This window comes from Dendrobates tinctorius, unplaced genomic scaffold (genome assembly GCF_039654945.1).
Source record: "Dendrobates tinctorius isolate UK_male_01 unplaced genomic scaffold, ASM3965494v1 ptg000083l, whole genome shotgun sequence".
In the NCBI taxonomy this organism is placed as follows: Eukaryota; Metazoa; Chordata; class Amphibia; order Anura; family Dendrobatidae; genus Dendrobates; species Dendrobates tinctorius.
This window is the reverse complement of record NW_027361751.1, coordinates 34,990,281-35,062,369: the sequence shown is the minus strand read 5'-3', so window position 1 is coordinate 35,062,369 and position 72,089 is coordinate 34,990,281. Positions and strand designations below refer to the sequence as shown.

The window sequence follows — 72,089 nt, the reverse complement described above, 5'->3', positions numbered from 1 at the left end:
AGATATAAGACTCTTACCAAGCCTTAATCACATTTATGCTCTATTCACACACACAAGGATGGCTGTGCATACAGAACGTTTGTAATCAGTGGATGCTATTCCTGATAATGTCCATGTCATTCTAAATATACAAAGTATTTTAGACAATTTTGGCTCTAGTTCTTCAACATCAGCGCTTTTGATGAGGTGGCACCTGGGGCAGGGTGGAGAATGAGGTGTCTGATTCATGAATTAGGTAAGGCAAAAGTGCTCCAGTCCTCCTTACTCTAGCGGAGGACTGGAGCAAGACTAGTGGCGTAAGAAATGCTGCCGCTCGTCATGGATTTGACAAATAAATGTCATGCCCCATCATGAACACTTTGTCTGAGCTGAGCAACAATGCTGTGAAAATGCCAAAAGTCACAACATTCGAATGTAGAGGATATGATCTGCAACTAGAATGAAGAGGATACCAGTAGGTCCTCAGTGGCGGAAAAGCTTTCTCTTCATAAGTCTCCTAGTTTCATTGTGTCCATTAACAGGATTTTTTATAAGGTTTGATAAATGGCAAAGTGTCACCCTGAGCAAAAGTGGAGCCCCAGAGTAGATCCTAGGTCTTGGAAAATCATTTGCCCCAAAATACAGCTCTGTCAAAAATGAAGAGACCAATTTCATTTTGTCTGATTTACTCTATATAGGTATATTTTTGAGTAAAATGTAAATTGTTCTTTTAGTCTATAAACTTCTGACAGCATGTCTCCGAATTTCCAAGCAATACATTTTGTGGGTTTTTTTCTGAAAAGGAGAAATGGTCAAAATTAAAAAAAAAGCCCAGTGCTTTCAGACCTCAAATAATGCAAAGAAAACAAGTTCATAATCATTTAGAAACAACAATACTAATGTTTTAACTCAGGAAGAGATCAGAAATCCAATATTTTGTGGAATAACTATGATTTTTAAAAACAGCTTTCATGTGTCTTGGCTGCTTTCCACTAGTCTTTCACACTGCTTTTGGCACAAAAATGAATCATAGAATCATAGAATCGTAGAGTTGGAGGGGACCTCCTGGGCCATCTGGTCCAACCCCCTGCTCAAAGCAGGATTCGCTAAATCATCCCAGTCAGATGTCTGTCCAGCCTCTGTTTGAAGACTTCCATTGAAGGAGAACTCACCACTTCTCGTGGCAGCATGTTCCACTCATTGATCACTCTAACTGTCAAAAAGTTTTTTCTAATATCTAATCTGTGTCTCCTCCCATTCAGTTTCATCCCATTGCTTCTAGTCTTTCCTTGTGCAAATGACAATAAAGTTGATCCTTCTACAATGGGACAGCCCTTTAGATATTTGTAGACAGCTATTAAGTCTCCTCTCAGTCTTCTCTTTTTCAAACTAAACATTCCCAAATCCTGCAACCTTTCCTCATAAGACAGGGTTTGCAGACCGGTCACCATTCTGGTCGCTCTTTTCTGAACTTGCTCCAGTTTGTTGATGTCTTTTTTAAAATGTGGTGCCCAAAACTGGACACAATATTCCAGATGAGGTCTGACCAAAGAGGAGTAGAGGGAAATAATGACTTCACGTGATCTAGACTGTATGCTTCTGTTAATACATCCTAGAATTGCATTTGCCTTTTTGGCTGCTGCATCACACTGTTGACTCATATTCAGTCTGTGATCTATTAGTATACCCAAGTCTTTTTCACATGTGCTGTTGCTTAGCCCTATTCCTCCCATTCTGTATATGCTTTTTTCATTTTTATTGCCCAGATGTAGTACTTTGCATTTTTCCCTGTTAAAAACCATTCTGTTAGTTGCTGCCCACTTCTCCAGTTTATTTATATCTTTTTGAATCTTCTCTCTCTCTTCTCTAGTATTAGCTATCCCTCCTAGCTTTGTGTCATCAGCAAATTTAATCAGTTTACCCTCAATTCCTTCATCTAAATCATTGATAAAGATGTTGAACAATACAGGGCCCAGGACAGAGCCCTGTGGAACCCCACTTGAGACATTCTTCCAACTGGATGTGCAGCCATTTACGACCACTCTTTGGGTCCGATCACTAAGCCAGTTATGAATCCACCTAACAGTTGCCTTGTCCATTCCATACTTAGTCATTTTTTCAATAATTGTATGAGATACTTTGTCAAATGCTTTGCTGAAGTCAAGATATACTATATCTACAGCATTTCCTTGATCCACCCAATCTGTGATTCCGTCATAGAAGGAAATTAAGTTAGTCTGACATGACTTATTAGTTACAAACACATGCTGACTCTGTTTAATCAATTCATTCTTATCCAGGTACTGACATACATGTTGTTTAATAATCTGTTCAAAGATCTTTCCTGGTATAGAAGTCAGACTCACCGGCCTATAGTTGCCTGGGTCCACCTTCTTCCCCTTTTTGAAGATAGGAACAACATTTGCTCTTCTCCAGTCTTCTGGGACTTCTCCTGTTCTACAAGAATTTTCAAAGATTATGGAGAGGGGTTCAAAAATTTCTTCTGCTATCTCCTTCAGTACTCTGGGGTGTAATTCATCTGGACCTGGAGACTTGAATTCATTTAGGTTAGCTAAGTGTTTCCTCACTATCTTTCTGTTTATAGATATCCTGGATTCTTCTATTCCCTTAATAGGACAGTGAAGAACAGTTGATGTTACATTTCCTTTCTGAGAGAAAACAGATGCAAAATAGGAATTTAAAAGTTCAGCCTTCTCAACATCCTGTCTTACCATTTCATCATTTTCATCCTGTAAAAATCCTATAGCATCTTTGACTTTTCTTTTACTTTTGACATATCCCCAAAATCCTTTATTATTGCTTTTGACATCTCTTGCAAGCCTCAATTCATTTTCAGCTTTAGAAAATCTGATTTGTGTCCTGCAGGTTCTGCAGACAGCATTATATTCTTCTTTAGATATGCCTCCCTCTTTCCATTTTATAAATATTTTTTTCTTCCTTTTTAGCATGTGCTTAAGTTCTGTGTTCATCCATCCTGGTTTCCTTAAATGCTTCCTATTCTTCCCTCTTTTCGGAATTGTTAACAATTGTGCTTTGAGAATTTCACTTTTCAAGATTTCCCATCCTTCCTGGACATTTTTGTCTTTAAGGATATCCAGCCATTGGATCCCTCCAATTCTCTTTCTGAATCCCTTAAAATCTGCCTTTCTGAAATCTAACCTTGATGTCTGAGTCTTCACAGGTCTTCCTCCTCTAGTTATCCAAAATTCTAAAATAGCATGGTCACTACCTCCTAGGGTCCCAGCCACTTTTACCTCCTCAACCATTTCCTCCCTGTTTATAAGGATTAGATCCAAGGTAGCAGTTCCCCTTGTTTTCTCCCCTACCTTTTGGAAGATAAAGTTGTCAGCAAGAGAGGATAAGAATTTCCTTGACCTGTTAGTTTTGCCTGAGAGAGATTCCCAACAAATGTCTGGATAGTTGAAATCTCCCATGACAACTATGTCATATTTTTTTGAGAACTTGGCCATTTGATGCATAAAGAGTTCATCCATATCTTCAGCTTGCACAGGCGGCCTGTAGTAAATGCTTACAATGGTGTCCTTTCCATTGTTCTGTCCTTGTATTCTTACCCAAACAGTTTCCACAGAACTCCCAGTCTCTGAAGCTTCAATCTCTGTGCAGATATATGCGTTTCTAACATACAATGCAAATTTGTCACGCGGCGGCTGCCGCGCACTCCTCTCTTTGCCTCCTCCCGGCCGCAGCTTACCCATCCTCCGGTGTCCTGCTCCCCTCCGCGCCGGCGGCCGCGGTCTTCTCCGCGGTTCTCCCCGGCTCCTCTTCTCCGTCCGGCGGTCTCCTCCGTCCGGTCTTCCGGACCGCGCCGGGTGCACGCTCCCGCCCCTCCTGCTCGGCGGGCGCGCGCACATACTGTGCCAGGGCACGCGCGCGCCTCCTCCTCCTCCTGAGGACGCGCGCCTGCTCCTCCTCCACTTTAGGTCACGACCCGGAAGTCCTCCTACTAGCCCCTATATCTGGCCGCCTCTTCCTGCCAGCGGTGCCTGAGTATCACTGCTTTTCCCTAGTGATTCTGGCCACCCTCTATGCACGGTATCGCGTCCTGTCCATCCGTTGCTCGTTCACCTCTCCATTTTCCTCTCTCCTAGGTCCTGTGTCTCCAAGCCGTGCCCGCCTGTCCTGTGTCTCCCAGCCGTGCCCGCCTGTCCTGTGTCTCCTAGCCGTGCCCGCCTGTCCTGTGTCTCCCAGCCGTGCCCGCCTGTCCTGTGTCTCCCAGCCGTGCCCGCCTGTCCTGTGTCTCCAGGCCGTGCCCACCTGTCTCGTGTCTCTAAGCCGTGCCCGTCTGTCCTGTGGTTCCCAGCCGGTACCGTCAGTCCTGTATCCCCAACTCGGCTCTAGCTGTCTGTCTGTCGTTACTTCCCAGGGTACCAGCTGCCGTGGTAATAGTTACCCGCGGGCTTGCCCCAAACGCTCCCTGTATAGGGGGTGGTCCACCTGGTCAGCTTGCCCCCGGGAGGTTCGTTGCCACGGTCTAGCGGGTCCACCCCAGGTGTACCTCACAGAATACTCAGGCCATGGATCCCGCTGGTACCCCGACCCCGACCCAAAAGGAACTTTTGTTCCTTCGTGAGAATCAGGCGAGGATCATGTCGTTCCTCAAGTCAATGGAGTCCAGACTTTCTTCTCTGCAAACCTCCGACCCGGGGATTGCCTCCCAAATCTCTGGCTTACAGCAGGAGCTTGCTCAGCAGCGCGACACCCAGGCCCATATTTTGAACTACATAGCCTCTGTAGATAACCGCCTTCTAGCTCTACAGACGGCGGCCGCTGTCCCTGCGCCTGCGGCAGCTTCTCAGTCCTCGACCCGCTTGGCCAAACCCCCACGCTATAGTGGAGATCCCAAACTCTGTCGGGGGTTCATTAACCAGTGCCAGTTGCACTTCGAGCTGGCATCCCTGCAGTATCCCTCCGACCGGGCCAAGGTGGCCTTTATGATTTCCCACTTAGAGGGTGAGGCATTGGCTTGGGTGAATCCTTTGTGGGAGCGAGATGACCCGATAGTCTCCCAGCTCGCAACCTTCTTGGAGACATTTCGTAAGGTCTTTGATGAACCCGGCCGTCTGGTCTCCGCCACCGAGTCCTTATTTTGCCTTCGCCAGGGTGCTCTCTCTGTGGGACAGTACGCCATCCAGTTCCGTACGTTGTCTTCTGAACTAGGATGGAACAATGAGGCTCTAGTAGGGGCTTTTTGGCGTGGCTTGTCGCCCCGAATCAAAGATGAGTTGGCAGGCAGGGATACACCTACGTCTTTGGAAGATCTCATCTCGCTGGCAACGCGAATTGACCTGCGTTTCCGGGAGCGTTCCCGCGAAGTCGCCAGGGAGAGAAGACCCACTCGGTTTTCTCCTCCGACACGCAGTCCTCCCCGCTCTCGGCCTTCCACCTCGGCGTCAGCCCCTGAACCTATGCAGGTTTACCGACTCAGGCCCGCAGAGCTACGCCGCCAGGAGAGACTCACTCATGGTCTTTGTCTCTATTGTGGCAGTGCTTCCCACCTTCTACGTTCCTGCCCTGTGAGGCCGGGAAACTCCTCCGCCTAGGACAGGTAAGAGAGGCCTCCCTAGATGCCTTCGACACCTCTCTACCTTTGACCCTTCCTGTTTCGTTTATCCAGGGATCCAAACGTTTCTCGGAGTTAGCCTATATTGACTCAGGGGCTGCTGGTAATTTTATCCAACTCGAGGCGGTGAAGAGATTGGGGATACTTGTTAGGTCCTTGGAGGTTCCCCGGCAGTTAGCTTCAGTCGACGGCATTCCCTTGCGCGAGACCGTTACGCTGGTCACTGAAGAGCTGGAATTACAGATCTGGGTCCTGCACCGTGAGAGAATAGCCTTCTTCGTGCTGCCGTCTCTATCCCACACCTTGCTCCTGGGTCTTCCGTGGTTGAGGATGCATGAACCTGTCCTGGATTGGCGGACCGGAGACATTCTTCGCTGGGGCTGCGTTTGCCAGACTAGATGTCTTCGTCCAGTACAACCCCTCAAATGCTCGTCTCCTGTCTCGGGCCCTGCGGATTTGCCCTCGGCCTATTGGGCTTTTTCGGATGTCTTTGATAAGAAAGAGGCAGAGGCTCTTCCACCGCACCGGCAATATGATTGCCCCATCGAGCTTGTACCCGGCTCGACTCCGCCCCGGGGGCGAATCTATCCGTTGAGTCCACTCGAGTCCCAGGCCATGTCTGAATATGTACAAGAGAATTTGGCCAAAGGCTTCATCCGAAAGTCATCTTCTCCCGCTGGGGCTGGCTTCTTTTTTGTCAAGAAGAAGGACGGGTCTCTCCGCCCCTGTATTGACTATCGAGGTCTTAACCAGATTACCATCAAGAACAGATATCCTCTACCTCTCATCCCCGAGCTGTTCGACCGGCTATGAGGGGCGCGAATCTTTTCTAAATTGGATCTCCGTGGAGCCTATAATCTCGTCCGTATTCGCTCCGGAAATGAATGGAAGACCGCCTTCAACACCAGGGATGGACACTACGATTACCTCGTCATGCCCTTCGGGTTGTGCAACGCCCCCGCAGTCTTTCAGGAATTTGTGAACGACATTTTCCGAGACCTTCTGTACTCCAGTGTGGTTGTGTACCTTGACGATATCCTGGTCTTCTCTCCCGATCTGTCCACCCACAGAAGAGATGTCCGCCGAGTACTGTTCCGATTGAGGGAGAATCGCCTGTACGCCAAATTGGAGAAGTGCGCCTTTGAACAGTCCTCCCTTCCATTTCTGGGCTATATCATCTCCGACTCCGGCCTGCGTATGGATCCGGTGAAGGTCTCTGCCGTACTCAACTGGCCACGTCCCCAAGGGGTGAAAGACGTTCAGCGATTTCTCGGCTTCGCAAATTATTATCGGCAGTTCATCCCTCATTTTTCCTCATTGGCCGGCTCTATCTCATCTTTGATTCGTAAAGGAGCCAACCCGCACGTCTGGACCCCTGAAGCAGAGGAGGCCTTCCTATCTCTGAAACGAGCATTTGCCACGGCTCCCGTACTCCATTGTCCTGAGGTCAACAAACCGTTCGTCCTCGAAGTGGATGCATCAGCAACTGGAGCTGGAGCGGTTTTGTCTCAAAAATCTTCCTCCGGTAGGCTCGTTACGTGCGGCTTCTTTTCCAAGTCCTTCTCCACCCCAGAGCGGAATTATTCCATTGGGGACCAAGAACTGCTGGCCATCAAGTTAGCTCTAGAGGAGTGGAGATACTTATTGGAGGGCGCCGCACATCCCTTCACAATCTTCACAGACCATAAGAATCTAGCTTATCTTCGGTCTGCACAGAGACTCAACCCACGCCAGGCCAGGTGGTCTCTGTTCTTCGCTCGATTCGATTTTGATCTGCATTTTCACCCAGGCAACAAGAACCTCAAAGCTGACGCCTTGTCCAGGTCCTTCCTTCCCGCAGATGTCGAAGAGGAACCCACGCATATTTTGGATCCATCCCGGCTCATGACGGTGGCACCACTTTCTCTTCTCTCACCTCCACCTGGCAAGACTTTTGTGCCGGAGAAGGACCGAGGACGAATCCTCCACTGGGGACATGCTTCCAAGCTGGCTGGCCATCTCGGTCTTAAGAAGACACTTCTCCTGGTGTCCCGCTACTACTGGTGGCCGACTCTTCCCCAGGATGTCCGGGATTTCGTCGCCTCCTGTCTCTCCTGTGCCAAGATCAAGGTGCCTAGGCAGCTGCCTTCTGGTCTTCTACACCCGCTTCTAGTACCCTCGTCCCCTTGGCAACACATTGCCATGGACTTTATTACGGACCTGCCCCACTCTGCCAACTGTACTGTCGTCCTAGTGGTGGTTGATAGGTTTTCTAAGATGGCACACTTCGTTCCTCTTTCCGGCTTGCCATCGGCCCCAGCCTTGGCGAAGATTTTCGTTCAGCACATCTTCCGTCTTCATGGACTGCCCCAACATATTGTTTCTGACAGAGGAGTCCAATTCACCTCTCGCTTCTGGAGAGCCCTATGCAGATCAATGGATATCACTCTCGACTTCTCCTCATCTTACCACCCCCAGTCCAACGGTCAGGCCGAACGGACAAATCAGTGCTTGGTGAACTACCTCCGGCATTTTTCCAATGTCCACCAGAACGACTGGGCTGAACTTCTCCCGTGGGCTGAGTTCGCCTATAATAACCACGTCAGTGAGTCTTCGGGCAAGTCCCCTTTCTTTGTCGTCTACGGGCAACATCCTGGTGTACCTCTTCCGGTTCCCCCTGCCTCGGGTGTACCGGCGGCTGACCTTCTGACCGGGGAATTCTCCAGGATCTGGCAGGAGACCAAGGCCGCTCTCGAGTTGGTACGTAACAGAGTTAAGAGACACGCCGACAAAAGACGCCTGGATGCTCCGCCATATCACCCTGGTGATAAAGTTTGGCTGGCCTCCAAGTTTATTCGCCTCAAGATCCCTTCCCATAAACTGGGTCCCCGTTATATTGGACCTTTTGAGGTCTTGTCCCGTATTAATGATGTCTCCTACAAACTACGGCTTCCTGCCTCTCTCCGTATCCCTAATGCCTTTCATGTGTCCTTGCTAAAACCAGTCATCTTCAATCGCTTCCTTTGTAAGGCCCCTCACTCGCCTCCGCCTGTCTCCGCAGACGATGTGTTTGAGGTTAACGATATTTTGGCCATGAGGAAGCAAAAGGGGAGAACCTTTTTTTTGGTTGATTGGAAGGGCTTTGGTCCCGAGGAGAGGTCCTGGGAGCCCCAAGAGAACATCCAGGCCCCTCGAATCTTGGCTAAGTTTTTTTCCGGACTGCGGAGGGAGGCGCGTAAGGAGGGGGGTACTGTCACACGGCGGCTGCCGCGCACTCCTCTCTTTGCCACCTCCCGGCCGCAGCTTACCCATCCTCCGGTGTCCTTCTCCCCTCTGCGCCGGCGGCCACGGTCTTCTCCGCGGTTCTCCCCGGCTCCTCTTCTCCGTCCGGCGGTCTCCTCCGTCCGGTCTTCCGGACCGCGCCGGGTGCACGCTCCCGCCCCTCCTGCTCGGCGGGCGCGCGCACATACTGTGCCAGGGCACGCACGCGCCTCCTCCTCCTCCTCCTGAGGACGCGCGCCTGCTCCTCCTCCACTTTAGGTCACGACCCGGAAGTCCTCCTACTAGCCCCTATATCTGGCCGCCTCTTCCTGCCAGCGGTGCCTGAGTATCACTGCTTTTCCCTAGTGATTCTGGCCGCCCTCTATGCACGCTATCGCGTCCTGTCCATCCATTGCTCGTTCACCTCTCCATTTTCCTCTCTCCTAGGTCCTGTGTCTCCAAGCCGTGCCCGCCTGTCCTGTGTCTCCCAGCCGTGCCCGCCTGTCCTGTGTCTCCTAGCCGTGCCCGCCTGTCCTGTGTCTCCCAGCCGTGCCCGCCTGTCCTGTGTCTCCCAGCCGTGCCCGCCTGTCCTGTGTCTCCAGGCCGTGCCCACCTGTCTCGTGTCTCTAAGCCGTGCCCGTCTGTCCTGTGGTTCCCAGCCGGTACCGTCAGTCCTGTATCCCCAACTCGGCTCTAGCTGTCTGTCTGTCGTTACTTCCCAGGGTACCAGCTGCCGTGGTAATAGTTACCCGCGGGCTTGCCCCAAACGCTCCCTGTATAGGGGGTGGTCCACCTGATCAGCTCGCCCCCGGGAGGTTCGTTGCCACGGTCTAGCGGGTCCACCCCAGGTGTACCTCACAAAATTCTCACGCTGTGGTGCCACAAGTGACAGGATGAACTCAGATGACCTGTCGGTGGATGAGTGATACAGTGAGGAGGATTATCTCCGTCACTGTATAACCGGAGCCCCTGGAAAGTGGTTGCATCTGCTGATGTGACAACTCTCCACTGGAGATCATAGTGGGACAATCGTTATTAATTGGATTTTGTTGGACACAGGGAGTACATTGTTTGTTTATTATTTTAATTTTATTTGCAGATGATCAATGGCTTCAGGGATTAGGTGTATATGGTGAATATGTACTATATGTGTACTGTATGTGGGTTTTTTTACATTCAACACATTAGCTGGATGATGGGACTACTACTTTCCCATCATTGGCTAATGCTGTCACTATAGCAGGCATAGTAGGTATTGTCCCATCGGACGATGCCTGCCTACACACAGACACACACACAGCCCTGCAGACCCCCACACACAGACACAGATTCACATAGACACCGGCAGACACACATACACGCAGACCCCCGCACACACATACACGCACATAGTCTCCGCCCACACTACGCCCACACACTTCCCTCCTCCCGATCTGCTGCATTTCTCGCACCCACATGCGCAGCAAATCCGCAGATCTTTTTTACATCTGTGGTTTTGCTGCAGATGTGCCTGACTCAATGGAAGTCAATGGGTGCAGAAACACTGCAGATCCGCAAAAAGAATTGACATGCTGCGGGAAAAAAACACTACGTTTCTGTGCAAATTTTTAAGCAGCATGTGCACAACAAATCTCCATTTCCTATAGATTAACATTGGCTGTGCACTACATTGCGGATTTGATGCAAATCCGTGCTGGCAAAAACGCTGCGGATCCGCATCTAAATCTGCAACGTGTGCACATTGCATTATAGTTATCAAATAATACCCCCTTAGCAGGACCAATACTGTCACCATACATTGATTAAATATTACTTCCAAACTAATATTGATCAAAATGTATTATGCAAAGATATTATAACCAATAATATCACTTGTAGGAGAAAATAATTCATTTTGTTTGTTTATCCATTTTGAGTATGTTAGGCCCATAAACCAACAGCACTTCCATGATCAGTCGTCGTGTCCAACACGGTGTCCCACACCCGGTGTCTCGTCTCTTCTGCGGTTCTTCCTGTCAGGACCACCCCCCTGATGTTCTCTCTCCTCAGTCCCCCTGGTACGGTTTTCCTCACAGCGCACAAACTGTCGTAGTCCTCCTGTCACTGGAGCTCCCCCTGGGGATTGGAACTTTCTGGAACCCTCCCTCAGTATTTATATCTCTCCCGGTCCCCTGTCACTGTAACTCCGCCCCCATGACCAATGGTTTCTAAAGCCCTAAGCTGATGTCAAGTCCTTTGCTCTCACTCCTCCCTGCCATCTAATGGTCAACCCAAGGTACTGCATGTCCACTACACTTTCCTAGCTGTTTCCCCACTGTAGTAACTGATACCTGTCTAAACTGTGCAAAGCTATCTTTCTCTATTCTGACATGTCTGTCCGTCCATCAGGTCACCTTCCCTACACTGTGTCATGCGATCAGAGGAGGAGTTGACCGGAGGAGGCGTGACCGGGGCGGAGCTTAGTGGCGGCTCTGCGCTGCACCTTCGAACGCTAGTCTGAAACTAGCCTAAGACTGTGTGCACACGTTGTGGGTTTGGCTGCAGATCCGCAGCGGATTTGGCCCTGCGGATCTGCAGCAGTTTTCCATGCGGAGTACAGTACTATGTTATCCTATGGAAAGCAAAAACCGCTCTGTTACTTGATCCGGAGGTCTTTCATTCCATCATCATACATAAATGTGCTGTTCCTACTCCGGATCAAGTAACTGTGGCTGCATTCTCTATTTCTCTATTACAGGGGATCAGAAAAGAGGACTCCTGTGTGCCACTAGTAGATCACCTAACAAAAATTAGATCCCATAATGAAAGGTATTGCAACTCCAGATTTAAACCTGATTCAGATTTTGCCGGAGACGTCTGTGCTAAACTCTAGGAGTCAAAGTTTTGTAATGACTGATGCTATTATTCTCTGGAATAGCGAAACAAATTTCATAGAGTGATGAATAATAATTCAAGTTCTGAAAGACTGAAGGACAAACTGTTCTGTACCTGATAGTGTGAAGGACCATGGCACCCTGTAGGATGTTTCAAGGACTGAATCTCCGCAACTGCCTGAACTCCCATGCGGATATAGAATGAAACATTCAGAAATGGACATAAAGTTACAGTTCTTAGTTGCTCAAATACCTTGGCCATGCATTGTATGATTTCTTGACATGTTCCTATTTGAAAATGCTGTAGTGACGAAGTAACAACTTTCAAAACCCACCAAGAACAACATCTGCAAGGAGTTTTTATGTTCTCCTTGTGTTTGCTTGGGTTTCCTCCAGGTTCTTCAGTTTCCTCCGATACTCCAAAGACATACTGAAAGGGAATTTCGATTGTGAGCCCAAATGGGGACAGTGATGATGACGTCTGGTAAAGTGCTGTGAAATTATTATTGCTGTAGCTAGCTAGGAAATGTACTGGAATATCTCCAGCTGTCATTGAGACAATGAATGGTGCAGTTGTATGTACAGTATGTAAAGGCACACGTCCATAATGAGACACCATCTATCCTGTGGAAAAGTGTTATTACCGATCTTGTGGATAGAAGGTAACTTGCAAGATGGGACAATAATAATATTGTTATTGCAAAATTTCAGATTATATTAGAATATACATTGCCTGTTTACTACCCAAAAATGATATAATTCTCAAGATTGGGATGTCATCCACCACGTGATCACTACCACAGACTCTTGTAGACAGATACTTGCTTCCATCTTCAGACACATAGGCTTACTCATCAAGAAGAAGATCCTCACGTTCCTAAATATTTGTGCAGATTCCCACAAGTCATACTGAGAAAGTCACACAAAGTCATACTTACAAACACACATAGACAGATAATCTTTTGCTTGTCATGGGTGTATCAGATGCTAAAGACAGTCGCTCTGCATCTGGCTGCAGAAGTTATCTGCGTTTGGCATTGCAGAAGCCTTCTTAATCCTTCTGATGTTTGGACCCAGTGGCAACCCCTCTCCAGCTCTAACTGACACACCTGGACCTGGGTGTTTATAGACTCCCAGTATGCTTCAATGAGCCGCAGGTGATATTCACATTTTCCCTTTTTTGAATGCTTGGAGCTATAGCAATCGGCTTCCTCTCTGGTGCTGTGGAGGACATTTGGTGTTATCGCTCTAGAGTCTGCTCATGCTAAGTGTTCCCCCTGTTCATCTACCCTCTTTCTCTTTAGTTTTAGTGGGAACTGACTAGTGTTCACTCCGTCCTCTCCCTAACCAGGGCCTATTGCTAGGGTCAGGTAGGGATTAGGTTCCTGCTCGGCAGAACCTAATATAGGGATGTTTAGGGAAGACAGGATGATTTTTAGATCTGCCTGGGGGTCATCTCACTCCTATTACATAGCGTTTGGGCTTCCTTCTCCTCTTCCCCTTGTGTTGCGCTTAGTCTTCCCACACTGTGCATGACACATATGTAGCAAAAACAAAAAGCTTTTTTTTTCAATAATTCCAGGCTGAAGAGTAGAAGTATTTTTGGTTCATATACATATTCAGTGTTATCTGCTGAGCACTGCATAGGGTTTTCAATTGGGATCCTTGAAAAACAGGATTCCGATGAAAACTCCTACAGAGCCATTCACTATTATTAGGCTGAAAGAGTCAATTTGGACATTATCCGGCATCATCCTTACAATGCTTGTCTTTGCACAAAACAGTTACTTCCACTTAGACTAGTACTTGGTACTAGTTTCAGATAGTGGTACTGTAGCCACACGTTAGCAATTACCCTATTTCTGCCAAATTCCAGACTCTCCAGAGTCCTACTGAACTAAACTTTGGCAGGGGCATTCATAGATGTTATGGGACCCCTTGTTAGAAGTTCTAATTGGACCCGCAACCAAAAAGAAAAATTAATATTTGTCAGGGTCAAAGAAGAGTATGTCTTACAATTTTTCAACCTTTACAAAGTAATTTTTCTCCTAGTAAATCCCTAGATTCCCCTTTCATTGTACCCATAAAGTATGATGCCACCAATAATGCCCCCCAAATACAGTAAAAGCACAGTAAGATACCCACACACTGAATTCCTACAAAGTACATAGTATCCTTCTCACGCACAGTATGATGACCCTACTGTACCCAACCTCAACTTCCCCGCAAAGTATAGTGACCCCATCACAGTATTATCCCCCAACTGCGACCCCCAAATAGCCATCCATGCAGTACAATGGGCCTACATACAGTAAATGGCCCCACAACTCACCCCACTTTATACTGTCTCTCTCTAACCCTCCAAAGTGTATAATGGCTCCCACACAACCCTCCACACAGTATGATGGACCCCACACAAACCTTCACACTGTAAAATTGCTTGCATACAGTATACTGGCCCCCAGATAGCCCTCCATAAAGTATAAAGGCTCCCACATAGCCCTCCAAATATTATAATTGCCCCCACATAGCCCTCCATATAGTACAATGCACTCACCATGGTCCTAAAAATAACACCCTTTGTAGTCCTCCTAATAGCATGATGCATCCTCCATAGTCCTCCATATAGTATAATACACTCCCTATTGTCCTCCATATTGTACAAGGCACTCCCCATAGGCCTCCATATAGTATAATTCACCCCCCATACTCCTCCATATAATATAATGCACTCCCCATACTGCTTCATATCGTATAATGCACTCCCCATAGTCCTCCATACAGTATAATGCTCTCACCTTTATTTTCCATATAGCATAATGCATTTCATAGTCCTTCATATAGTATAATGCACTCCTCATAATCCTCCATATAGTATAATGCACCCTATAGTCCTCCATATAGTATAATGCACATCATATTACTTTATATAGTATAATGCACTCCCCATAGTCCTCCATATAGTATAATGCACTACCCATACTCCTCCATAAAGTATAATGCACTCCTCATAATCTTCCATATAGTATAATGCACCCTATAGTTCTCCATATAGTATAATGCACTCCATATTATTTTATATGGTATAATGCACTCCCCATAGTCCTCCATACAGTATAATGAACTTCCCATAGTACTCAATATAGCATAATGCACACCATAGTCACCCACATAAAATAATGTACCCCATAGCCTTCCATATAGTATGATGCACTCCCCATAGTCCTTAACTTAGTATAATGCACTTCCCTTAGTCCTCCATACAGTATAATGAACCCAATAGTTCCCCATACATATGTATTCCCTATAGTCATCCATATAATATCATGGAACCCCCTTAGTCCTCCATATAGTAAAATGCACCCATAGTCCTCACTATAGTATAATGCACTCTCCATAGTCCTCCATTGTTCTCCATATAACATAATGCACCCATAGTCATCCATATAATATAATGCACGCCTCATAGTCCTCCATATACTATAATGCACAATATAGTCCTCCATAAAGTATAATGCACTCCATATTCCTCTGTATATTATAATGCACTCCCCATAGTCCTCCATACAGTATAATGGACTCCCTATAGTTCCCCATATAGTATAATGCACTCCACATACTCCTCCATATAATATAATGCACTCCCCAGCACTACCCATAGTCCTCTATATAGAATAATGCACCTCATAGTCCTCCATAGAGTACAATATAAAGCATCCCATTGTCCACTTCTCATAGTCATCCATATAATATAATTCACCTATAGTCCTCCCTATAGTATGATGCAGTCCTCATAGTCCTTCATATAGTATAATGCACTCTATGGCATAATGCACTCCATATTCCTCCATATAGTATAATGCACTCCATATTCCTTCATATAGTATAATACACTCACCATTGTTCTCTATATAGCACAATGCACACCTAGTCCTCCATGTGGTATAATACATTCTCCATAATCCTCCATATAGTATAATGCACTCTCCATAATCCTCCATATAGTATAATGCACTCCCCTTTTTCTACATATTGTATAATGCACCCCATGGTCCTACTTATATAATAATGTAAAGCACTCCATAGTCCACTTCCCATAGTTGTGCATAAAATATAATGCACCCCATAGTCATCCATTTAGTATAATGCACTCCGATAGTCCTCCATATAGCATAATGCCCTCCCCATTGTCCTCCATATAGTACAATTTAGTATAATGCACTTCACATAGTCCTACATGCAGTATAATGAACTCCCCATAGTCCTTAGTATAGTAAAATGCACCCCATAGTCCTCCCTATAGTATAGTGCCCCACATAGTGCTCCATATAGTATAATGCATTACTCATAGTTCTCTATACAGTATAATGCACTCCCCATAGTCCTCCGTATAGTATAATGCACTCTTCATAGTCCTCCATACAGTATAATGCACCCAATAGTCCTCCATATAGCATAATGTGCCCCATAGTCCTCCATAAAGTTTAATGCACTCCACCATAGTCCTCCATATAGTATAATGTGCTCCATAGTCCTCTATTTAGTATAATGCACCCCATAGTCCTCCATACAGTATTATTGCCACCATAATGTACTCACTGGTTAAAACAAAATACTCACCTCTCCGCCTCATTTCCCAGCTGCTCTGGTTGCTAAAGTAAGCGGTCTGAAGTGCCGCACATCTCAGTGAAGCAGGCACCATGTAGTGACGTCATCATACCCGCTGCACTGAGAATGATGGAGGAGGAAGCATCTGCTGATGCTCCCTCTTTCAATATTACTTTCAACTCTACCGGTACAGTTGAACATGCAATGATGGGCCCCCACAGCTGACGGGCCCTATAGTAGCCACGTGGCCTGCCACCATTGGGAGTAAAAAATTGGCATAGACCATAAAATGCAGTCATCTGAATCCATTCTTCTAACTGCTTCTCCGTCTGCCTGAGTGTGTTGCTGATTTATTTAATACCGCAGTAGCAAAAAATCTCCTTACAGAGTCTAAACCCAAAGATGATAAATGACTTGAAATTTAATTTTACCTTTCTTCTGTCCTAAAACTTTAATTCACTACAGCTTTAAAAATTGCAACTCTGTTTTAAAGAGGAAGAAAAAGCATTATCTAGACATTGGGTAAGATGATATTACCATATATCATTTTCCAAAAGATCAATGTATTCTGCATTTCTGTATAATGTATTAGACTATACAACCAATTGCGCTGAACAGATTTAATGTCATGATACTTGCCTGTCCCTGATCCAGTACTAAGCGATGTCAACGAGTGAGGTTATTTGCTTTATATTGTAAAGTAAGTAAAGACTCAGGGCTCAATACATTATTGCATTTGGTGTTTTAAGCCAGTTTTTGATTTACATCAAATTTTTCTTTTAATTTGTGCATTTTTTAAGTCGATTTGTCAATTTTTTTTACCTTTACCATTTTGAAGAGGTTGCCCACTACTTTTACATTGATGGCCTATCTTTAGGATAGATCAGCAATGTCTGATCGGCCAGGGTCTGGCACCAGGCACCCCTGTTAATCAACTGTTATTGGTTGCGGCTCCGCCGGCCGGAAGAACTTACTTGTGAAGCTGGTCGTCTACTTGTAGTAGCCGGGGCTTGTAACTGCACATCTGCCTCCCATTGATTTTTATACGAGGCGGATGTGCAGTACCCTGCGGTGGCCACTACAAGTAGATGGCCAGCTCCGCAAGTAAGCACTTCCGGCCGGTGGCCGCCGCCACCGATAACAGCTAATCCATGGGGATGCTGGGTGCTGGATCCCAGCCGATCAGACATTGATGACCTGTCCTAAGGATTGGTCATTAATATAAAAGTAGAGGACAAGCTCTTTAAGTGTCAGTTGTGCTTTACAGAAGCTTGAAGCTGATTAATTGTGACTTTTTAAAAAAGTTTAAATGTTTTGTAGAAATGTATTCCATGCCCATTCCAGAGTAATTTTTTTGTACACCTGAAATTTTTTTGTACACGTGAAATGTAGATCAAGACATAATAATGAAAACCATGCAGTGTTTATAGCAATATCAAATAGTGTAAACATGATTGTGCTATGTGCTGCACTTATAACAGAACCATATAGAACCTTAAAAGGAATTTAGGACATGAGCTGCCATCAGAGGGCAGGGCCTGTAGTCACTGCTGCAGTCTCTGTCCCTGCTCTGAAATGAAGCATCATCAGTGATGTCCGTTTCAGGGGCTGGGTTAGTCTTGCTGTACTTAGCATGGGTCGGTTGTCAATTCCAATGTGTGCTCTGTAGGATCTTGTCACTGTGTAATATGCACAGTAACAGTGCACTCAATCTCCAGCTCTAATGAGAAGTGATGGGCTGACAAAAGAGCGCACTGTCAGTGCTTATGTAATAACCCTGCAGGTACTGAGGATGTCGCCACGGAACAGAGACAGACCAAGAGTTAAAGCGTTTATTTACAGGGGATAAATTCTTCACACAGGGAGAAGCAGTAAGGGGATTAAATGAATAATAGTAAGGGTAACAATATAAACAGCAAAATAGACTAAAAAAAACTACTAAACAGTTATGCAGAGTTGAGACGGTTCGACTGGCATTAATATGACTTATCAGTCCGGGGAAAGCTTGATTGCAGGGTCTCTTTCTCCCATGTCGGCACCGTCAACAGCAGCCCTCACAGTCTCTGTAGTCTCCTCTGGATGTAGCTGGAACCTCAGGGGTTAAGTCTCTGCAGTTTCTTCTCAGGGGTTAAAGCAGGAAACAGGGAGACACTGAGAACCCGAGTCTCCCCTGCTCTATGTCTCTGTATGTTAAACTGACAGTCTCTCTGCAGGAACGATGCAGTGCACACTGGGCAGTCTACTTGCCACACTCAGGGGTCTCGGCTTGCCACTGCGGTCACCGGGGCTGCGCGCTCAGGTCACTGTACCTGCACTGTCAGGGGGGAAGTCTCCTCTGGTCATGGAGGCTCCCGAGTCCACGTACTCACATACAGCTCTCACTATGGCTCGTATCTCAGTCTCAGAGCTCTGACGGGGAGTCCTCTCTCTTTGACATCCCATTTAAAAGCAGAGGATGAACCTGGAAAATACGAACTGCAGCTACTGAAGGAGGAGCATTTAAAAACAGGAGGAGTATTTAATATGAATCAGTACTTAGTATCGCAGAAGTAACTTTCTACAGAAGTGAGGGATAGGCATTATCTATGTAGCAACATGGTTATAGTATCATTTACAAACCTGTCAATGGAAAATTTCTACCGATATACTTTAGATATTTATTCCAAAATTCTGCCTGTTGCTTATTGTCAGCAAATAATGTTTTTCTTTTCACTCATCTTGAATGAAAAATGAATAATTTATAGAATACGGCAGCCAGATGGAAACTGGAGACAATCTATGAGCAATGTATCTACAAGTTAAACAGTGGCAAAACCCTTACGGTGCTCACTTTTCCATTAGCAGACATTGCTTTGGTAGCAGAAACGATTCTCCTGGCTGAAAAATAAAACAGCTTGTGCCTCAGAAAAAGTTTGTTATCACAACTCGACTGAAGAAAGAAAATGAAGCTGCAATCAGCTATTGCAGTCTCTATTATTAACCCAGGAAGCGAGAAGAGGCTGCAGGCAAGATCTCCAAAATGGTGTATTATTTCACTGCTGATGCCAAGTTCATTGCGGAAATTGTGCACTGTGGTATATAATGGAGTCATTACTTTACAGGTGCTCTATAATCTCACCAAATCACCGCCGATAATTATATCTGAGTGTTCTGAGTAATCTTCAGCTTCGCTACCAATTTACACTGATCAGTCTGCTGGTGGCTTGGCAGTTTTGGGCTGGTTCTGCCGCCTGGAGAATACAGCACCAGCTCTTGTGTAAAAGGTTTCCAGTTCAATACATGCGATAATGAGGACAGATGTTTCTATGAAGACTTGATGATGTATCCTGTTATGTTTTTGTATTTTAAAAAAAAATATCATTATAATTGTATTTTCTTCCTCAGAGTTGCACGTAAATGAGATTTACCGTTTCCAGCTATTTTAAGAGGTACCTATTGTTAAATATATTTAGCATTAGTATTGGAGATAAAAATTAATGTGTAGTCATCCGTATCCCTTTTTAAAAAATGTAATGCGGTGAATGAATGAGCAGGGAGATGGGATGAGGAAGAGGTGCAGCTGCAATTTCTCTTCCTCACTGTGTATGAGATAGAAAACTTTAGGAAGATGAAGATGAGTCATTTCAGGCGTTATTCTCATTACTGCCAGCCACTGCCCTCAATACGGCTGCCACTGGGATTCCACTTTCTCTCCTGTTTATTTCTTCCGGACCACCTTGTTAAGTTTCCGACATTGTCCTTTGCTGGGATATCTGGTGGTCCTTGACCAGTGTGCACATGCTGATCAGCTTCTCACACCCCTGTAAACACATCTGGTGCGGCATTGTCTTTTCCATCTGGAGTTTAGCAGAAATGGCGACAATGATCCCATTGTTTGCAGAAGGATAATTCGCACCTCTATGGCGCATCAGTTGTTGTACCCAATTGTGTAGGTGCCATATGGGGGCTAAATCATAACATTTCATGTAGTGCAGAGATCCGGACCTGAATCACCACCATGATGAAAAAGCCTGATGGCACATGATATACAGTTATACATCAGTTTTGCCATTTAATGCAATACTTTGACTTAAAAGGGTTGTCTACTACTAGGACAACACCTTCTCATTCTGAATGAAAGACCGGAGCTGGCACCATTCCAGTCGTGTCAGCACTCGCTCTCATGGCGCTCACATGAGGTTGTTTCGTCATGCGAGCCATGCGCCCACTCAGCACTGTCGTCTCCGTCCCCGCATTCAGACATATAACCCCTGGCAAAATCACCGGCCCTGGAGGATGTTCATTCAGATGTTTAATTTTGTAGAAAAAAAGCAGATCACAGACATGGGACAAAACTAAAGTCAATTCAAATGGCAACTTTCTGGCTTTAAGAAACACTAAAAGAAATCAAGAACAAAAAATGTGGCAGTCAGTAATGGTTACTTTTTTTAAACCAAGCATAGGGAAAAAATTATGGAATCACTCAATTCTGAGGGAAAAAATGATGGAATCATGAAAAAAAATCAACAAAAAACTCCAACACATCACTAGTATTTTGTTTCGCCACCTCTGGCTTTTATAACAGCTTGCAGTCTCTGAGGCATAGACTTAATGAGTGTCACACAGTACTCTTCATCAATCTGGCTCCAACTTTCTCTGATTGCTGTTGCCAGATCAGCTTTGCAGGTTGGAGCCTTGTCATGGACCATTTTCTTCAACTTCCACCAAAGATTTTCAATTGGATTAAGATCCGGACTATTTGCAGGCCATGACATTGACCTTATGTGCCTTTTTTCAAGGAATGTTTTCACAGAAAAACCAGGGGAAGAGCCTTGAGGAGATCATTTGCATATTCCCAGTGCCTTCTGGGATAAGTGAAGAGTCTCCGCGAGCTCAACGATCACTGGGTTTTGGCCGTTGCAGCTGAAAAGAGGAAATCTGAAAACCAGGGGAAGAGTCTTGAGGAGATCATTTGCATATTCCCAGTGCCTTCTGGGATAAGTGAAGAGTCTCCGCGAGCTCAACGATCACTGGGTTTTGGCCATTGCAGCTGAAAAGAGGAAATCTGAAAACCAGGGGAAGAGTCTTGAGGAGATCATTTGCATATTCCCAGTGCCTTCTGGGATAAGTGAAGAGTCTCCGCGAGCTCAACGATCACTGGGTTTTGGCCGTTGCAGCTGAAAAGAGGAAATCTGAAAACCAGGGGAAGAGTCTTGAGGAGATCATTTGCATATTCCCAGTGCCTTCTGGGATAAGTGAAGAGTCTCCGCGAGCTCAACAATCACTGGGTTTTGGCCGTTGCAGCTGAAAAGAGGAAATCTGAAAACCGAATTTTGGCTCATCTTTCATCGTTTTTAAGAAATCTCAAGATGGAAGAGGCCAGGAGCCATTTGGTGAGCTGCATTTCTTGCTACATGTTCACAGATTTACCAGTGGTAAAGCCAAACTTCACATGCCACAAATGCAAGCTTGTGTCCCTGTTGGAGGAAAAGGTGCAAAATCTTGAAGAGAGGTTAGCTACATTGAAGATCATTAAGGAAGGTGAAGAGTTCTTGGACAGAGCAGAATTATCTCTTCATGTTACAGAAAGAGAAGAAATTCGAAGTGCACCTGAAGAAACAGAGGAATGGAGACATGTGACCCAGAGAAGCAGGAGGATCAGGAGGCAGTCAGCACCCATACTGCTCAGAAACCAGTACCAGGCTCTCACGCAGGAAAACGATGAAGAAATACATCAGGATAAGACTTTGCCAACAAACAGCAACCTTGTACGCCTTCAGAGTCCTCCTGGATGGAGAAAGAAAAATGTTGTGAAGAAGAAACGGAGAGTGGTGGTCATGGGGGATTCCCTGTTGAGAGGAACAGAGGCCGCTATCTGCAGACCGGATATAACTTCAAGAGAAATGTGCTGTCTTCCAGGTGCAAAAATTAAAGATGTGTCTGACAGGATATCAGGACTCTTCAGACCTACTGATGACTACCCATTCCTGCTACTACATGTGGGGACAAATGACACCGCAAGAAACGACCTGGAAACCATCTGCAGAGACTTTGAAGACTTAGGCAAGGAAGTGAAAGAACTGGGAGCTCAGGTGGTCTTCTCATCCATCCTCCCAGTGGATGGCCATGGAACAAGGAGGTGGAATAAGATTCTGCAGGTGAACAACTGGCTACGTCAATGGTGCTGTCAGCAACGATTTGGATTTCTGGATCACGGAGTGAACTACTTATACGATGGACTACTTGCTAGAGATGGGGTGCACCTTACGAAGACTGGAAAGCATGTATTTGGAAGTCGCCTTGCTACATTTGTAAGGAGAGCTTTAAACTAGAACAACATGGGAAGGGAAGCAAAAGACCAGAAAAAGCCATACACCTGACAAATGCAATTGAGAACTCTGCTATTAGAAGTGGAAGGGAAGAACAAAGACGAAAGAATCTAAATAATAAAAATATTGGAGAAAGAGAAACCAATCACAAACTAGAATGTTTCTATACTAATGCACAAAGCATGGGCAACAAACAAGGAGAATTGGAACTACTAACACAGAAAAGAAATATGATGTCATTGGAATCACTGAAACTTGGTGGGACAATACACATGATTGGAATACAAGACTAGAAGGATACAACTTATTTGCAAGAAACAGACTTGATAAACGAGGAGGGGGTGTCGCATTGTATGTTAGAAACGCGTATATCTGCACAGAGATTGAAGCTTCACAGACTGGGAGTTCTGTGGAAACTGTTTGGGTAAGAATACAAGGACAGAACAATGGAAAGGACACCATTGTAGGCATTTACTACAGGCCGCCTGTGCAAGCTGAAGATATGGATGAACTCTTTATGCATCAAATGGCCAAGTTCTCCAAAAAATATGACATAGTTGTCATGGGAGATTTCAACTATCCAGACATTTGTTGGGAATCTCTCTCAGGCAAAACTAACAGGTCAAGGAAATTCTTATCCTCTCTTGCTGACAACTTTATCTTCCAAAAGGTAAGGGAGAAAACAAGGGGAACTGCTACCTTGGATCTAATCCTTATAAACAGGGAGGAAATGGTTGAGGAGGTAAAAGTGGCTGGGACCCTAGGAGGTAGCGACCATGCTATTTTAGAATTTTGGATAACTAGAGGCGGAAGACCTGTGAAGACTCAGACGTCAAGGTTAGATTTCAGAAAGGCAGATTTTAAGGGATTCAGAAAGAGAATTGGAGGGATCCAATGGCTGGATATCCTTAAAGACAAAAATGTCCAGGAAGGATGGGAAATCTTGAAAAATGAAATTCTCAAAGCACAGTTGTTAACAATTCCGAAAAGAGGGAAGAATAGGAAGCATTTAAGGAAACCAGGATGGATGAACACAGAACTTAAGCACATGCTAAAAAGGAAGAAAAAAATGTTTATAAAATGGAAAGAGGGAGGCATATCTAAAGAAGAATATAATGCTGTCTGCAGAACCTGCAGGGCACAAATCAGATTAGCTAAAGCTGAAAATGAATTGAGGCTTGCAAGAGATGTCAAAAGCAATATTAAAGGATTTTGGGGATATGTCAAAAGTAAAAGAAAAGTCAAAGATGCTATAGGATTTTTACAGGATGAAAATGATGAAATGGTAAGACAGGATGTTGAGAAGGCTGAACTTTTAAATTCCTATTTTGCATCTGTTTTCTCTCAGAAAGGAAATGTAGCATCAACTGTTATTCACTGTCCTATTAAGGGAATAGAAGAATCCAGGATATCTATAAACAGAAAGATAGTGAGGAAACACTTAGCTAACCTAGATGAATTCAAGTCTCCAGGTCCAGATGAATTACACCCCAGAGTACTGAAGGAGATAGCAGAAGAAATTTTTGAACCCCTCTCCATAATCTTTGAAAATTCTTGGAGAACAGGAGAAGTGCCAGAAGACTGGAGAAGAGCAAATGTTGTTCCTATCTTCAAAAAGGGGAAGAAGGTGGACCCAGGCAACTATAGGCCGGTGAGTCTGACTTCTATACCAGGAAAGATCTTTGAACAAATTATTAAACAACATGTATGTCAATACCTGGATAAGAATGAAGTGATTAAACAGAGTCAGCATGGGTTTGTAACTAATAAGTCATGTCAGACTAACTTAATTTCCTTCTATGATGGTATCACTGATTGGGTGGATCAAGGAAATGCTGTAGATATAGTATATCTTGACTTCAGCAAAGCATTTGACAAAGTCTCTCATACAATCCTTATTGAAAAAAATGACTAAGTATGGAATGGACAAGGCAACTGTTAGGTGGATTCATAACTGGCTTAGTGATCGGAACCAAAGAGTGGTCGTAAATGGCTGCACATCCAGTTGGAAGAATGTGTCAAGTGGGGTACCACAGGGCTCTGTCCTGGGCCCTGTATTGTTCAACATCTTTATCAACGATTTAGATGAAGGAATTGAGGGTAAACTGATTAAATTTGCTGATGACACAAAGCTAGGAGGGATAGCTAATACTAGAGAAGAGAGAGAGAGGATTCAAAAAGGTTTAAATAAACTGGAGAAGTGGGCAGCAACTAACAGAATGGTTTTTAACAGGGAGAAATGCAAAGTACTACATCTGGGCAATAAAAATGAAAAAAGCAGATATAGAATGGGAGGAATAGGGCTAAGTGACAGCACATGTGAAAAAGACTTGGGTATACTAATAGATCACAGACTGAATATGAGTCAACAGTGTGATGCAGCAGCAAAAAAGGCAAATGCAATTCTAGGATGTATTAACAGAAACATACAGTCTAGATCACGTGAAGTCATTATTTCCCTCTATTCCTCTTTGGTCAGACCTCATCTGGAATATTGTGTCCAGTTTTGGGCACCACATTTTAAAAAAGACATCAACAAACTGGAGCAAGTTCAGAAAAGAGCGACCAGAATGGTGACTGGTCTGCAAACCCTGTCTTATGAGGAAAGGTTGCAGGATTTGGGAATGTTTAGTTTGCAAAAGAGAAGACTGAGAGGAGACTTAATAGCTGTCTACAAATATCTAAAGGGCTGTCACATTGTAGAAGGATCAACTTTATTCTCATTTGCACAAGGAAAGACTAGAAGCAATGGGATGAAACTGAATGGGAGGAGACACAGATTAGATATTAGAAAAAACTTTTTGACAGTTAGAGTGATCAATGAGTGGAACAGGCTGCCACGAGAAGTGGTGAGTTCTCCTTCAATGGAAGTCTTCAAACAGAGGCTGGACAGACATCTGACTGGGATGATTTAGCGAATCCTGCTTTGAGCAGGGGGTTGGACCAGATGGCCCAGGAGGTCCCTTCCAACTCTATGATTCTATGATTCTATTCTATGATTCAGTTTTTGCTCTATGGCAGGATGCATTATCATCTTGAAAAATGATTTCATCATCCCCAAACATCCTTTCAATTAATGGTATAAGAAATGTGTCCTAAATATCAACATAAACTTGTGCATTTATTGAAGATGTAATGACATCCATCATTTCCCAGTGCCTTTCCCTGACATGCAGCCCTATATCAATGACTGTGGAAATTTGCATGTTCTCTTCAGGCAGTCATCTTTATAAATCTCATTGGAATGGCACCATGACACCAAACAAAAGTTTCAGCCTCATCACCTTGCCCAATGCAGATTTGCGATTTATCACTGAATATGACTTTCATCTAGTCATCCACAGTTCATGATTGCTTTTTCTTAGCCCATTGTAATCTTGTTTTTTTTCTGTTTAGGTGTTAATGATGGTTTTTGTTTAGCTTTTCTGTATGTAAATCCCATTTCCTTTAGGTGGTTTCTTGCACACAGTTCGGTCACAGACATTGACTCCAGTTTCCTCCCATTCGTTCCTCATTTGTATTGTTGTGCATTTCCTGTTTTGGAGACATATTGCTTTAAGTTTCCGGTCTTGATGCTTTGATGTCTTCCTTGGTCTACCAGTGTGTTTGCCTTTAACAACCTTCCCATGTTGTTTGTATTTGGTTCCAGATTTTAGACACAGCTGACTTTGAACAACCAACATCTTTTGCAACATTGCGTGATGATTTACCTTCTTTTAAGAGTTTGATAATCCTCTCCTTTGTTTCAATTGACATCTCTTGTGTTGGAGCCATGATTCATGTCAGTCCACTTGGTGCAACAGCTCTCCAAGGTGTGCTCACTCCTTTTTAGATGCAGACTAATGAGCAGATCTAATTTGATGCAGGCGTTAGCTTTTGGGAATGAAAATTTACAGGGTGATTCCATAATTTTTTCCCTCAGAATTTAGTGATTCCATAATTTTTCCCCTATGCTTAGTTTAAAACAGTAACCATTACTGACTACCACATTTTTTGTTCTTGATTTCTTTTAGTGTTTCTTAAAGCCATAAAGTTGCCATTTGAATTGACTTTAGTTTTGTGTCATGTCTGTGATCTGCTTTTTTTCTACAAGATTAAACAACTGAATGAACATCCTACAAGGCCAGTGATTCCATAATTTTTGCCAGGGGTTGTGTAAGTAATCAAGAGAAAGTAAGCGGTCATCCATAGTTTTCACCTCCTCTTGATTACTTATATGTCCGAAGGTGGGGACAGTGACACGAGTGCTGATTGGGTGCAGGGCTCGCATGACGTAACATCCTCATGTGAGCCCCGTGAGAGTGATAGCACTGCTCAAACGGTGGCAGCACTGGAGGTGAGTAGAGGTGTTTTTATTTTAACAGGCGCAAACATTCTGAAAAAAAAAGCATCATCCTAGTAGTGAAAAACCCCTTTAAGTTACATCATGATGAACAAGACTGAGCCTGATACAACAATTATGTGTGAACCCAGCCTGGCCAATGTATGCCAAATAACATCCTCTCAAACAGGCCCCTTGCCACCTCAAAGTGACATAATTTGAAGCCTGAAGCCTCCCCATTCTGGGTACAAAATAACACTGTGATATCTGTCCTGCAACTGATCATTTCCATTTTTAACAGGATTTTTGAAGAAGCAAATCAGTCCTCATTTGCAGCATTCCTTTCAGCTTGGTTAATGCAGAGGACTTCTACAACAAGCCAATAAAATGTTTTTTTTTCTTTGTGAAGAAGGGTGATGCTTTGTGTCACTCTTTTGATACTCTTTTTGCTAATCATTTCGCTACTGTTGTCTAAATAGGTTGATAATCAGAAATAAATTCAGTACACTCTACCTCTGGCAAAAAGAAACTCAATGAAACTTTAAAATCCTTAATAAATTGCTATATTTTGCAACATATTTATTAAATAAGCCAACCACTTTAAGTCATGGTTTTCCGCTCATTATTTACCATCTTTAATTTCTTTTGTTTATGCATGGAAGTATATTCAGGTCGAATTGGGCCCAATGCTTCATACTATATATCTTTAACTTTTCCTCCCTAGCCTTTATCTAGGGTGTGGACAATCAGACTGCTGAGTAGCAACAACATTAGCCACCACACAAGGTTAGTGAATGATTTATAAAACTTAACATGGACAAAACAGAATTGGTCATCTTTCCCCCATCTAACTCAACCATACAAACAGACCTAACCATCAAAGTCAATGGCTGCTCACTCTCCCCAGTCCCAAAAGCTTGCTGCCTCGGGGTAACCTTTGACTCCAATCTCTCCTTCAAACCACATATCCAAGGCCTTTACACTTCCTGCTGACATAAAAATATTTCCTGGATCCGTACATTCCTTAATCAATAATCTGCAAAATTATTAGTGCGTGACCTCATTATCTCCCGCCTTAACTACTCCTCCCTTCTAAGGGTCCCGTTTCACATAGCGATGCACCAGCGATCCTGATGATTCAACCTGGTTGGGATCGCTGGTGCGTCACTACATGATCGCTAGTAAGCTGCCAAACAGGCAGATCTCTTCAACGACGCTCCAGCAATCCCGACAATGATGCGACCTGGTAAGGATCGCTGGTGCATTGTCACACAGCAGCTTTTCTGAACGATTCCAGCCTGAGTCCCTGAGTTCTGCGTCGCCAACGAGGTCGCTCGTCGGCGTCAAACACAGCAATGCATGCTGGCCATCTGGACCCCGATGATGAAAAAATGGCCCAGGACATTCGAACACGATCAGCGATATTCAGTGGGGGGGCCGGTCACCGCTATGTGTCACATGTAGTGAGATCGCAGGCGAGATCGCTGTTGCGTCACAAAATCGGTGACGCATCAGCGATCTCCCTAGCGATCTCGCTATGTGAGATGGGGCCTTAACACTCTCGCACCCCTCCAACCTAACTTTAAACTCTGCTGCCCGGCTAATTCACCTGTCAATCACTTTACTCGTTCCCCATTACCCAGAGACTCCACTTCAAAACCCTAATCATGACATACAAATCCATCCACAACCTGGCTCCCCCATACATCTGTGACCTAATCTCCCAGTACTTACCTGCATGCAACTTTCAATCCTCACAAGCTCTCCTTCTCTACTCCCCTCTAATCTCCTCTTCCCACAATCACATACAAGATTTCTCCCACGCATCCCCCCTACTCTGGAACTCTCTATCCCAATAAATCAGACTCTCACCTACCATGGAAACCTTCAAAAGGAGCATGAAGATCTACCTCTTCTGACAAGCCTATAACCTGCAGTAATCACCAAATTGCTGCACAACTAGCTCTACCCTCACCTACTGTATCCTCACCTATTCCTTGTAGATTGTGAGCCCTCGTGGGCAGGGTCCTCACTCCTGTACCAGTCGGTGACTTGTATTGTTCAAGATTATTGTACTTCTTTATTATGTATACCCCTTTTCACTTGTCTGAGGATCTGGCTTTCCACTTTCCACTACTGCCTGCTCTTCACCTGCTGTTGTAACTTGGTACAGGTGTCTAGATGGACTGAAGAAGAATGGAAAGGAAGTCTGAAAAGAGATTAGGTCTTCTAAGTGACCTGAAATGACAAAAATGTTATATAAGTATCTGTAAGTGAGTAACCAAAGGTATAAGAAGACCAAGTATAGCTCATACAAGTCTAATGACAATAAAAGATCTCATACTTCCTATTGAGACCATAGGTTTCTAATGTTTGTAACCTATGTATTCAGAAGACTTCTCTCTCCTTCACTTTGAAAACCCTATTGCCACCTTGTCTGGCCAAAGGTACTGTTTCTAAAACATGAAATCGTAATTCTGCCACATTGTGACCCGCAGAGACAAAGTGTGATGGAATTGCTAAAATATTTTTTTTGTGATTGTAAAGATGTGTTGACAAATGCAGTCTCGGATATGTTGGGTGGTCTCCTCAACATATCCGAGACTGCATGAACACTTGATCAAATAGACCACATGTGATGAGTCAGAAGTGAAATAACTCTTGATTGGGAATGTCCGGACCAGGGATGAGTAAAAATTTGCCCTTCGTAATGTCTGAAGAGTGCAAACAGTGAAGGAAAGGAAAAGTACCCTTTGGATACCAATGGTCCACCTGACTTCATTTGCTTTCATGCTATTTACTTTAATGGGTTGTTTACCCGACATATTTCAGATAATATTCACATAAAATGATGTTGCCGACTTTTTAAAACTTTCTTGAATTTTCTATGAATAAAGAAATAGAAATAGTGCCTATTTAGCTGAGATGTATATTATCAATATGTATATTACTCAATTCTTCCATTTCTGAGACTTATATATTTAACTTTATTTAATTTGACTTACATTGTTATGTTATGTTTTTGCATTCTATACAGATAACCTTGATAAAAGCCAGAAGGGCCGAAATGTTGGAATATATTCTGGCTTATATGGGTTGGCTTAATATATTCTGCCACTTTAGAGCAATTTCTCTACCTATGCAGAAGGTTTTCTCTTTATACAAGTATGGAATTGACAAGGCCATGCTTAGGAGCATTCATAACTGGCTCAGTGATTGTACTCAAACAGTGGTGATAAATAGTTGCACATCCAATTGGAATATTGTTTCAAATGGGGTACTATAAGGTTCTGTCCTAGCCCCAGTTTTGTTCAACATTTTTTCAGTGATCTTATGATGATCTAGATTCTACATCTGAGAGAAAAAAATCGAAAATGACATCTACTTAATGGGAGGAAAAGAACTAAGCAACAGCGCATGTGAAAAGGACTTGGGAATACTAATGGAACACAGACTGCACATGAGTCAACAGTGTGATGCAGCAGCAAAAAAGGCAAATACAGTTCTTAGATGCATTAAGAGTAGCAATCCCCCTCTTCTCTTCCTTAATCAGACCTCATCTGAAATACTGTGTCCAGTTTTGGGCACCACATTTTAAAAAAGACATAGAAAAACTGTAGTAAGTTCAGAGAAGAGCTACCAGGATAGTTAGCAGACTGCAAATTATGTCCTACCAGGAAAGGTTAAAGAAGCTGGGAATGTTTAGCTTGCAAAAAAGAAGGCTAAGAGGAGACTTTGTAGCTGTCTACAAATAGTTGAAGGGATGTCACATTGTAGAATGATCATCTTTATTCTCATTTGCACATGGAAACACAAGAGGCAATGGAATGAAACTGAAAGGGAGACCATGTAGATTAGATATTAGAAAAAACTTTTTGACAGTGAGGGTGATCAATTAGTGGAACAGGCTGCCAAAAGAGGTGGTGAGTTCTCCTTCAATGGAAGTCTTCAAACAGTGGTCTGAGATGGTTTAGTAAATCCTTCATTGAGAGAGGTTTGGACACAATGACCCGGGTGGTCGATTTCAACTCTAATATTCTATGACTCTATAATTCTATGAACACAAGAGGGATTAGATCTGCACCAATACCTTGGATAGGGATCGGTGTAATCATTATACCAGTCAAATCCTCTCCCCAATTACATAAAACTCTAATTTATTTCCAAGTGTAAATGCGTATGGAGGTGTGTTCTGTAGTATGTACTATATACTTGAGGTCACCGTGTTCAGAATATCTTTAAAATTCTTTCCTGGATGGAGACCCAGATATTCCATGGATCTTAAAGTCCATGGTCCAATTACATTTCCCATGCTTTTAATAAATATCACATACAGAGTATGTTAGCACTGCATTATAGATCACATTCACTGGTCTTTCTTTGAAACATTAAAATCTGCCAAAAAGTTTAAGCCATTTTGCAGTATTTTGCACACCGGACTAATGACGTTCTTCTGGTGACTATGAATTATTTGTATTATTGACATTGCCAGTATTAAATGGTGCTTTGCCAAGTGGTTTCAGATTATATGGGCTTCAATCTAATCAACTAACAACACTTGAGTTATGAGACACCAGTCAGCTAAAGGAGTTCAGCCTCACATATCAATTGATCATCACTAGACATAAGATTCTCATTTGTACAGTCTTTTAGTGTTCTAGCTAATAACCAAGGACATAGCAATTTATTACATGCACCACTCATGAGATGCAAACAGTACATACTGTATAATATGGCCATCACTTCTACTGAAGCCTATTGTCCTATGTAAGAAAAGGTAGTATTTATTAGTGGCGGAAAAGACTAAAATGGATAATGTGCCAAATACTACTAACATATCCAGGGCACTGCTAGGGAAGGGCTGGAGGGGCATTGTCCTCAAGACATATGAAAACTCACATAGAGTTTGCTAAAAAACACATGAAGGACTCCCAGACTATGAGAAATAAGATTCTCTGGCAGCATCATGCTATGGGGGTGTTTTACAGCTGCAGGGACAGGACAACTGGTTGCAATTGAAGGAAACATGAATGCGGCCAAGTACAGAGATATCCTTGATGAAAACCTCTTCCAGAGCGTTCTGGACCTCAGACTTGTCCGAAGGTTCACCTTCCAACAAGACAAGGACCCTAAGCACACAGCTAAAATAACAAAGGAGTGGCTTCAGAACAACTCTGTGACCATGCTTGACTGATCCAGCCAAAGCCCTGACCTAAACCCAATTGAGCATCTCTGGAGAGACCTGAAAATGACTGTCCACCAACGATCGCCATCCAACCTGATGGAACTGGGGAGAATCTGCAAGGAAGAATGGCAGAGGATCCCCAAATCCAGGTGTGAAAAACTAGTTGTGAAATGACCCAGTCCAGAGTGTGTCCATCCCTTTAAGTAATACTGAAGTGTGAGTAGCTTCTGTACACTACTGCTCACTCTCTAACTGGCCCTCTACATTATTTGTGAGCTGTAATTCTCCATTTCTAGTCACCTCCATTTTAGATGCAAAGCATTTCTCATTTTCTGTGTTCTGGCACCATTTAATGGTGAAAGTGTACAATGACTCATAATTATTGTTTTGTAAGGATCTGAGATGTGAATTCGGTGTCCTATTGGCCAGCTCCTAGTCACATGGTCAATAGGAGGAGCTGTTTTTCCAGGCAAGTCTAAGAATGCTCTTTAGTCTTCAGGGAGAGCAGAAAACATGTGGAGATTGTTTTTTTTACCTCAGGATCTCCTGCAGGCCTAAGAGCCTGAGTTCTCTCTCTAACCTGTATAGACATCATTCTAAAGTCTTTCCGACTGGATTCACCACAGTTTTCATATTCACCTATAAGTACTTGCGCACATGCCGTGACACACTGTGGAGTTAACACCGAGTACAGGTCTATAACCTCTAATTGCTGCATCTACCTCCTTCTGTAAACTACCAAAAGACACTGTCCAGTGCTCTTAAAGCTCCAGACCCCAATCACATCTCAGTATCTAAGTGTGAACTGCAATTGCCGTGGACTACCCATGAGAGACTGTTCCTTATTTGTTCCAAGTTATAATTCCCATTCCTGCTGAAGTAAAAGCAACTGTTATCCCCGAGACTGGTGTGTGTCATAATTCCTTCAGCTGCGGACACCATGTGAGGATGGACAGCAGGGAACGTTCGACCACATTATTACAGTAGCATGATTCCCAAGAAGACACATAGCTGTACTAGCTCAAAAGGGTGCTTCTACTCAATACTGAGCAAAGGGTCTGAATACTTATGACCATGTGATATTTCATTTTTTTCTTTTAATAAATTTGTAAAAAATTCTACATTTCAGTTTTTTTTCAGTCAAGATGGGGTGCAGAGTGCACATTAATAAGAAAAAAAATGAACTTTTTTGAATTTACCAAATGGCTGCAATGAAACCAAGAGTGAAAAATTTAAAGGAGTCTGAATACTTTCCATACCCACTGTATATATACGGTAAGTGTACTGCTCAATTTATTTAATATACTGTATATGGATAGAACAAAAAAAAACATTATTTTATATTGCCTTTTCAAAGTAATACTGAAAAATTTGTAAATATTTGCTTGTTATTTCTTCTGTATACACGCCCCCTAACTGCTGCGCCCTAGGCTAGGTTGGCCATATGGGAAATCCACCTCTGGTGGGAAATAAATAATACTGTTATAACAATAATCACATAGCAAAATGTAATCACCAAGTGAGGTAAATAGAGAGAAATACTCCCGGAAATGTAGCAAACTAGAGAACGGAGTAGATGCGACAACTCACCAGATAAAAAACATACATTTTAATTACCACATATAAATTTATTAACCAACAATGTAGTATATAGAGGGAAATACCGAGGAGACATGCCGGTAGGCCAGGGAGAGGAATGGATGACAAATCAACCAAAGGGGGCAGGATCAAATGTATATTCAATATACGCAATATGCGTAGGAAAACTGGTGAGGAGAAATCAAAAACATCAGTCTCAAAAGCACCAGGCACACATGCTACAATAAATTATTACTGCTTACCCGTCGTAAAAGGTTGCACCCACACCTCTCAAAAGGGAGTGCATACTGAGAGGTCTCGTCATTATAAATAGAAATAGGACCGGAAATTCTAATTCATGCGCCGCACGCGTCCCGGAGTCTGTGCATCGGAAGCATGCGTACGCGTTTTCATGCAAACGCATGTCCCTGCATACACCATGTTAAAGATATGTATGCATGACGCATGCAGATCTGTGCGGAGCAAATGCTTGCACAGAGGCAAATGTGAAACCAGCCTACAAAGACAAACAGTGCGTTAAATGTAAAATAATAAAAGCAAAGTGGAAAAGACTCTCTCAAGGAAATTAAAAGGTTGGCCTTATGGGAAATCCACCTCTGGTGGGTAATAAATAATATTGTGTTGGAGAATGTATAATTTGACAAGAAAGTTTGAACTCAATGGACTTTATGTCTTTTATCAACTTATGTAAACAAGTATGGCACTTTTATCTTAGGGGTTACCTACTACTTGCATTAGTCTCTCTCCTCCATTGTCACACTAACAGAGCCTAATGGGTATACACTCACTGGCCACTTTATTAGGTACACCTGACCAACTGTGTGTTAAGACTTAATTTCTAATCAGCCAATCACATGGCGGCAACTCAGTGCATTTAGGCATGTAGACATGGTCAAGACAATCTCCTGCAGTTCAAACCGAGCATCAGTATGGGGAAGAAAGGTGTTTTGAGTGCCTTTGAACGTGGCATGATTGTTGGTGCCAGAAGGGCTGGTCTGAGAATTTCAGAAACTGCTGATCTACTGGGATTTTCATGCACAACCATCTCTAGGGTTTACAGAGAATGGTCCGAAAAAGAAAAAAAATCCAGTGAGCGGCAGTTCTGTGGCCGGAAATGCCATGTTGATGCCAGAGGTCAGAGGAGAATGGGCAGACTGGTTCGAGCTGATAGAAAGGCAACAGTGACTCAAATTGCCACCCGTTACAACCAAGGTAGGCAGAAGAGCATCTCTGAACGCACAGTGCGTCGAACTTTGAGGCAGATGGGCTACAGCAGCAGAAGACCACACTGGGTACCACTCCTCTCAGCTAAGAACAGGAAACTGAGGCTACAATTTGCACAAGCTCATCGAAATTGGACAGTAGAAGATTGGAAAAACGTTGCCTGGTCTGATGAGTCTCGATTTCTGCTGCGACATTCGGATGGTAGGGTCAGAATTTGGCGTAAACAACATGAAAGCATGGATCCATCCTGCCTTGTATCAACGGTTCAGGCTGGTGGTGGTGGTGTCATGGTGTGGGGAATTTTTTCTGGGCACTCTTATGGCCCCTTGGTACCAATTGAGCATCGTTGCAACACCACAGCCTACCTGAGTATTGTTGCTGACCATGTCCATCCCTTTATGACCACAATGTACCCAACATCTGATGGCTACTTTCAGCAGGATAATGCGCCATGTCATAAAGCTCGAATCATCTCAGATTGGTTTCTTGAACATGACAATGAGTTTACTGTACTCAAATGGCCTCCTCAGTCACCAGATCTCAATCCAATAGAGCATCTTTGGGATGTGGTGGAACGGGAGATTCGCATCAGGGATGTGCAGCCGACAAATCTGCGCCAACTGTGTGATGCCATCATGTCAATATGGTCCAAAATCTCTGAGGAATGCTTCCAGCACCTTGTTGAATCTCTGCCACGAAGAATTGAGGCAGTTCTGAAGGCAAAAGGGGGTCCAACCCCTTACTAGCATGGTGTACCTAATAAAGTGGCCAGTGAGTGTACATTCCCTTGTAGTGATGAGCAGTGAGTCCAACCAAGAAACCAGAAATTAATGAAATATATATAAGGGCAAACTTTTTCTAAGGGCTATTTTAGCAATGGCTCCATTATTTTTAATAGTACCTTCCTTTAATATACACTCATTAGTGATGATTTGGCCGGACAGTCCAAAGACAGAATGTGAAAAATGTGGTTACATTTTTACAGAAACTAATTTGGTGAAACAAGCCAACATTTCGGTAAGTTAAGGCTTGCCAACACGGCTAATAAAGAATTTTCAGAGCACATCTACTTCTTTCAATTTAAATTGTAATAATTTGTAAAGTGGAACGTCGCCAATTTCCTACAAAACAGAAGCCCAGATAACAACTAGCATTCTACAGAATTCCTTCCCAAAACCAAAGGAAAAAACAATGTGTGTGTATACCCTAATGAAAATAAATAAGTAAAAAAGCAAGTGCATTAAATAACATAGGGTACTTGGTAAAAACTATTTTGATAAAAAAAAGTATAAAGCTGTCCCACCACGGCAAGGTGTACCCATTTGAGACAGTAACTACACCAACGGTTAAAACCTACCTAGTGTGAATAGTGGCAGAGTCTCTGGGTCCCAAATGGACACCCAGCTTCAGAGGGACTATAAGTGAACTACACAGCACAGTAGAGTATAGGTAGGGTATATACACACATTGTTTTTTCCTTTGGTTTTGCTTGCTTTTATGGCCAATGTGAACATGCTTTTACATCATGCATGTCATTCAAATGTACTCCAATTCAGTTTTTTTGGTTTTAGAGTTCCTTCCCAGGTGTGTTTGTGATGTGATAAATACTTCTCATTTATAATGGCAGGAGTCTGAAAGATATCACACACGAAAGACGTCCCAATGCTGATTTACTCAATTTGCTGAAAGTAAATAAAATGTAAAATCAGCATTCAGCAGCAAGAAAGCATTTAGTAAATTTGAAGAATCTGTAATGTAAAGCATTTAGGTGTAATCAAGTATTAGATGATTTGGGTTATTTTCAGGAAGCTGATCAGTGCTTCATGCATAAAGTGAAGGGGTATTCTGGTTTTAGCAAATAAATGTTATTTTATCATATAATTGAAAATTTTCCAATAAACAGCTCTGGCAAAAATTAAGAGACCACCACATCAAAACCCTGTCATGGGCAGCCCAATCTCTAGACCTCAACCCCATTGAAAACCTCTGGAATGTAATCAAGAGGATGATGGATATTCACAAGTCATGAAACAAAGAAGAATAGGGATGGGCGAATCTACTCGTTAGGACTCGTTACTCTCGAGTAGTAGGGGACTCGCAGGACTCGGTACTCTGCGAGTTTCCAAGCGATTACTCGCACAGTAACGAGTCCAAAGTAAATCAATGGCAATCCTAATTTTGGTCCGTTTTGTATTCTACTCAGATTCTCAGATCAATGCTTTCTGCTTTCAGAGTTTAAATCCGAGTTTTGCTTTCAGAGTTTAAATCAGAGTTTTGCTTTCAGAGTTTAAATCCGAGTTTTGCTTTCAGAGTTTAAATCCGAGAGCATTCAGAGTTTTGCTAACTCGCTATCACTGTAGGATCATTTTTGACAGTCAATCCGGGTCCAGCAGCAGAGGAATCGCTGCAAACTCGCTTCCCCATTAATTAACATTGGACTCGCTAGACTCGCAACGAGTAGCGAGTCCTGCACTCGGACTCGTTAGAGTCTAGCGATTCCGAGTTATTTAGGATTCGCCCATCCCTAAAGAAGAACTGCTTACATTTTTGTGCCAGAAGCAGTGTGAAAGACTGGTGGCAAGCATGCCAAGACGCATGAAAGCTGTGATTAAAAATCATGGTTATTCCACAAAATATTGATTTTAGAACTCTTCCTGAGTTAAAACATTAGTATTGTTGTTTCTAAATGATTATGAACTTGTTTTCTTTGCATTATTTGAGGTCTGAAAGTACTGGGGATATTTTTAAATTTTGACCATTTCTCCTTTTCAGAAAAAAACAAAACAAAATGTATTGCTTGGAAATTCGGAGACATGTGGTCAGAAGTTTGTAGACTAAAAGAACAATTTACAATTTACGCAAAAATATACCTATAAAGAGAAATCAGACAAACTGAACATTTGAAAGTGGTCTCTTAATTTTTGCCAGAGCTGTACATTTGGTATCAGTTCATCATGGTTTTCAATTATCGACCATCATAGATATGTGCTTGCTGTCATTACAAAAAAGCTTCATTGTTTCCCAGCTTGTGTGATCAATACAAGTTATAAACTCTGATACATAACTGTTTTTGCTCTACTAAGACAAGCAGACATCTTGAAAACCAGTTAATTGATGCAAAAAGTTACCATTTTTTTTAGACTGTAACCATAAGACACATTCCAGGTTTAGACAGCAGAAAATAGAAAAACAATTAATTTACTCTTCTCTGAAGATGTAAGTGGAGGGGTTATTATCACTAATTTTAATGCACTACGTTAGATTAGAGAAGTAATAAATCTATTGTTAGTGTTTCTCTGTAGTAGGTATTATACACAGTTGTGTTACATACATACATCTAGCACTGCCACATATGCACATATAGACACACACAGATCTGCCTCATATGCACATATAGACACACAGCACTGCTACATATGCACATATAGACACACACAGATCAGTTATATATGCATATATAGACACACACAGCTCTGCTACACATGCACATATAGAAACACAGCTCTACTACATAATCACATATGCACACAGCTCTGCTACATATGAGCATACAGAAAAACACAGCTCTGCTACATATATACATATAGACACACGGCTCTGCTACATATGCACATATACATATACACAGGTCTGCTTCATATGCACATACAGAAAAACACATTTCTGCTTCATATGGACCTATTTATGTATACATATTATATATATATACACAGCTCAGCTACATATGTACGTATAGACACACACAGCTCTGCTACATGCACGTATAGAGACACACAGCTCTGCTACATGCACATTTAACAGACACACACAACTCTGAAACATGTACATTTACAGATACACAGCTATGGAACATGTACATTTACAGACATGAACAACTCTGCTACACACACACACACACACACACACACACACACACACACACACACACACACACACACACACACACACTATACATTTCCACATCTTGCTGTTCATGATCTGGACCTGAATAGAAGCTGTATGAGCAAGGCAGCTGAAGGACCTTCCACCCAATTAATTCAAGGACCTGAAAAGTCATGGCGTTAACCTGGTGGAAGGTTCGTAAGCTGTTTAACTCATGTAGCCTCCATTCACATCAAAGTAAGCATTCTCTCCTTGGCACTGATCACATAGATCAGTGTCAGGCAGGAGTGTGGGGAAGGTGACTTGATGGACAGACTTGACTGGAAGTAGGAGGGGACGGTTTGTGCACTATAGACAGAGATTGGCAATGACAGAAGGGTAACAGCTGGGAAAGATAGAAAAGGGAGTGCAGTACCTAGAATTGACCACAAGATGGCAGGGGGGAGTGTAGTTCAGGACTTGACATCAGCTTACAGCTTAAGAAACTGCTTAGTCATGGGGGGGAGATAGGAACCCAGGAGGGAAATTTCCAGTGAGAGAGGGGATAAATAGGACAGGTTAGGGTTCCAGGTTAGGCTAGTCCCGGGAGGAGATCAGGAGGAGAAGACTCAGGACAGAAGACTGAGAACAGTGGAAGAGTTCGACCAGGGGACTGATAGGAAAAGACAGTTGGGGGGTGGCCGCAGAACAGACGAGGCCCCGGGGGTACCGATTGGACGACAACCTCAGGCAGGTGAAGCGCTGGCGGTAGATTGGTCTAGGACAGCCCCAGCGAAAGATCCGCGAGGGACGTCACTTCGACAGAAGGAAAGGTGAAGGTACCCGGGCCTGGAAACGGAGAACTGTAAAGGAACTGCGGTGCATGGCTATGGTCGTCAGGAGGACGGCCAATAAACCCGGATCTGTTACAACTGAAATCTGCCTCCGTCTCGTCTTTGCATCGCCTGGTGTCTGTGTCGTCTGGACGTGGTAAGCAGTGGACCACCCCCCCAACCCAGCCCCCTACCACAGGAGGAGAGAGAGCAGTTCGCTCTGTGATCGGTAAAGATGTAGAGTCAGCCATCATCACAGGAAGCTGCCTATGGACTATACAGTGGCATGTAAATGATTGGGCACCCCTGGTCAAAATTACTGTTATTGTGAACAGTTAAGGAAGATGAAGGTGAAATGATCTCTAAAAGGCCCAAAGGTAAAAATGACACATTTCATTTGTATTTTAGGCATAGAAAATAAATATATCACCATGTTTTACATTTTAAAAATTGCAAAAAGGAAAATGTGCGATGCAAAAATTTGGGCTCCCTTGGAGACTAGTATGAAGTATTAGATTAACAAAAGGGAAGTAAATTTAACACATGAGAGCATATAATGTCTTAAAAGTTTTTATTTTGACAAAGACTAAAAAACACCAATACGCCAGTGTAACATACAATATTAAAAAGTTTTTACCTGGGCTACACAATATATTGTCACTCCAAGGTGAACAGGACTACCCAAAGGATCATGTAAACAGGTCCTATGTGCATAGTTTTAGTCTGAATATTTAACCAAAAAATCTTAGTGTACCCTATCTAATAAACTGATCTGGTACTACCTCACTGGCAGCTCGCCATCTCTTCCCCTGTTATGCTTTATTATAACCAGATGTAGAGGTGTGAATACAGGTGAGGTAAAAGAGATGAAAATAAAATGGCAGTGCGCCATATATGTCAAAATTCTAATCCCACTATGATAAAGTCGCTGGCCCACATGGAGACAGCTAGTATCGGTAAAGATGACCTCAAAAATGGTGGTCATAGATGCTGAGCTTGCTCATAAAAGTATTAATAATGAAGAAAAAACAAAAAAACTGAACTGGAGTAGACTTGAATGACATGCATGATGTAAAAGCATGTTCACACTGGCCATAAGAGCAAGCAAAACCAAAGGAAAAACAATGTATGTATATACCCTAATGAAAATCAATAAGTAAAAAAGCAAGTGCATTAAATAACATAGGGTACTTGGTAAACACTATTTTGATCAAAAAAGTATAAAGCTGTCCCACCACGGCAAGGTGTACCCATTTGAGACAGTAACTACACTAACGGTTAAAACCTACCTAGTGTGAATAGTAGCAGAGTCTCTGGGTCCCAAACAGACACCCAGCTTCAGAGGGACTATAAGTGAACTACACAGCTCAGTAGAAAGCTGGCCACACCCTATTTGTACTGAATACAAAAATGCTGAAGAAAAAACAAAAAAACTGAACTGGAGTAGACTTGAATGACATGCATGATGTAAAAGCATGTTCACACTGGCCATAAGAGCAAGCAAAACCAAAGGAAAAACAATGCATGTATATACCCTAATGAAAATCAATAAGTAAAAAAGCAAGTGCATTAAATAACATAGGGTACTTGGTAAACACTATTTTGATCAAAAAAGTATAAAGCTGTCCCACCACAGCAAGGTGTACCCATTTGAGACAGTAACTACACTAACGGTTAAAACCTACCTAGTGTGAATAGTAGCAGAGTCTCTGGGTCCCAAACGGACACCCAGCTTCAGAGGGACTATAAGTGAACTACACAGCTCAGTAGAAAGGAGGCCACACCCTATTTGTACTGAATACAAAAATGCTGAAGAAAAAACAAAAAAACTGAACTGGAGTAGACTTGAATGACATGCATGATGTAAAAGCATGTTCACACTGGCCATAAGAGCAAGCAAAACCAAAGGAAAAACAATGTATGTATATACCCTAATGAAAATCAATAAGTAAAAAAGCAAGTGCATTAAATAACATAGGGTACTTGGTAAACACTATTTTGATCAAAAAAGTATAAAGCTGTCCCACCACGGCAAGGTGTACCCATTTGAGACAGTAACTACACTAATGGTTAAAACCTACCTAGTGTGAATAGTAGCAGAGTCTCTGGGTCCCAAACGGACACCCAGCTTCAGAGGGACTATAAGTGAACTACACAGCTCAGTAGAAAGGAGGCCACACCCTATTTGTACTGAATACAAAAATGCTGAAGAAAAAACAAAAAAACTGAACTGGAGTAGACTTGAATGACATGCATGATGTAAAAGCATGTTCACACTGGCCAAAAGAGCATTTAATGTTATTTAATGCACTTGCTTTTTTACTTATTGATTTTCATTAGGGTATATACACACATTGTTTTTCCTTTGGTTTTGCTTGCTCTTATGGCCAGTGTGAACATGCTTTTACATCATGCATGTCATTCAAGTCTACTCCAGTTCAGTTTTTTTGTTTTTTCTTCAGCATTTTTGTATTCAGTACAAATAGGGTGTGGCCTCCTTTCTACTGAGCTGTGTAGTTCACTTATAGTCCCTCTGAAGCTGGGTGTCCGTTTGGGACCCAGAGACTCTGCTACTATTCACACTAGGTAGGTTTTAACCGTTAGTGTAGTTACTGTCTCAAATGGGTACACCTTGCCGTGGTGGGACAGCTTTATACTTTTTTGATCAAAATAGTGTTTACCAAGTACCCTATGTTATTTAATGCACTTGCTTTTTTACTTATTGATTTTCATTAGGGTATATACATACATTGTTTTTCCTTTGGTTTTAAAAGTATTAATAATGCAGGTAATGTAAATAAGATAGGTTTAACGTGACACTGATAATACCTTGATATCAGAATATTATGAACAAAAATTCTGAAATGTTCTCTAAGGCTAGGTTCACATTAGCGTTTCTGTGCGCAGTGTATCATCTGCATGCGCAAACGCATGCAAAAATGCATGTTTACGCAGAGTTATTTTATCCCCATCATCTTACGCATGACGGCAAAAAAACAATGCATGTGCATGCGTTTGTATGCATTTCTGCATGCGTTTGCGCTGTTTCTGGCATGCATTCGATATTTCCAAAGCTTCTCCAGTAGCTTTTCCTTTACACCAGACACCCAATCGGCGTGTCTCATGGGATTTCTATATATAGACACACTACACAGATGAAATCCTCGTCTTTTGCTGCTTTATCCAGCTGCAAGATGGATCTGAGGCTAGTTTCACACTAGCGTTTATTCTACGCAGCGCACGGCACTGCTAAGCCCCACCCCCTGCCGGCTCCCTGCCCACCCCTTCCGGTCATCTCCGCCTACTATCGCACATGGACGCATGCGATCTGCGCACCCTATCTTTATACCAAAGGGGTGGAAAAACCACTAAAATGCGACTACAGATCCAGTGTAAAAATAGAATATCTTTATTAAGGCAAGTACACAGTACAGGACAAAGACAGTGTGGAATGGTGCATAAAAACAACCCACGCAGTGTGAACTGCAGAACAGACCCACCTCAGGAACTCATCATATTATATTCCAAAACAGAACAAATATATATATAGGAAATGCATCTATGGTCATATAAATCCCCATAAATCACAGCATCAGTATGAGCCCATGAATCACTATAGCAAAATTACCAGAGGAGCGCTACACAAGAGAAGGTCCAAATATATATGAGGTATAGGTTCCTACACAGTCCCACCATACCGAGATGAATATAATATAGCTCTAGCCATAGTCCCAGTCAGATAGTACTTAGCTCAATTCCCACCAATTTCAGAATTACAAACCGGAAGCAGTATAATCTCACCAAAATAGGTCGGTAGGTTGGAGAGTCCTGAGGGGGGTCCGTGCGTCTGCCCCGACGCGCGTTTCGGATGCTCGTCCTTCGTCAGGGGCGTTTGGAGAGCCCCTGATGTACCTAAACAGTGGAAACCCCCCACAAGTGACCCCATTTTGGAAACTAGACCCCACACGGAACTTATCTAGTTATGTGGTGAGAACTTTGAACCCACAAGGGCTTCACAGAAGTTTATAACGTACAGCGGTACAATTAAAAAATCATATTTTTTCCAAAAAAAAGTTTTTTTCACCCCCAATTTTTATTTTCCCAAGGGTAACAGGACCATAAAAGTTATTGTGCAATTTGTCCTGAGAACGCTGATACCCCATATGTGGGTGTAAATGACTATTTGGGCGCATGGCAGAGCTCAGAAGGGAAGCAGCGCCATTTGACTTTTTTGGCTGGGATTGAGATCGGACACCATGTCGCGATTGGAAATCCCCTGATGTGCCTAAACAGTGGAAACCCACCACAAATGACACCATTTTGGAAACTAGACCCCCCAAGGAACTTATCTAGATGTGTGGTGGGCACTTTGAACCCCCAAGGGCTTCACAGAAGTTTATAACGTACAGCCGTACAATTAAAAAATCATATTTTTTCCACAAAAATGATCTTTTCACCCTCAATTCTTATCTTTACAAGGGTAACAGGACCCTAAAAGTTATTGTGCAATTTGTCCTGAGTACGCTGATACCCCCCATGTGGGGGTAAACCACTATTTGGGCACATAGCAGAGCTCGGAAGGGAAGCAGCGCCATTTGACATTTTTGGCTGGAATTGAGATCGGACACCATGTCGCGTTTGGAAAGCCCCTGATGTACCAAAACAGTGAAAACCCCCCACAAATGACACCATTTTGGAAACTAGACCCCCCAAGGAACTTATCTAGATGTGTGGTGAGCACTTTGAACCCCCCAGTGCTTCACAGAAGTTTATAACGCCCAGGCGTGAAAATAAAAAAATCGTATTTTTTGAACAAACATGATCTTTTAGTCCCCATTTTTTTATTTTCCCAAGGGTAACAGGAGAAATTGGACCCCAAATGTTGTCGTCCAATTTGTCCTGAGTACGCTGATACCCCATATGTGGGAGAAAACTACTGTATCGGCACACGTCGGGGCTCGGAAGGAAAATAGTGACGTTTTGGAATGCAGACTTTGATTGAATTCCCTTGCGGGTGTCATGTTGCCTTTGGAGAGCCCCTAATGTACCTAAACAGTGGAAACCCCCCACAAATGACACCATTTTGGAAACTAGACCCCCAAAGGAACTTATCTTATTTTTTCTTAATATTTCCAGTATGTCTATGGGTTTACAACGCTTTGTACTGGAGATGCTCGAATTCGCACTTACGCACAATTTTTTCGTCTTTAAGGGGTCCTTCTTCCTGCAGACCCAGGGGACAGCCATGGGGGTGGCCTATGCGCCCTCCTATGCAAATCTGTTCCTGGGTCTGTGGGAGAGGGATCTCTTCCAGTCAGATCTACACGCATCTATGGACCGCGTCCTTTTATGGACGAGGTACATAGATGACGTGTTCTTGATCTGGCAGGGTCCTAGCCATCTGCTGGGACAATTTTTCCGACAGCTTAATGACAACATGCTGAACATCAAGCTGACCTTTGCGTATAATGAGAATAAAATTGAATTCTTGGATGTTCTACTCAGGAGGGATGATCATGATTTGATTCAGACCAACATCTTTAGAAAACCGACCTCTACGAACTCGTTGTTGCATGCCTCCTCCTCACATCCCGGCCATATGATTAGATCAGTTCCGACAGGACAATTTTTGCGCCTAAGGTGTATTTGTTCGACTGATGTCGACTATGAAATACAGGCCAAAGATTTAAAACAGCGTTTTCGGGAGAGGGGTTACAGTCATAGATCAATTAAAAAAGCATACAATCGTGCAAAGCACAGTACGCGTAATTCCCTTTTATATAAGACTGATGTCTCTCCATCTAAAGAAGATCGATTGAGATTTGTAACTACCTTTCACTCCCAATCAGATAGGGTCAGGAAGATATTGGAAAGGTCCTGGCCTATTTTGTTAGCTGATCCAATAATGGCCAAAATGTTACCTAAAAAGCCCAGCATCTAGAGTTGAGCGATACCGTCCGATACTTCAAAGTATCGTATCGGATGGTATCGGCCGATCTTTAAAAAAAGTATCGGTATCACCGATTCCGATACCGGAAGTCCCATTCAAGTCTATGGGACTTCCGGTATCGGAATAAGAAAAACTCTTTCCTGCCCTTGTACAGCCTCTCTGGGGTCTGTACGGGCCTTTCGGGGGGCTGTGCCGGCCTGCCAGGGGGTCTGTGCAGGCTCCGGTGGTCTGTGCCGGCCTGCCGGTGGTCTGTGCAGGCTCCGGGGGGCTGTGCCGGCCTGCCGGGGGGCTGTGCCGGCCTGCCGGGGGGCTGTGCCGGCCTGCCGGTGGTCTGTGCAGGCTCCGGGGGGCTGTGCCGGCCTGCCGGGGGGCTGTGCCGGCCTGCCGGGGGGCTGTGCCAGCCTGCCGGGGGGCTGTGCAGGCTCCGGGGGTCTGTGCAGGCATCGTCCGATGGGACTACAAGTCCCATCGGGCGATGCCTGCTACCATGACAGTGATTGACACATTAGCCAATGATGGGACAGTAGTAGTCCCATCATCCGGCTAATGTGTTAAATGTAAAAAAAAAAAAAAAAAATTACATGCTACATACATACAACATGCATACTACATACATGCTACATTCATACTACATACATGCTACATTCATACTACATAAATACTACATGCAACATACATACTACATGTATACTACATGCATGCTACATACATACCACATATATACTACATACATACTACATGCATGCTACATGCATGCTACATGCTACATACATAACACATATATACTACATGCATGCTACATACATACTACATATATACTACATGCATGCTACATACATACTACATGCATGCTACATACATACTACATGCTACATACATACTACATATATACTACATGCATGCTACATACATACTACATGCTACATACATACTACATATATACTACATACATACTACATGCATGCTACATGCATGCTACATACATACCACATACATAACACATATATACTACATGCATGCTACATACATACTACATACATACCATATACATACTACATGCATGCTACATACATACTACATGCATGCTACATACATGCTACATACATACTACATGCTACATACATACTACATACATACTACATGCATGCTACATACATACTACATGCATGCTACATGCATGCTACATACATACCACATACATAACACATATATACTACATGCATGCTACATACATACTACATGCTACATACATACCATATACATACTACATGCATGCTACATACATACTACATGCATGCTACATACATGCTACATACATACTACATGCTACATACATACTACATACATACTACATGCATGCTACATACATACTACATGCATGCTACATACTACATGCTACATACATACTACATATATACTACATGCATGCTACATACATACTACATGCTACATACATACCACATACATACTACATATATACTAACTGCATGCTACATACATACTGCATGCTACATGCATGCTACATACATACTACATACATACTACATGCTACATACATGCCACATATATACTACATACATACAATACATTCATACAATACATACATAGACATACAGTACATATAACATAGAGTAACATACTTACCAATACTTGTCACATTGTTCCCCGAAGCCATTGTCTTTTCCGGAATAAATATTAACATAACAAACCACAAAAATACTCACCCACGATCCGAAGCAGTCCACGAGTGTGTCCCACGACGATCTTGGGTAGAGAACTGCAGCATCAGCTGTTGCTGCCGTTCTCTACGGGCTGCAGGAATCCAATGACGGAAGGTAGGTATCCTTCCGCACTGTATTCCTCCGCCACTTAAAAAAAAAAAAAGTCCCTAGTCTCACTTTATGCCATTGCTGTGTGGGAATTTCTGCAGGCCGGCAGAGACCCCCGGAAGGCCCGAAATGACGGCGCATCATGATGCGCACACACCGCGCATCATGATGACGTCAGTCTGTCAATCAACTTTGAACTTCCGATTCCGATGCCGAATTCCGATATTGAAAAAATATCGGAAGTCGGTATCGGAATTCCGATACAGCAAGTATCGGCCGATACCCGATACTTGCGGTATCGGAATGCTCAACACTACCAGCATCGCATATCGTAGGGCAAAGAATCTGCGGGGACATCTAATTAGGAGCCATTACGAGACCGATCCACCATTGACATTTTTGAGCAGTGGTACCCCACGAAAAGGGTGTTTCACCTGTGGACAATGTGTGGATTGTACCAATATCGATCGTAGTGATACATTTATGGACTCATCTGGTACCAAGGTATTCAAAATCCAAAAGAGAATCACTTGCTTATCAAAATATGTGATATACTACGCCACCTGTCCGTGCTCCCTGATCTATGTGGGATTGACCATACGTCAACTAAAAGTTAGGGTCAGGGAGCACGTGTTGGGTATACAGGCTGCGGCGAATGAAAATGATGTTTCAATGCTTAAGACCATACCTAAGCACTTTAAGTTACATCACCAGTGTGATAGCAAGTTATTCAGAGTTAGAGGGATTGATAGTTTGAACTTCGGCATTCGGGGAGGTAGGCTTTCATTACGTCTAGCCCAGTGTGAGGCAAGATGGATATGGACCTTAAATACGGTCCATCCGAATGGGTTAAATGAATGCCTTAATTTTGCGTCTTTTCTATGATCACCTGCTGGCTGTATCATTCTGTGCATCTAGCCATCCACGTTTGTGTGATTGTTTTTATCTGGCTGTTATTAATTTTTATTTTATTTTATATTTCTCACTTTTAGGCCTTTAGTTTATTATGCTGTGTTACATCGGGAGCCGGATCCGTGGACCTTTTACACCTTGATCTACGCGGGCCATATACCAACATGTTGTATCTATAATCTAGTATACATGTTTATCCCTGTCGTACTTGTACAAGTATTGTCTTATGATAACCAATGAACCATTAGAGGCAATACATGGGATTGATTAAACAATTTTTTGCATGGACATTTATATTTATCTCCTTTATGTATGGGACAAATATGTACTGTATTATTGTTATCTAATGTAAGGGAAATAGGATTGATCTATGAATCTGCTTGTTCCATAATATACTATATAGTCTTTATTCGTTTGTGGCTGGCACAACATATATTATTTATGGTATATTTATCCTTAAAGTGATGTTTAGTAATTTGTACACAGGCAAACATTATTTAGTAGTAATAACATGTGTATTGGTGTGCCTCATATGATATATATGGTTAATGTGGCTTAAACTATATATATATCGTTATAGATATGTCTATCAGAGTGCATATGTGCATAGGGCCACTCTATACATGGTATGTGTGACTAATGGGCAAAAGTATATGTATGCTGCTACTGATATATTTATTAGAATACATATAAACGGCCATTTATTATATCTTATATGCCCCTTGGTATTTTCAAACTGATTCATTGATTCGGATTATCCCTATGTCCTTTCCAAACATTATGTCCCTTTTATGATTAGAAATTTTCCCTGTGCTAATTGTTATTGATTTTAGTTTGACCCACATGATCTGTCCTGACCAGCACGCATGCGTGTCATGGTCTGGGGCTGTGACGCGGCCTCTGGCGTCTGTGATCGGCGCGTTGCCATGGTGCCGTTCTATACCTTGGCGCGCGCTGATAGACGCTGGCGCCGCCTCACATCCCTGGTCTTCATGACTGCGGATGCGTCACTTCCGGTCGGACTTCCGGTCCACGGCCTTTTTAAACTTCCCGGTCTCGCTGTTTACCACGCCCCCTGACGAAGGACGAGCATCCGAAACGCGCGTCGGGGCAGACGCACGGACCCCCTCAGGACTCTCCGACCTACCGACCTATTTTGGTGAGATTATACTGCTTCCGGTTTGTAATTCTGAAATTGGTGGGAATTGAGCTAAGTACTATCTGACTGGGACTAAGGCTAGAGCTATATTATATTCATCTCGGTATGGTGGGACTGTGTAGGAACCTATACCTCATATATATTTGGACCTTCTCTTGTGTAGCGCTCCTCTGGTAATTTTGCTATAGTGATTCATGGGCTCATACTGATGCTGTGATTTATGGGGATTTATATGACGCATGAAGGTATTTAGATGACCATAGATGCATTTCCTATATATATATTTGTTCTGTTTTGGAATATAATATGATGAGTTCCTGAGGTGGGTCTGTTCTGCAGTTCACACTGCGTGGGTTGTTTTTATGCACCATTCCACACTGTCTTTGTCCTGTACTGTGTACTTGCCTTAATAAAGATATTCTATTTTTACACTGGATCTGTAGTCGCATTTTAGTGGTTTTTCCACCCCTTTGGTATATTGCTTTGGCGATGGATCTGAATTTAGGTCCTATTTAACAAACAGAGACATCTAGGTGTGATATACATTATGCCAGGAGTATGTTCTCTTAGTTTGTTTTTGTTTATGAGTATTTCTCTGCACCCTATCTTTAGCATAGGGTGCGCAGATCGTGCACTGGCCATGCGCTAGTAGGATTTTGGTGTGTGCTGCGCACTTTTGAAGGTGCGCCGAGCGTGGTGAAATGCAACATGCTGCGTTCGGCGCACACGGGCACACCTGTAAAAGTGCGCAGCGCACGCCAAAATCCTACTGGCGCATGGCCAGCGCACGATCTGCGCACCCTATGCTAAAGATAGGGTGCGCAGATCGCATGCGTCCATGTGCGATAGTAGGCGGCGATGACCGGATGGGGCGGGCAGGGAGCCGGAAGGGGGCGGGGCTTAGCGGCGCCATGTGCTGCGTGGAATAAACGCTAGTGTGAAAATAGCCTTAGCGTGGAAAGCTTCCTTATTAATCTTGATTTGCAATTGAAATTGGCTGTTGCCTTTGCTGTGGCTTGTGAAGAAGAAAGAAGAAGAGAAAGACAGAGAAGACGTTGCTATTGGCAACACCCCATCTTAGAAGTCCGAGAGTGCAGTGGAGCCTACCACTCATTGTACACAGAGCTGTGTGAAAACCCTGTGAAGTTTATCGACTACACGAGGATGTCGGAACAGAGCTTTGATGACTTGCTGCAACGTGTCCGGGGATCCATCAAAAGGCAGGACACACAACTACGTCGAGCAATTCCTGTGGAGAAACGTCTGTTGGTGACCCTGAGGTACTTAATTTTGAAAAACAAACACATGTCTGTCACGCGGCGGCTGCCGCGGACCTCCTCTCTTACCTCCCTCCGGCCCCGGCTCACCCGCTCTCCGGGGGTCACCTCTCTGCCTCACCGGCCGCTGCGGGCCTCGGCGCGGTCTCTCCCGGTCCCCCGTCCACGGCCCACGCCTGCCTCTGTCCGGCCCCCTGGTGCGCGCTCCCGCTCCTCCTCCTCGGCGGGTGCGTCTCCTCACTATGGCCGGGCGCGCGCTCTCCCCCGCCTGAGGACGCGCGTCTCCTCCTCCAGCTGGAGGTCATGACCCGGCAGGCCTTCGCTCTCCCTATATCAGGCCGCCTCCTTTTGGAGGCGATGCCTGACTATCATTAGTATTTGCTAGTGACTCTGGCCGCTCTCCTAGCGCTCCCCTGCCTTTTCCGTGCATTTACCTTGCTCCTCTTGTGTTTCCTCTCCTAGGTTCTGTGGCTTCAGTCCTCGCCCGTTTCCCTCCTGTGTCTTCAGCCTTGCCATTCCTCCTGTCTCGCCAAGACTTGCCGTCTCTCCTGTGTCTCCGAGCCGTGTCGTCTGTCCAGTGCCTGCCCTTCGGATCCACCTCTCCGACCGCCCTGACCTTCCCGGGTACCGGCTACCGTGGTGATAGTCCCCCGTGGGCCTGCCCCATACACTCCCTGTATAGGGGGTGGTCCACCTGGTCAGCTCGCCCTTGGGGGGTTCGTTGCCACGGTCTAGTGGGTCCACCCCAGGAGTACCTTACAGTATAGTCAGGCCATGGATCCCGCTGGTACCTCGACCCCGACCCAAAAAGGACTTTTGTTCCTTCGTGAGAACCAGGCGAGGATCATGTCGTTCCTCAAATCGATGGATTCCCGACTTTCCGCTTTGCAGACCTCCGATCCGGGAGTTGCCTCCCAGATCTCCGGCCTGCAGCAGGAACTGGCCCAGCAGCGCGACACCCAGGCCCATATTTTGAACTACATCGCCTCTGTAGATAACCGCTTACTAGCCCTACAGGCGGCAGCCGCAGTACCGGCACCTGTGGCAGTCCCACACGCCTCTCCCCGGTTGGCTAAACCCCCACGTTATAGCGGAGATCCCAAACTCTGTCGGGGGTTCATCAACCAGTGCCAGTTGCATTTCGAGTTGGCTCCCCTACAGTATCCCTCCGACCGGGCCAAAGTGGCCTTTATGATTTCCCACTTTGAGGGTGAGGCACTGTCCTGGGTGAATCCCTTGTGGGAACGCGATGACCCGATTGTCTCCCAGCTCGCGACTTTCTTGGAGACCTTTCGTAAGGTCTTCGATGAGCCCGGTCGCCTGGTCTCTGCTACCGAGTCTTTGTTCTGCCTGCGCCAGGGTACCCTCTCGGTTGGACAATACGCCATCCAGTTCCGTACGTTATCCTCGGAGCTGGGGTGGAACAATGAGGCCCTGGTTGGGGCTTTTTGGCGAGGCTTATCATCCCGAATCAAGGACGAGCTGGCAGGCCGGGATACACCCTCGACTTTGGAGGACCTCATCTCGCTGGCAACACGAGTTGATCTGCGTTTCCGGGAGCGTTCCCGCGAGATCGCCAGGGAGAGAAGGCCCAATCGTTTTTCTCCTCCTACACACAGCCCACCACGCTCACGGTCCTCCGCCGCAGCCACAGCTCCTGAACCCATGCAAGTGGACCGACTAAGGCCCGCGGAGCTTCGCCGCCAGGACAGACTCGCTCATGGCCTTTGTCTCTATTGTGGCAGCGCCTCCCATCTCCTACGTTCCTGTCCTGTGAGGCCGGGAAACTCCTCCGCCTAGGACAGGTAAGAGAGGCCTCCCTAGGTGTCACTGACACCTCTCTACCCTTGACCCTTTCTGTTGTGTTTTTCCTGGGCTCCAAACGTTTTTCGGAGTTAGCCTATATTGATTCGGGGGCTGCGGGAAACTTCATCCAACTCGAGGCGGTGAAGAGATTAGGGATACCTGTCAGGTCCTTGGAGGTTCCCCGGCAGTTAGCCTCTGTCGACGGTGCTCCCTTGCGCGAAGCCGTTACCCTGGTCACTGAAGAGCTGGACTTACAGATCGGGGTCTTGCACCGTGAAAAGATAACCTTCTTCGTGCTGCCGTCTTTGTCCCACACCGTGCTTCTGGGTCTTCCGTGGTTGCGGATGCATGAACCTGTTCTGGATTGGCGCTCCGGAGACATCCTTCGTTGGGGCCGTTTCTGCCAGACCAGATGTCTCCGCCCTGTACGACCCCTCAAATGCTCGTCTCCTGTCTCGGGCCCTGCGGACTTGCCTTCGGCTTACTGGGCCTTTGCGGACGTCTTCGATAAGAAGGAAGCAGAGGTCCTTCCTCCGCACCGGCAATATGATTGTCCCGTCGAGCTTGTTCCTGGCTCGACTCCGCCCCGAGGGCGGATCTATCCGTTGAGTCCACTCGAGTCCCAGGCCATGACCGAATATGTACAGGAGAATTTGGCTAGGGGCTTCATCCGAAAGTCTTCCTCCCCCGCTGGAGCGGGCTTCTTTTTTGTCAAGAAAAAAGACGGGTCCCTGCGCCCCTGTATTGACTATCGTGGTCTCAACGAGATTACCGTTAAGAATAGATATCCGCTACCTCTCATCCCTGAGTTGTTTGACCGGCTGCGTGGGGCACGAATCTTTTCTAAATTGGATCTCCGTGGAGCCTATAATCTCATCCGTATTCGCTCTGGAGATGAGTGGAAGACTGCCTTCAACACCAGAGATGGACACTATGAGTATCTCGTCATGCCCTTTGGGTTATGCAACGCTCCCGCAGTCTTTCAGGAATTTGTGAACGACGTCTTCCGAGACCTTCTGTATTCCAGCGTGGTTGTGTACCTCGACGATATCCTGGTCTTTTCTCCTGATCTGTCCACTCATAGAAGAGATGTCCGGCGCGTCCTGCTCCGTTTGAGGGAGAATCGTCTGTACGCCAAGTTGGAGAAGTGTGCCTTTGAGCAGTCCTCTCTCCCATTTCTGGGCTATATCATCTCCGACTCTGGTTTGCGTATGGATCCTGAGAAGGTTTCGGCCATGCTTAACTGGCCACGTCCTCAAGGGGTGAAAGCCATTCAGCGTTTTCTCGGCTTCGCAAACTACTACCGGCAGTTCATCTCCCATTTCTCCTCTTTGACTGGCGCTATCTCATCTTTGATCCGTAAGGGAGCCAACCCACACGTCTGGACCCCTGAAGCAGAAGAAGCCTTTCTATCTCTGAAACGTGCCTTTGCCACGGCCCCCGTACTCCGTCGCCCTGAGGTCAACAAACCATTCGTCCTTGAGGTGGATGCATCCGCAACAGGAGCCGGAGCTGTTTTGTCTCAGAGGTCCTCCTCCGGCAGGCTCGTTACGTGCGGTTTCTTTTCAAAATCCTTCTCCACCCCAGAGCGGAATTATTCCATCGGAGACCGAGAACTGCTTGCCATCAAGTTAGCGCTAGAAGAGTGGAGGTACTTGTTGGAGGGCGCCGCACATCCCTTCACGATCTACACAGACCATAAGAATCTGGCGTACCTGCGGTCTGCACAAAGACTCAACCCTCGGCAGGCCAGGTGGTCTCTGTTCTTTGGCCGATTCGATTTTGATCTGCATTTTCGTCCAGGCAACAAGAACCTCAAAGCCGACGCCTTGTCCAGGTCCTCTCTTTCCACGGATGTCGAGGAGGAACCTGCACATATTTTGGATCCATCCAGGTTCATCACCGTGGCTCCGCTTTCTCTCCTCGCTACCCCACCTGGTAAGACTTTTGTTTCTGAGACGGACCGAAGACGAATCCTCCACTGGGGCCATGCTTCTAAACTGGCAGGTCATCTCGGCCATAAAAAGACACTTCTTCTGGTGTCCCGCTATTACTGGTGGCCGACCCTTTCCCAGGATGTCCGGGATTTCGTCGCCTCCTGTCTCTCGTGTGCCAAGATCAAGGTGCCTCGGCAGCTGCCTTCTGGTCTTCTACATTCACTTCCAGTACCCTCGTCGCCTTGGCAACACATTGCCATGGACTTTATTACGGACTTACCCTCCTCTGCCAAGTGTACTGTCGTCTTAGTAGTAGTGGATAGATTCTCTAAAATGGCCCACTTCATCCCTTTGCCTGGCTTGCCATCGGCTTCCGCCTTGGCGAAGATTTTCGTCCAGCACATCTTTCGTCTCCATGGTCTGCCCCAACATATTGTCTCGGACAGAGGAGTCCAATTCACCTCTCGCTTCTGGAGAGCTCTATGCAAATCGATGGATGTCACCCTTGACTTCTCCTCATCTTATCATCCACAGTCCAACGGTCAGGCAGAACGGACGAATCAGAGTTTGGTGAACTACCTCCGGCACTTTTCTAATATCCACCAGAACGACTGGTCTGAATTACTCCCGTGGGCTGAGTTTTCCTATAATAACCACATCAGTGAATCTTCTGGCAAATCCCCGTTTTTTGTTGTCTACGGTCTACATCCTGGTGTACCTCTACCAATTCCCCCCGCCTCGGGTGTACCGGCGGCTGATCTTCTGTCCGGCGAATTCTCCAGGATCTGGCAGGAGACCAAGACCGCTCTCGAGTTGGTACGTAACAGGGTAAAAGGATTCGCAGACAAGAGGCGCCTGGATGTCCCACCATATCAGCCAGGTGACAAAGTTTGGCTAGCCTCCAAGTTTATTCGCCTCAAGGTCCCATCCCACAAACTGGGTCCCCGCTATATTGGACCTTTTGAGGTCTTGTCCCGTATTAATGATGTCTCCTATAAATTGCGTCTTCCCGCCTCTCTCCGCATCCCTAATGCTTTCCATGTGTCTTTGCTTAAGCCAGTTATTTTCAATCGTTTCCTTTCTGAAGCTCCTCACTCACCTCCGCCTGCCGCAGCAGACGATTTATTTGAGGTGAGAGATATTTTGGCCATGAGAAAGCAAAAAGGGAGAACCTTTTTCTTGGTTGATTGGAAGGGCTTTGGTCCTGAGGAGAGATCCTGGGAACCCCAGGAGAATATCCAAGCTCCTCGAATCCTGGCTTAATTTTTGTCCGGTCTGCAGGGGAGGGCGCGTAAGGGGGGGGTACTGTCACGCGGCGGCTGCCGCGGACCTCCTCTCTTACCTCCCTCCGGCCCCGGCTCACCCGCTCTCCGGGGGTCACCTCTCTGCCTCACCGGCCGCTGCGGGCCTCGGCGCGGTCTCTCCCGGTCCCCCGTCCACGGCCCACGCCTGCCTCTGTCCGGCCCCCTGGTGCGCGCTCCCGCTCCTCCTCCTCGGCGGGTGCGTCTCCTCACTATGGCCGGGCGCGCGCTCTCCCCCGCCTGAGGACGCGCGTCTCCTCCTCCAGCTGGAGGTCATGACCCGGCAGGCCTTCGCTCTCCCTATATCAGGCCGCCTCCTTCTGGAGGCGATGCCTGACTATCATTAGTATTTGCTAGTGACTCTGGCCGCTCTCCTAGCGCTCCCCTGCCTTTTCCGTGCATTTACCTTGCTCCTCTTGTGTTTCCTCTCCTAGGTTCTGTGGCTTCAGTCCTCGCCCGTTTCCCTCCTGTGTCTTCAGCCTTGCCATTCCTCCTGTCTCGCCAAGACTTGCCGTCTCTCCTGTGTCTCCGAGCCGTGTCGTCTGTCCAGTGCCTGCCCTTCGGATCCACCTCTCCGACTGCCCTGACCTTCCCGGGTACCGGCTACCGTGGTGATAGTCCCCCGTGGGCCTGCCCCATACACTCCCTGTATAGGGGGTGGTCCACCTGGTCAGCTCGCCCTTGGGGGGTTCGTTGCCACGGTCTAGTGGGTCCACCCCAGGAGTACCTTACAATGTCGTTAGTATTATTGTTTGAAAAACCATGTACTTATTTTTTTTCCAATTTCCTGTTCAGCAGATTCCTGGCTACCGGAGAGACCTTATCATCTCTACATTTTCAATTCCGGATTGGAGTGTCCCCCTTTCTGGGATTGTTGGAGACACCCGCTGTGCTTTATGTGGTGTTCTGCATGAAGAATTCCTCCCCCAACCCACAACTGAACTCTTTCTGGAAAAAGCTGCAAAATTTGTGGACATTTGCAATTTTCCAAGCTGTTTGGGGGCTGTGGACGGTAAGCATATTCTGATTATGTATGAGTATTTCAACTACAAAAATACTTTTCGATTTTTCTTATGGCGAATGCAGATGCTGACTGTTGAGTTGTCGCCATGGACGTTGGCTCATTTGGATGAGGAAATGACTCTCAGACTTTCAAAAACTCTGTCATGGGCCAACGTTTGCATGGTAATTATTTCAATTTTCCACAACCACGACCTCTTCTAAACACTGAAGGACCGCCAATGCCATTTGTTGTGGTTGGGGATGAGGCATTTCAAATGTGTGCCAACCTCATAAAACCATACTCAAGTCGGGACTAGAATCACACCAAAAGGATTTACAACTACCGAGTGACAAGGGCACGAAGAACTGTGGAGTGTGCTTTTGGATTGCTGGTATCTAAATGGCACATTTTGGGTACAGCTATCATTCTTAAAATTGAGACAATTGATGAGGTTGTGAAAGCGTGTGTTGTTATGCACAATTGCATCCTGGATAAAGAGAGACCCAACTTAGAACTTGAGGAACCTGTTAATACCACATTGCAGGATTAACAAGATCATCCTCTGAGGACTACAGTGGAAGTTGCCCAAATGAGGGATAAATTTGCTGTCTACTTTGTTTCGGATATTGGACATGTGGCATGGCAAGATGAAATGGTTTAAGCTACTAAGTAAACTGTACCTGTAATGTTATGTACCTGTACTGTTTGCTGACTTTAATACTAACACCTTGACTGTAACTTTAATAATAAACACATTGACTGTAACACCCATTAAAAGTTCACTCAACAATACACACATGTCTAAATAAAGAGATAAAGAAAACACAGGGAGATAGGTTTTGTGAAGCAAAATAATTTTCAATAACAAAAATAAAAACAATTTGAAATTTAACAAATAAATAAAAAAAGAAAAATAATGGGATTTACTTTCGGGGTCTGCAGGAGGGAGTTACATTGTGGACCTGGGGGGGTATAAGGCTGTGATGGTAGCTAGGAGTGGTTGGGGAAGTTGTTACAGGGGAAGTGGCAGTCAATTGGAGGATCGGCAGCACCAGGAAGGCAGCACCAGGACGGCAGCACCATGATGGTAGCACCAGGATGGCAGTCCAGGACCGGAGCAGCAAACAGCCTACAAGGAACAGAAAAAAAATTAGTACAGACTGCAAAGTCAGACAGACATTTTCAAAGCTTCTATACTTACATTCAGAGTCTTGAGAGTAATGAACTTGCTGTGTCCTCACCCCCTTTTATACCCCTTTGCTTTAGGAGAGGCTGAAACCAGTTCCTGGACATGTTCAGTCTGAAGTACGCATTCGTATCGAGCGCATGTCCAGGCGTAACAATGCGTTCCCATAGACAGTAATGCGTTGTTTTGACTCACTCAAAAAAATGCAACATGCTGCATTGGCAGCACACGGCTGCACACATCAAAATGACGCATGCATACACATCTGCATGCAAAAGCATGTCCCTGCGTACAACATGTTAAAGATATGTACGCATGATGCATGCGGTTCTATGCGGATCATACGCTGCGCACAGATACGCTAATGTGAAACCAGCCTAATTGGAACACTACCCTGATACTACATGACTGCGGAGGTTGGCACCCTATAGAATTTTAAATTGGTGCCTGTGATGGGGTATGCGACAGAGCAGGAAGAGACTCCAGGCCGATAAACAGTCTAACGATATTTATTGGAACAGGGAACTGGGCAGCACAAAGGAAGGTAATTCTGCAGCATCCATAATGAGTCCACAATGCACCTACATTGAGTCCACACAAAGGGAGCAGCTCGGGGGCACCACCCAGCAATCCAATGCCAGGAAAATAGAAATAGTCCTTGGATGAATTCAAGCACAACACAGTCCTACGTGGCAGCTTCTAACAATATGCACGGTCACCGGGATCTCGCCTCAGCATAAGATCTCAGCCCTTTGCAAGTCACCACACAACAGACACAGCCAATACATGAGTATTGTCCTGTGTCCTGGGATCAGCCCAATGATGGGGGAGGTTCACACCAACTTTTAACATGTGGCTACATTGAGAAGTTTCAGGAAGCTACCTGCTCCGTTCTATCTTAAAGGTTTGTGTATTGGATGAGTCCCATGCTGAGAGAACAAAGACAGACTCCCCCACTAGATACAAGGCAAGGAATGTTAATGTAGGCCTGATTACAGTATGGTCCATGTGTACAGGCTAGGGGTGACACTCTGTTACAGTGCCCCCCTCGTTAATGATTCTCCCTCTCTTCCCCTGTTATACCCTATTGTAACTAGGTGAATAGGTGGGAATATAGGTGAGGTGAAAGAAATGCTGCTAGGATTGCTAGCGAGGCAAATCACAATACCTGCTCGACTGCAATAGACCTTCAGAAAGATTAAACTTTTTGCCACAAAAATTTTACTTTAGACCCACAATTTTTTATTTTCACAAGGGTAACAGGAAAAAATGGAGCCCAAAATTTGTTGTGCAATTTCCCCTGAGCATGCCGATACCCCATATTTGGAGGAAGACTATTGTTTGGGCACACGGCAGGTCTCGGAAGTGAAGGAGCGCCATTTGACTTTTTGAATGCAAAACTTGCTGGAATAATTAGCGGATGCCATGTCGCATTTGGAGAGCCTCTGATGTGCCTAAAAAGTGGACACTCCCCCCCACAAGTGAAACCATTTTGGAAACTAGACCCCCAGGGAACTTACCTTGATGTGTGGTGAGCACTTTGAAACCCCAGGTGCTTCACAGAAGTTTATAATGTTGTGCCATGAAAGCAAAAAAATAACATTTTCCCCACAAAAATGCAACATCAAATTTGCATTTTGACAAGAATAACAGGAGAAATTGCACCATATAATTTGTTGTGCAATTTCTCCTGAGTACGCTGATACCCCATATGTGGGAGAAAACTACTGCTTGAGTGCACAGCAGGGCTTTGAAGGGAAGGAGTGCAATTTGACTTTTTGAATGCAAAATTGGCTGGAATAATTAGTGGATGCCATGTCCTGTTTGGAGAGCCCCTGATGTTCCTAAACACTGCAAACCCTCCACCCCTCAGGGAACTTATCTTGATGTGTTGTGAGCACCATAAACCCCAAGGTGCTTCACAGAAGTTTATAACACAAAAATGTTTTTCAGCCCCAAATTTTACATTCTTGGGCACACAGCAGTGCTTGGAAAGGAAGGAGAGCAAATTGACTTGTTGAATGCGAAATTTGCTGGAATAATTTTGCCTAAACTGTGGAAACCCCCCACAAGTGAAAGCAGTTTGGAAACTAGACCCCTCACGGAACCTATCTAGATGTTTGGTGAGCACATAATTTTATAACATTGACCCCTGAACATAAAAAAAATCACATTTTTCCCACAAAAATTTAAAAAATTAAGCTATTTATGTAGCTCCATTTTTTTATTTTCTAAAGGATAGCAGAGAGAAATTGACCCCCAAATTTGCTGTACAATTTCTCTTGAGTATGCAGATGCCCCATATGTGGAGGTAATCTACTGTTTGGGCTCACGGCAGTGCTCAGAAAAGAAAGAGTGACGTTTTGGTCTGGAACGCAGACTTTGATGGAATGTCTCATTTTGAGAGCCCCTGATGTGTTTAAACAGTCAAAAAAAAACACAATTGACACCATTTTGGAAGCTAGATCCCTCAAAGAATATGGTGAGCACATTGAATCCCCAGCTGCTTCACAGAAGTTTATAACGTAGAGCCATGAAAATAAAAAAAATCACAAAGACCTTTCTAATGATCTTTTTACTCTTAGACCTGTGACGGGGACAAGGGGGCATCCTCTACGTCTGGAGGAAAGAAGGTTTAAGCATACTCACAGACGCGGATTCTTTACTGTAAGAGCAGTGAGACTATGGAACTCTCTGCCATATGATGTTGTAATGAGTGATTCACTACTAAAATTTAAGAAGGGACTGGATGCCTTTCTTGAAAAGTATAATATTACAGGGTATATACACTAGTCTCCTTAATATTGCGTTGATCCAGGGAGCTAGTCTGATTGCCGCATGTGGAGTCGGGAAGGAATTTTTTTCCCCAATGTGAAGCTTACTGTTGCCACATGGGGTTTTTTTGCCTTCCTCTGGATCAACATGTTAGGGCAAGTTAGGATAGGATATGGGTTGAACTAGATGGACTTAAAGTCTCCCTTCAACCTTAATAACTATGTTACTATGTTACATTTTTATCACAAAAATGTTATTTTAACCCCATTTTTTTATTTTCACAAGGATAGCAGAAGAAAATGGACCCCAAAATTTGTTGCGCAATTTCTCCGGAGTAAGCCAATACCTCATATGTGGTTGAAAATTACTTTTGAAGCACATTGCAAAACTCAAAAGGAAAGAAGCATCATATTGGAGTTCACATTTTGATGGACTGGTTTCAGGGTGCCATGTCACATTGGCAGAGCCCCTGTGGTGCCAGTACAGCAGAGCCCCCCATAAGAGACCCATTTTACAAACAACACCTCTCAGTGAATTCATCTAGGGCTGCAGTGATCATGTTCATACCACAGGTGGGTCAAAGAATTTTACACCATTATGCAATGAAGAAAAACAAAAATACATTTTTACCACCAAAATTTAGATTTGGCCACAGATTATAAATTTTCCCCCTGGGAAATGGGTAACTATGGAACCAAAATTTGTCCCACTAGTTCTGCTGAATGTAGAAATACTGTTTAGCCATACGGCGAGATTCGGAAGGGATGGAGCACTATTGGTAAAATCGCCAGGACATATCCATACGTCTAAGGTCGTTAAGTACTAGGCTAATTGGACATATGGACATGTCTAATATCGTTAAGGGGTTAAGCTTGAGGTTGGATCAATCATGCTTTGTGGTTGTGTTGCAGCCAATGGCACAAGGGACATTTCACGGTAGAGGGAAGAATGGATTTAATGAAATTTCAGCAAATTCTTGATGCAAACATAACATAATTTGTAAAAAAAAAAGCTGAAGTTGAAAAGAGGATGGATTCTTCAAATGGATCATGATTAGTGTTGAGCATTCCGATACCGCAAGTATCGGGTATCGGCCGATACTTGCTGTATCGGAATTCCGATACTGACTTCCGATATTTTTTCAATATCGGAATTCGGCATCGGAATCGGAAGTTCAAAGTTGTTTGACAGCCTGACGTCATCATGATGCGCGGTGTGTGCGCATCATGATGCGCCGTCATTTCGGGCCTTCCGGGGGTCTCTGCCAGCCTGCCGGGGGGCTGTGTGGACTGCCCGGGGTCTGTGCCGGCCTGCCGGGGGGCTGTGCCGGCCTGCCGGTGGTCTGTGCACCCTGTGGGGGTCTGTACCGGCCTGCCGGGGGGCTGTGCCGGCCTGCCGGTGGTCTGTGCACCCTGTGGGGGTCTGTACCGGCCTGCCGGGGGGCTGTGCCGGCCTGCCGGTGGTCTGTGCACCCTGTGAGGGTCTGTACCGGCCTGCCGGGGGGCTGTGCCGGCCTGCCGGGGGGCTGTGCTGATGTCCGGGGGTCTGTGCAAGCATCGTCCGATGGGACTACAAGTCCCATCTGGCGATGCCTGCTACCATGACAGTGATTGACACATTAGCCAATGATGGGACAGTAGTAGTCCCATCATCCGGCTAATGTGTTAAATGTTAAAAAAAAAAAAAAAAATACTACATACATACTACATGCATGCTACATACATACTACATGCTACATACATACTACATACATACTACATACATACCACATACATACCACATACATACCACATATATACTACATACATACTACATACATAACACATATATACTACATACATACTACATACATACTACATGCTACATACATACTACATACATACTACATGCATGCTACATACATACTACATGCTACATACATACTACATGCTACATACATACTACATATATACTACATGCATGCTACATACATACTACATGCTACATACATACTACATATATACTACATGCATGCTACATACATACTACATGCTACATACATACTACATGCTACATACATACTACATATATACTACATACATACTACATACATGCTACATACATGCTACATACTGCATGCTACATACATACTACATACATACTACATGCATGCTACATACATACTACATACATACTACATGCATGCTACATACATACTACATACATGCTACATACATACTACATATATACTACATGCATGCTACATACATACTACATATATACTACATGCATGCTACATACATACTACATATATACTACATGCATGCTACATACATACTACATATATACTACATGCATGCTACATACATACTGCATGCTACATGCATACTACATACATACTACATACATACTACATGCTACATACATACCACATATATACTACATACATGCTACATACAATACATTCATACAATACATACATAGACATACAGTACATATAACATAGAGTAACATACTTACCAATACTTGTCACATTGTTCCCCGAAGCCATTGTCTTTTCCGGAATAAATATTAACATAACAAACCGCAAAAATACTCACCCACGATCCGAAGCAGTCCACGAGTGTGTCCCACGACGATCTTGGGTAGAGAACTGCAGCATCAGATGATGCTGCCGTTCTCTACGGGCTGCAGGAATCCAATGACGGAAGGTAGGTATCCTTCCGCACTGTATTCCTCCGCCACTTAAAAAAAAAAAAAGTCCCTAGTCTCACTTTATGCCATTGCTGCGTGGGAAATTCCCACACAGCAATGGCATAAAGTGAGACTAGGGACTTTTTTTTTTTTAAGTGGCGGAGGAATACAGTGCGGAAGGATACCTACCTTCCGTCATTGGATTCCTGCAGCCCGTAGAGAACGGCAGCAACAGCTGATGCTGCCGTTCTCTACCCAAGATCGTCGTGGGACACACTCGTGGACTGCTTCGGATCGTGGGTGAGTATTTTTGTGGTTTGTTATGTTAATATATATTCCGGAAAAGACAATGGCTTCCGGGAACAATGTGACAAGTATTGGTAAGTATGTTACTCTATGTTATATGTACTGTATGTCTATGTATGTATTGTATGAATGTATTGTATGTATGTAGTATATATGTGGTATGTATGTAGCATGTAGTATGTATGTAGTATGTATGTAGCATGCATGTAGCATGCAGTATGTATGTAGCATGCATGTAGTATATATGTAGTATGTATGTGGTATGTATGTAGCATGTAGTATGTATGTAGCATGCATGTAGTATGTATGTAGTATGTATGTAGCATGCATGTAGTATATATGTAGTATGTATGTAGCATGTAGTATGTAGCATGCATGTAGTATATATGTAGTATGTATGTAGCATGTAGTATGTATGTAGCATGCATGTAGTATATATGTAGTATGTATGTAGCATGTAGTATGTATGTATCATGCATGTAGTATATATGTAGTATGTATGTAGCATGTAGTATGTATGTAGCATGCATGTAGTATATATGTAGTATGTATGTAGCATGTAGTATGTATGTAGCATGCATGTAGTATATATGTAGTATGTATGTAGCATGTAGTATGTATGTAGCATGCATGTAGTATATATGTAGTATGTATGTAGCATGTAGTATGTATGTAGCATGCATGTAGTATATATGTAGTATGTAGCATGTAGTATGTATGTAGCATGCATGTAGTATGTATGTGATATGTATGTAGCATGTAGTATGTATGTAGCATGCATGTAGCATGCATGTAGCATGCATGTAGTATGTATGTAGTATGTATGTAGTATGTATGTGGTATGTATGTAGCATGCATGTAGTATGTATGTAGTATATATGTGGTATGTATGTAGCATGTAGTATGTATGTAGCATGCAGTATGTATGTAGCATGCATGTAGTATGTATGTAGTATATATGTAGTATGTATGTTGCATGTAGTATTTATGTAGTATGAATGTAGCATGTATGTAGTATGTAGTATGAATGTAGCATGTATGCAGTATGCATGTTGTATGTATGTAGCATGTATGTAGCATGTAATTTTTTTTTTTTTTTTACATTCAACACATTAGCCGGATGATGGGACTACTACTGTCCCATCATTGGCTAATGTGTCAATCACTGTCATGGTAGCAGGCATCGCCCGATGGGACTTGTAGTCCCATCGGACGATGCCTGCACAGACCCCCGAAGCCTGCACAGACCACCGGCAGGCCGGCACAGCCCCCCGGCAGGCCGGCACAGCCCCCCGGAGCCTGCACAGACCACCGGCAGGCCGGCACAGCCCCCCGGCAGGCCGGCACAGCCCCCCGGAGCCTGCACAGCCCCCCGGCAGGCCGGCACAGCCCCCCGGCAGGCCAGCACAGCCCACCGGAGCCTGCACAGACCACCGGCAGGCCGGCACAGCCCCCTGGCAGGCCGGCACAGACCACCGGAGCCTGCACAGACCCCCTGGCAGGCCGGCACAGCCCCCCGAAAGGCCCGTACAGACCCCAGAGAGGCTGTACAAGGCAAAAACAGGGTTTTTCTTATTCCGATACCGGAAGTCCCATAGACTTGAATGGGACTTCCGGTATCGGAATCGGCGATACCGATACTTTTTTTAAAGATCGGCCGATCCGTTCCGATCCGATACTTTGAAGTATCGGACGGTATCGCTCAACTCTAATCATGATCCTAAACACAAATCAAAATCCACAATAAACTACCTCAAACAGCACAAGATGAAGGTTTTAAAATGGCCCTCACTATCCCCTGATCTGAATATCATTGAAAATCTGTGACTAGACCTCAAAATAGCAGTGCAGTCAAGATGACCCAGGAACCTTATAGAACTGGAAGAATTTTCGACGGAAAAATGGATAAAAGTCCCTCAAACAAGAATTGAAAGACTCTTGGCTAGCTACAAAAGCATTTGCAGTCTGTGATACTTGCAAAAGGGGGTGCTACTAGTACTAACCATACAGGCTGCCCCAATTTTTGCATTTGCCCATTTTCCTTTTTGTAATTTTTAAAATGTAAAAAATTGCAATATGTAAAATTGTTTTGTCTATAATACAAAGGAAATGAGTCATCTTTAACTTTAGCCCTTTTAGAGATCATTTAATCTTCAACTTGCTTAGCTGTTCATGATAACAGTAATTTTGAAAAGGGGTTCCCAAACTTTTACATGTCACTGTATGACGCAAACACTCTTTAGCAAGAGTTTTCTTGTTAAAAACTGTGTCTTATAGTCATGAAAATACAGTATATAGTTACATATTTACATACAGTAGATTGAAAAGACATAGGTCCAACAATATTCAACATTGCTTGACCAATTATACAATATCTATCGCTACATTATTTATAAGCCACAATGACATTTGTTGTGAGAAAAACCATTTTTAAATGTTGATATAGTGTCTGCCATTTACTACCTCTTGCTGGAGGGCATTCCACCGTCTGACTGATCTAATCCTGTATAGATGTCAGAATTGCTAATCCTCCACATGAAATTAATGTCCCCAGGTCCAATGTAAGGTCATTGGAAGGAATAAATCATGTAATAAAATGTAAATCTGGTAATAAAATGTTAGGGAATGAAAATAAACCATTATGGATAAATAAAGCGGTACAAAATTTAATAAGACAAAAGCAAAGGGCATTCAGATTCCGGAAGGCAGAGAAAACATGAATAGCATTTCAGGAGTATAAAGAACTCGATAAAAAATGTAAAAAGAAGAAATCAAGCTAGGAAACTTATCTACAGAGAAATAAATCGCCAGCGACATTAAAATGAATCCCCAAAAATACATCAATGCCAAAAAGAAAAAAATAGCCCTTTAAAAAATGATAATAACAGTATAATTATAGTGGACAAAGAAAAGGCTGAGATATTAAACAGACACTTTTCATCCATGTTCACCAATGACCTGTTTGTTCCAGTGATCTTTCAACAAGGTAAAAATCAAAGTTCACCACCTGATAAAACTAGTTTAACACAAAAAGCAGTACGCTTGCATCTGAACAAATTAAACATTGACAAATCCCAAAGGGTCGGATGGCATTCATCCACGGATACTAAGGGAATTGAGCTCAGTAATTGACAGGCAGTTGTATCTCATATTCTTAGACTCTTGTAACAGGGCTGGTGCCATAGGATTAGAGGATTGCTGATGTGGTACCGATATTTAAGAAAGGTAAGAAGATGGATACAGGCTACTGTCTGGTAACCCTGACAATAGTAGTGTGCAAAGTTTTTGAAGGCATCATAAGAGATGACCTGCATATACATGATAATGTAATAAATGTCAACCAGGACGGATTCATGAAAGGTCGTCGCTAACCAACATGTTGGGTTTCTATGAGGAGGTAAGTGCAAATCTTGATGTGGGTAATGCGGCTCATGTGATTTATCTGGTCTCTGTAAAGGCTCCCTCTGCCTTCTCTGGACTTCTGGTCAGGTGATGTCATATACGCAATGATGTCATCGTGTACATGCTGGCATGTGCGAGGTCGCCAGAAGCAGAGCTGCGCCTGCAGGGGATCATCAGTGAAGTATGAAAAAGGTTTTTTTTTCTTTATAAAATGAATTAAATAGGTGACGGGTGGAAGGGGACTGCAAAAGGTTAAGTGATGCAGCGTAGGGGGGCTGTAAATGAAGAAGTGACAGAGTGGAGGGGGACTGCAAATGATGAAGTGACGGAGAGGGACTACAAATGATGGTCAGGGGAGGGTGACTGCAAATGATGATGTGAGGCGGGACTGCAAATGATGAAATGAGGGTAAGAGGACTGCAAATGATGAAGTGGGAGGAGGGAGCTGCTAGTGAAGAAGTGGAGGGGAGGGGGACTGTAAATGATGATGTGGGGGGACTGAAAATGATGAAGTAGAGGAAGGGAACTGCACATGATAAAGTGAGTGGGAGAGGGACGTCAAATTAGGAAGTGAGTTAGGGAAGGGTGACTACAAATGTTTAAGTGAGTGGGGGCGTCAAATTATTGAGTGGGTGGAGGGTAACTGCAAATTATGAAGTGGGAGGAGGGGGCTGCAAATGATGAAGTGGGGGAGGGACTGAAAATAATGAAGTGGGGAAGGGGGACTGCAAAAGATGGAGTGGGAGGAGGGAGACTGCAAATGATGAAGTTGGGGAGGGAGACTGCAAAACAGCCTCCATGTATACTATGATTGCACCCACAACACCCCATACAATATTATGGCCCCCAAACAGTATGATAATCACCACAGCCCTACATTGTATTATTCCCCCTCAGCAGAGCCCCTTAGTTCCCCCATCTGCACAGCTGCTCAGTTTATTCACCCATCTGCACAGCCCCACTTTTTATAACCATCTGCACAACCCTTCTGTTTCTTCACTCCATCTGCACAGAACCTCTATTTATTCACCCATATCTGCACAGCCCCTCTGTTTATTCCCCCATCTACACAGCCCTTCATTTTATTCACCTCCCCTCTGCACAGATTCTCATTTTACTGCCCCCTTCCACCCATCAGCACAGACCCTCATTTTATTCCCCTGCAAAGCCCCTCAGATTATTCCTCCATCATCACAGCCCCTCGGTTTATTGCCCCTCGGTTTATTACCCCATCAGCACAGCCCTCAGGTTCTTCGCCCCATCTGCACAATCCCTCATTTTATTTCCCCCTCAGCACAGCCCTTCATTTTATTCCCCTTTCCCCTCATCAGCACAGCCCCTCATTTTATTCCCCCCATGCACAACTGTGGCACCCCCAGGGGTATGGTTGCCACACTGGCTTTGCCTTCCTCCAGGGGAGGGTAATGCCAGGCTTGGAAGCAGTGATGGGTCTCTCCAGCAGTTAACCTAATGCATGCAACACAGTTCCACTCCGGGCCAGCAGGGGGAACTCGGAACCAGGATTCTGGAAAGGGGTGTCCTCTGAGGGCCAGGAGGGAAAGAGATCAGATAGTCTGCGGAGGGTGAAGTGTGCGGACGGGAGGTGCGAAGCTGAGAGGTTGAGCTGCAGAAGGCGAGCTCCCTCAGCTTGAGAGCGCACAGAACTGGAGCCTGGTCTCCACGGTGGTAAGGATACTGACGGTCCTACCATAGATACCAGAGGAGTAGGAGGCTGTAAATGCCCTGCTCCCAGCAAAGACTTGGGACACAACAGCAATTGACTAGTGAGCCAGGACTCAGGAGAGGCTACAGCTGTCTGTCATACAAGTAAAGTTCTAGGAACATCTGAAGAGAGGCATTTCAGAGTAACTAAGTACCGGAGTGCTTCACACTACAAAGCGCTAGGAAGGAGACTGCACAGCCCTTCTGCTGAGAGAGAATCCTGATCTGCTTCCAGGCTAACCTGCTCCAATGCCATCTGTAATCAGGACTCTGAACTGCATATACTCAGTAAAGGTACAGAAACTACAACCACTGTGTCTTGTCTGTTCCCTACGCTTTCAGCACTGCTACATCCCCGTGCCAGCTACATCCAGAGGCGTATCTAGGCTTCCTGGCACCCGGGGCAAGATTTTGGTTCGGCGCCCCCCCCACACCAAGTACATATGCGACTTGCACACTTAGCCATGTACCCACGAGCTGCTCTCCCTAATGCTTTCAATGTTCAGTAAAAAACTGAAAGCAGGAAGAGAAGCTCGTTGTCAAGTATGAAAATCGCATATGAGTGAAGTGTCCATGTGATGACTACTGGAACCTGCAGAGCTGAGTCCTGGCATTGCAGCTTCTGAATTCTCACAACGAATGCACTGCACACTTTTAGGATTCTCCCTTGCCTATGTACAGTCATGTCAGCACAAGTATGTGATTTATATACTTCTGGCCACATTCCGACTAGACGTGCCCGGCCTCGCTCTGTTCATTTTCATTGAGTGAGGCCACACACGTCTAGTCAGCATGTGACGCATGTATGTAAATTACCGGCACGAGAGAATCCTGACAGCGTTCAGTGAGCACTGTGAGAATTCAGAAGTCTGCAGTCACATAGAATGACGGCAGACTCAGCACACACCTGGACAACCCCTGTAATGCTCCTAACAAATAAAAACATGAGAATTAGTCAGTAGCACAAATAATATTTACATCCAAGTACCTTATAGATGACGTCGTCTCTGGAGTCATTCTCCTTTTCTTCTTCATGTCCAAACCCCATGATGAGTTTTCTCATCCACAGCTGTCTCTGCAGACTTCCATCTTCTCCGGTCTTCAGCAGCAAATCTCCACACGATGCCCTTAAAGATAGAAGTGTCATTATAATGCCCCTAAATAAAAATATCTGCAATATACTGTCGCCTCACACTATTCCCCTCCCTCCTCATACTGTCTCCTCTAACATCCTACTGTTCACCATACTGTCTCCTCATATATTTACCCCCTCACTCTCTATACTGTCTGCTCACATATACCCCTGACTCCCCATACTGTGTCCATATACATTAACCCGTTTGCTCCCCATACTGTCTGCACCCAACCCCCATACTGTTTCCTCATACATACTCTGTGTCCTCAAATCTCCCCACACACATTAAATCCCCCCATCCACACTCCAAATCCCTCAGACATATTAAATACCCCCCATCCACACTCCCATATTCCCCCCACACATTATGTACCCCCCACTCCAAATCCCCCACACATTAACCCCATCCCCACTCATTAACCCCCATCCCCACTCCAAATTCCCCACACATTAAAAAACCCCCATCCCCACTCCCAAATCCCCCCCACACATGTACCCCCCACTCCAAATCCCGCACATATTAACCCCATCCCTACTCATTAACCCCCCAAACAATAACCCCCATCCCCACTCATTAATTCCATCCCCACTCATTAACCCCCCGGTCCCTACTCCCAAATCCCCCAACACATTATGTACCCCCCCACTCCAAATCCCCCACACATTAACCCCCATCCCCACTCATTAACCCCCACACATTAATTCCATCCTCACTCATTAACCCTCCACAAATTAATTCCATCCCCACTCAATAACCCCCATCCCCAGTCATTAACCCCCCACTCAATAACCCCCATCCCCACTCATTAACTTGCCACACATTAACCCCCATCCCCACTCATTAACCCCACACACATTAACCCCATCCCCATTCTTTACCACCCCACTCATTAACCCCCATCCCCATACATTAATCCCCATCCCCACATTAACCTCATCTCCACTCATTAACCCCCCACGCATTAACCCCCATCCCCACTCTTTAAGCCCCCCACACAGTAACCCCTATCCCCACTCATTAACCTCCCACACATTAACCCCCATCCCCACTCATTAACCCCATCACTACACACACATTAACACCACCCCATCTCCCATCTTCGGTGGTTTCTTCAGCTCCACATGGGAGCACACTTACCACCAGCGCTGAGCATTCACTCTGGACGCCGGGGAGTGATGTCAGCAGCGTGATCACATGACATGTCACGCTACTGACGTCGCTCTGGCCCGGCGGTCAGAGCTGCAATTGTACTGGCGTCTATACAGATGCCAGTACAATTGTTCCCTGGGAGCCGGCACACGCACCTTCTCTGCGCCAGCTGTCAACTTGACAGCCGTCACAGGGAACAGCCGACTCTCAGGCCGGGGAGGGCGGCAGAACGCAGCCACCAGGGAGGACACTGCGGACCGCTACATTAGGCGGCCCGGACTGCGCCCCCTGCCGGCTGCGCCCGGGGCAACTGCCCCGGCTGCCCCCCCCTAGATACGCCCCTGGCTACATCTACACTGCCCTGGGACTACAGCTCCACCTGCGGGGAGCTTTACCATCTAAGCTGCACATACCATCAGTCTCAGCGGATCTGTATGCAGCGTTGGCCTAACACCATATTTGCCAAACACCATGGGTGGCGTCACGAACTATTCTACCATTAACTACATCTCCCCACTGCTTGGGCGCCCAGGGCCACGGACCGGGTCACCGCTGCTGTGACACATCCCCCTGACACCGGCCCAGTTCCGACTACCCCACAGCCCTGGGAGGGCGACCCACAACCCCTCAGTTTATTCCCCCATCAACACATCCAGTCATGTTATTCCCCATCCGCAATGTCCCTCATTTTATTCCCCCTTGCACAGCCCCTTGGTTTATTCTGCCCACCACCAGCACAGTCCCTCAGTTTATTCCCTCCTATCTGCACACACCCTCATTTTATGCCCCCCTACACAATAATATAAGAAAGAAAAAAAATTATAACCACCTAATCCAGGATCCTGTCCACAATTTCCTCTTTTGTGAAGCGCAACAGTGAACACTGGACTGCGCAATGACATCAATGCACCACGCCATCCAACGTCCAAGGTG

At 44.6% G+C, this 72,089-nt stretch overlaps 2 long non-coding RNA genes across 3 annotated transcripts; one reads left to right on the top strand and one right to left on the bottom strand.

The window, feature by feature from the left end:
* Positions 1-18,120: 18,120 nt before the first annotated feature.
* On the bottom strand, positions 18,121-41,893 carry LOC141097240 (uncharacterized). 2 transcript variants are annotated; one of them, XR_012233898.1, is made up of 3 exons: positions 41,319-41,893; positions 28,922-29,169; positions 18,121-18,763 (listed from the first exon to the last, which is right to left on the bottom strand). It is a non-coding gene; the product is annotated as an uncharacterized lncRNA (long non-coding RNA). The 2 variants fall into 2 exon arrangements; XR_012233899.1 differs by lacking the exon at positions 41,319-41,893 and adding an exon at positions 40,923-40,959.
* On the top strand, positions 39,848-49,912 carry LOC141097241 (uncharacterized). Its single transcript, XR_012233900.1, has 2 exons — positions 39,848-40,010; positions 48,405-49,912. It is a non-coding gene; the product is annotated as an uncharacterized lncRNA (long non-coding RNA).
* The last annotated feature ends 22,177 nt before the right edge of the window (positions 49,913-72,089 follow it).